The 72,089-nt window shown below is 35.1% G+C and overlaps 4 protein-coding genes across 5 annotated transcripts; 1 reads left to right on the top strand and 3 right to left on the bottom strand.

Moving 5' to 3' along the window:
- Positions 1–2,567: 2,567 nt before the first annotated feature.
- On the top strand, positions 2,568–5,634 carry LOC140958118 (aspartyl protease AED3-like). The gene is made up of 3 exons (XM_073415513.1): positions 2,568–3,142; positions 4,512–4,986; positions 5,111–5,634. The coding sequence occupies exons 1-3, from the start codon at positions 2,678–2,680 to the stop codon at positions 5,464–5,466; spliced, it is 1,296 nt and encodes a 431-aa protein (XP_073271614.1). The 5' UTR covers positions 2,568–2,677; the 3' UTR covers positions 5,467–5,634.
- A 15,272-nt stretch (positions 5,635–20,906) lies between these two features.
- LOC140956553 (serine/threonine-protein kinase-like protein At3g51990) lies at positions 20,907–22,634 on the bottom strand. The gene has a single exon (XM_073413336.1). It carries the CDS (start codon positions 22,482–22,484, stop codon positions 21,102–21,104), a length of 1,383 nt encoding a protein of 460 aa, XP_073269437.1. The 5' UTR covers positions 22,485–22,634; the 3' UTR covers positions 20,907–21,101.
- A 9,769-nt stretch (positions 22,635–32,403) lies between these two features.
- Positions 32,404–45,099, bottom strand: LOC140957790 (protein transport protein SEC31 homolog B). Its single transcript, XM_073415182.1, has 22 exons — positions 44,596–45,099; positions 44,051–44,126; positions 43,825–43,947; positions 43,015–43,111; positions 42,891–42,927; positions 40,821–40,926; positions 40,672–40,729; positions 40,310–40,407; positions 40,051–40,170; positions 39,524–39,566; positions 38,576–38,685; positions 38,344–38,471; positions 37,695–38,244; positions 37,508–37,600; positions 36,495–36,680; positions 36,198–36,411; positions 35,281–35,390; positions 35,014–35,199; positions 34,756–34,881; positions 34,403–34,676; positions 32,760–32,998; positions 32,404–32,665 (listed from the first exon to the last, which is right to left on the bottom strand). Exons 1-22 carry the CDS (start codon positions 44,913–44,915, stop codon positions 32,576–32,578), a joined length of 3,384 nt encoding a protein of 1,127 aa, XP_073271283.1. The 5' UTR covers positions 44,916–45,099; the 3' UTR covers positions 32,404–32,575.
- A 17,779-nt stretch (positions 45,100–62,878) lies between these two features.
- On the bottom strand, positions 62,879–65,603 carry LOC140957573 (protein PNS1). Of its 2 annotated transcripts, none has more exons than XM_073414886.1 (5): positions 65,384–65,603; positions 64,893–65,255; positions 63,890–64,804; positions 63,481–63,714; positions 62,879–63,295 (listed from the first exon to the last, which is right to left on the bottom strand). In XM_073414886.1, the coding sequence occupies exons 1-5, from the start codon at positions 65,399–65,401 to the stop codon at positions 63,119–63,121; spliced, it is 1,707 nt and encodes a 568-aa protein (XP_073270987.1). In that variant the 5' UTR covers positions 65,402–65,603; the 3' UTR covers positions 62,879–63,118. The 2 variants fall into 2 exon arrangements, with proteins under 2 accessions (XP_073270987.1, XP_073270988.1); XM_073414887.1 differs by having other exon boundaries at positions 63,890–64,801; positions 65,384–65,601.
- Positions 65,604–72,089: the final 6,486 nt, after the last annotated feature.

Genomic DNA, 72,089 nt, shown 5'->3' with positions numbered 1-72,089 from the left:
CGGTATTCTCGTGGATAAGGGTTGTCACGATCAACAATGTTAGGATACAGTTTGTGAAACTCTGGTCGGTTGATTGACCTCACTCATGGGCCATACAACTCTTGAATAACATCACATACCGTCTCAAAATCCAACACTGGAGTTTGTCGTAATTGGTGTGGGGGATAGATAGCCCCCTGGTGTTAATCCCCGAATTTAGTATTGAATACCCACGCATTCCCCCATCACATACATCCCTGGATGCAAGTTAGGAGACGTCACAGAAAATATATTATCAACAACTTCTTTATTGTTACTGCAATTTTGGTATTTTAACCCAAATCCTCGTCCTTTTTGTGTGGAGGAGTATATCTTCCTTCCCTGGCAGATTCGGGAATCAGTGCTTCTCCCAAGCGGCGATTTTCACCTGCTTGAGAAATCCCCGATCCCTGGCCTTGATCTTTAAACAGTTTAGTATCAGCTTCTTGAAGTTTATCATTTTCTGGTGTAACAATCTCGTCTTTTGCAGACTTTCTCCATTCTTTTACTTCTGCCACAAATTTCATCATGATAGTAGTGAAAGCTTTGGTCATTTTTTTGAGATCACTACGGATATTTCTCTCCATGGTCAACATGAAGTTTGTTGAAGCCCCATCGCCACCAGAAACTGCAATTCCTTCCTTCATAGCCTCTTCTTCGAACTGGTGTACGAATCTTTCAACTACTCTTCCATCTGCATCAGTTTCTTCTTCCTTTGAGTGATGACCTTTCCCCTGTGATGGAAGAATTCCTTCATTCTTCTCAGTACGCTTTGGAGGCATCGTGTCCCACCGGACGTGCCGATTTGTTTATCACAAAAATTGCGGGGCGTTCCAGGCACGTGATAGTGCCAAAGTTGTGAAATAATCTGACTTCTTTAATCAAACGTTGTGGATCTCGATTTGGTCATTCGTTCTAACTCCTTCGAAATGACTCCAAAAAACAAAAACATAAAATGAAGAATATAATGAAATTACAAGAGAAATCCATTAATAACATCAAATCTAATTATGTTGCTATGAACTTGATCAACGTTTTTACAAAGAATATTAGTGAACATATGGAATATTTAGAAGACTTTGCTACTGGAACTAGAATTTGAATAAACAGACATAAAATTGATATATAATTCAACAGAGTTTTGTTGTAGCTTGTTGTGTTAATTTGTCGATGCCTCTTCTGATTCTTTTTCTTGCTTTTTGTCACATTCCGCATGTTAGTTTAGGCTGTATTCCACGATCTCTCCACTATCTTCCTTGTTGGGTAGTGGCTTCGACTCGTCACGTCGTGCTTTTTCTAGGCCGACTGCAACTCTCCTGGGCTTTCATCTGTTGGGCTTTTGCTTATAGGCTTCCAAGTTTTTGTGGGCTTCTGGATTATTTTTTAGACACAACACCTAGGATACCAATGACCACGAGAAAAATGACTTATCATACACCTGAGAAAAATAGAATGTTCTCGTTATGAAATTAGGTTTTACAGAAAATTTTTATATTCATCATATATGTTTTTCTATTCGTGATTTTGGTATTATGTTGTGAAAAATGAATCTTAGTCACAAATCTTTAAATTTTTTACAATTTTAATAAATTTTTTCTACGAAAATGTTGATTTGCAACCGGAAACATCACCAATGGTTTATGCCATGTTAGATCCATATAATTAGCAACCGTAGAAACATTACTAAAATTGAATATATTTATATATATAACAGGGGAAAGTTGGTGAAAAATCCCCAATCAAAACATTTCTTTGGGTTCACTCCCTACCCACAAAATTGTGGTACTATATCTTACAAATTATGGTACACTTCATGTGAAAATGTGGTACACTTCATGTGGAAATGTGGTACTAAAAAAGTACCCAGAGACTGAACACAAAAAAAAACGACGGCTGGGGACTGAAGACCAATTTCCCGATATAACAGCTAGAGCAAGAATGATGGGTATATATAGTGTCACATGCCAACCCTTATGTTTTATTTTATTCAAAATTTGTGATTAAATCCAAGATTAAGTAGACGACAAATAAAAAAAATGTAGAAACAAAGAAAATTATACATCCTCCCTCGCTCAAGAAAGGGTCAAAAGGCATGAGAAATTTGACAAAAACCACTGACATATCCATGCCATCCTATCACTATCATCAAATAACCAAAAGGTTAATGGATCACAGTCTGTTTCCAAACAAGCTATACGACACTTGTGGTCATCACTATACATAAACATCATGTTTCCCGTATTCACAAGTTTGTTGGATGACATTTTTGCTTTCATATTAATTTATTTATTTCGAAGCACCATATAAATAATTACAAAAATAAAAATAAACATAGAGTATAATATACACTTTCCGTCCGGCCCGATCATACGACTCAATTGTAACAAACACCTACCTCGACTCAAAAATGACCAATATTTATTGCGACCCAAATAATCCAAATTAAAAGTTGCTGCCTCGAGACCAAAGTTTGAACTAAAATCCAAAATAAGACAAATTAATAGTGATGATCATATAAACATCGATGGTTATATCAAATCAAATCGGATTCCTTCCTATTTCACCATCCATTGATGCCAACCAAGGGAAGGCTTCTTGCGCGCAACTATAAATACGCATCACTAAATCGAAATCTCCTCGAAACATCGCAAAGCAAACCATGAGAAGTCTACTTTTCTCAGTAGCTATCATTCTCTTCTTCCCAATAGCCCAATGCCTCACCCCTGAATGTGACACACGGGACCGAGGCTCAACCCTCCAAATCCTCCATGTCAACAGCCCATGCTCCCCATTCAGGACTGAATCACCCCTCTCCTGGGAGCACAGCGTGCTCCAGATGCAGTCCAAAGACTACGCCAGGCTGCAATATTTGTCTAGCCTCGTCGCAGGCAGATCCATAGCCCCCATCGCCTCCGGCAGGACGATAACGCAGAATCCAACCTACATTGTGCGGGCCAAGATCGGTACCCCCTCTCAGACTCTTCTCATGGCTGTGGACACCAGCAATGACGCGGCCTTTGTTCCCTGTGCTGGCTGCGTCGGCTGCTCTTCCTCCGCCGAGTTCGATCCGTCTTTGTCTTCCAGTTTCAAACCTCTTCCCTGCGGTGGCCCGCAGTGCAGCCAGGTACGTATGTATAACGTAACATACAGCGTGTTAGTTTTAGGTGCCACGCGCCGCCGTAGATAAGAATATATATATACGTACTGCTTCGCGCTGCATGCATGTGATCGCTTTGAATTTGTTTTTGTTGTTTTGCCTGCCTGAAGTGGAATTCTTCGTGACGACCCGTGATGAGCGGTGTCAGTGTAGGTCATCATCAGTAACCATTCCCGTTTCGTCTTCTTAAATCAAATTATTTTTATTATTTATTTTTTAAAACTTACAAACTTAAAATAAACAAAATTAATTAATCCATTTGTTTTCTTTTTTGGACGTGCATATGACATTAATATAATTACTACCAAAAGTTGTTCTGTTTTACAGACGAAACGAATAAGCTTGAAAGTTGAAACTCGAATCGAGTTTGGTTTGATTTGTTTGTAAAGTTTATGCCATTATATTGCGCCTTCTTGAATTTTAGCATTTGTGCATCTTGAATATTAAATCTATATTATTTTTTTANTGTAAGAAAAAACCAATATTAACTTTAATAAAATCTTTGAAAATATGTAATCGTGCGCTAGCTAGTCGTGTAAGAATATTAATGATGCTAACCATTTATATTAATGGAAGTAATGATCGATCCTCAAATCATGATGACTGTTAAAGTGATTTGCTGTAAAGTTTCCAAAAAAATGAGAACAATGTCTATGTTGCATAATGTAACGTCCTTTTTCTTTTTGTTTTTTTACCCTGTTTTTTTTGTTTTTTGCAACATTGGCCTCATCAGTCTCCATTCGTTGGACTGATATTCATTCCAGATTTAATATCATTATTTTTATCTCAAATTATTTCTACATCTTAGTTTTTCGAACAAATTACGTTCTTAGTTTGTGTTGTAATCGACCTATCAAATAAATATTGGTGAGATATTCTTATAAGACTCATATATATCAAATAATAATGATTAAAATAGTTTTATCTTGAACTGGTAAAGCATTATTGATTGTAGTTAATTATATTTACTTTATGAAATAAATAATGTCACGTGAATATATTCCTTAACGTCATTCAATTATGTCCAGATAAATCCAATATTCTTCCTATATTTGTTTTGAATCCTTGTCCTGTCCCTCGACTGACATGTCCTTGTCCTTGTCTTCGTCCTTGGTTCTGGCGGCGAAGCGTGATTGTGTAGGTGCGATCTCAAGCACTCCCCCATTTTTTTAAAAAAAATACATATTCATATGTACTAAATGTCATCAAATGTCCAAAATCCAAGAGTGACAAGAAAGAGAATTGCTCCAAAGTGTAGCATAGACTCTCCAAGTATTTTTGGACAGAAAATTGTAAGATGTCTCAAATGTTTCTTATTGGTTGTTTCTGACATCAGGTACCCAACCCAAGTTGTGGAGTCACCACATGTGGGTACAACACCACCTATGGCAACTCCGCCATCTCCTCAACCCTAGCGCAAGACAACGTCACTCTTGCGACCGATTCCATCGTGGGCTACACCTTCAGCTGCGTTCGAACCTCAACCGGCACATCCCTACCTGCGCAGGGTTTGTTGGGCTTGGGCCGAGGCCCATTGTCTCTAGTGACCCAATCCAACAGCCTATACCAGTCCACATTCTCTTATTGCCTGCCTAGTTATAAGTCTAACAACTTCACTGGATCACTCCGGCTTGGGCCCAATAGCCAGCCAAAGAGGATAAAAACTAGCCCATTGCTTAGAAATCCAAGAAGATCATCCCTCTACTATGTGAATCTCATGGCAATTAGGGTTGGAAGAAGAGTTGTTAACATCCCTCCAAGTGCATTCACATTCGATCCAACCACCGGCGCTGGGACTGTCTTCGATTCCGGTATTTGTTTTGGGCCGAGGCCCATCCCATAAAGGCCACTTTTAGTTTCTAGCAATACTCCCAATGTTACTAAATTATTATTTTTATTTTTTATTTTTTGATTTTTTCCTCTTATTACCAACAGGGACAGTGTTCACCAGTCTTGTGAAGCCGGCCTACACCGCCGTGAGAGATGAGTTTCGGCGGAGGATGGGCAACGCCACCATCTCCACATTGGGAGGTTTCGACACCTGCTACACCGTCCCCGTCACCGTCCCCACCATAACCTTCATGTTCTCAGGCATGAACGTCACACTCCCTCAGGACAACTTCCTCATCCGCAGCACCGCAGGCACCACCTCCTGCCTCGCAATGGCGGGGGCGCCGGACAATGTGAACTCCGTCCTCAATGTTATCGCCAGCTTCCAGCAGCAGAACCACCGCATCCTCATCGACATCCCCAATTCTAAGCTCGGAGTAGCACGTGAGGCATGCAGCTAGTTTGCCAACGAAACTACCTAATCAATTTGCTTCAAATCTCTGTTTAGTTTGGATTGTTTGTTTGTCATGGATTTGTTGGTGTCCGTGGTAAGAAAATAGAAAACTTGATAATTTCTAATTCGAGTTAATGTTATTTTGAAGATGAAATAATGATTGGATTTCGTAGAATCATATTTATTCTTTGCATAAAAGTAAGAAATTATATAGGAAAACGAGTTATATGTTCAAGAATGAGGCCCTTCAATCGATCAAGGCGTAGTTTTTTGAAGGCTCAATTTCCCTGTTCAACACTTGATAGTTCATAAAACCAGATTCGTGCATGTCATCCACACTATTATTACCAGGTTGATGTTGTTGGATCTCGGTTTTCTACACGCCCCAACGCAGCGGAAGTTTTAAAATTTAATTTTATTTTGACAATCAAAATATATATGATAGGGCGTTCGTATGGTTTTCATAAACATACATAGGATGTTAGAAAATTTATACCTTTGTGAATTAATTCACTTGGCTCCAACTAATCCGGTATAAACGGATTAGCTCTTAATGAATCCCTACGAACTTTCTTCAAGAGACTCCTTTCGTTTCGTCTAATCAGGTTCACGACTGAATTGTTTGATCCTCTTCCAAATTGCACTAGAAATATTAGAAGAGATTTAACGTAGGAGAAGATTATTTGAGAGACGGCTCATAAACCTTTCTCAAAAGGTGTCCAATTTTTTTCTTTCTTTCGAGGAGTGGTTTTTTGAAAATAATGGTTGTAGTATGCTAGGGTTATGACTTGCAACCCCTATTTATAATTAAGTCATAGCCTAATTACATAATTAATATTAATGAGCTTGATTTAATTAATTGGGCTAGTCCAACTAGTTTAATTAATTTAATCAAGGTCCATTAAAACTTTAATTAATTATTACGTTAGACTTGTACTCCTACAAGCCCATTAAACATATTACCCACCATATTTAATTTATTAATTAATCAACTCAACTTTTGAGCTTAATAAATTAAATACATTATAAATTCAACATTTGAATTTATTGTTTAAATTATAAATTCAACTACTTGAATTTTCATCACTTCCAAAATTTAATATTTAATAAACCCAACATTTAAGTTTAATAAATTAAATTCTCAAATTTTATAAATTCAACTCCTTGAATTTATTCTCTCAAAATTTAATTATCATAAATTCAACTCCTTGAATTTACTATATAATATAAATTCAACTTCTTGAATTTATTCTCTCAACGAGAACAAACGATCCAGTGCTTGTGTGACCCTCAATGGTTCAGGGATACAGCTAGCCGTGGGTTCACAAATCTTTGTGATTCTGGACATAATCTTTTATTCGGACTTACCATTCTTTTCATCAATACTTTGATCAAGAATGTCAGAACTCATTTCTGATTGCACCTATCGGATCATGGTAAGAGCGTCTAGTAGCATCGCCCCATGGTCCCCTAGGTATCACTGATAGTGCCTGCAAGAGCCAGTCGATTATGATTAACGTACATTACGGTCCCTTCATCTCATATATCCCGATCGAATCTGCAACCATTGGTTCATCGAGGGTTGCATATTAATTCGATAACTATGTGACAACTATAAATAGTGGCATCGCATGTACCGTTCGAGAACTCATTCTCTAACGTACATCTCATACTCTGACCAGAGATTCCATGCACTATAATTTCATCAGACCACATAAAATATCCACACCCGCAGGTGATCGATGAATCCCCGACTACAATGCACTGGCTCCTATATGTTTCGCAATTGTACCCAACCTCGCCACCTGATGACTCTCCTGGAGCCAGTAAACGAGTCAAAGCACAGCCCTAGCATATAGAGCCTCAGTGTTGTTTCGGGTCGTAACGACTAATGGTGTACAATCATAACCACGAACTTATCATCTCGATGAATGATAACCACTTGGAAAGTCTGAGGGAGGGTTGTTCGGTATAATCATCACATGACTACCCATCTGCATGTTTGGACATCTCTATGCCCTTACCAAGAAACACAGTACACAACATCACAGATTCTAGTCTCGAGCTCAAGCGACCTTTATCCCTGTTTTAGGCGGCTGGATCGATTAAGAACGAATTTAGATCATACAGTCTTTACAAACGAGTTTCAACATCGAATTACGATTCCTTTGTATTAAAGTATAATCAAGGTCTTTATCTATGTTTGATAACATGGGTATACAGATAAAAAAATAACAAACCATGAAATAATTAATTATATTAAAATAAAGATTGTTAATTACAACTGAGTCAATAAAATCCCTATCCAACAGTTGGCTTGAAGGGCATCTACTCTAACAATCTCCCANTCAAGCCAACTGTTGGATAGGGATTTTATTGACTCAGTTGTAATTAACAATCTTTATTTTAATATAATTAATTATTTCATGGTTTGTTATTTTTTTATCTGTATACCCATGTTATCAAACATAGATAAAGACCTTGATTATACTTTAATACAAAGGAATCGTAATTCGATGTTGAAACTCGTTTGTAAAGACTGTATGATCTAAATTCGTTCTTAATCGATCCAGCCGCCTAAAACAGGGATAAAGGTCGCTTGAGCTCGAGACTAGAATCTGTGATGTTGTGTACTGTGTTTCTTGGTAAGGGCATAGAGATGTCCAAACATGCAGATGGGTAGTCATGTGATGATTATACCGAACAACCCTCCCTCAGACTTTCCAAGTGGTTATCATTCATCGAGATGATAAGTTCGTTGTTATGATTGTACACCATTAGTCCTTACGACCCGAGACAACACTGAGGCTCTATATGCTAGGGCTGTGCTTTGACTCGTTTACTGGCTCCAGGAGAGTCATCAGGTGGCGAGGTTGGGTACAATTGCGAAACATATAGGAGCCAGTGCATTGTAGTCGGGGATTCATCGATCACCTGCGGGTGTGGATATTTTATGTGGTCTGATGAAATTATAGTGCATGGAATCTCTGGTCAGAGTATGAGATGTACGTTAGAGAATGAGTTCTCGAACGGTACATGCGATGCCACTATTTATAGTTGTCACATAGTTATCGAATTAATATGCAACCCTCGATGAACCAATGGTTGCAGATTCGATCGGGATATATGAGATGAAGGGACCGTAATGTACGTTAATCATAATCGACTGGTTCTTGCAGGCACTATCAGTGATACCTAGGGGATCATGGGGCGATGCTACTAGACGCTCTTACCATGATCCGATGGGTGCAATCAGAAATGAGTTCTGACATTCTTGATCAAAGTGTTGATGAAAAGAATGGGGCTAACTAGGGTAANTACCATGCTGCTATGGCTAGTAGTATTCTAATGGACTTAAACATAGCTACTGGTGAAAAAGTTTACTCATAGTCAATTCCTTGCCTTTGAGTATAACCTTTTGCAACCAGTCTTGCTTTGAAGGTCACTACCTTCCCATCCGCCCCAAGCTTTCTTTTGTAGATCCATTTGCATCCTATGGGAACGATTCCCTCAGGTGGATCCACTAATGTCCAGGCTTGGTTTGAATACATAGAGTCCATTTCTGACTGCATGGCTTCAAGTCATTTGGTTGAATCAGTATCAGATATTGCTTCTTTGAAATTCATTGGATCACATCCAACACATGGCTCATCATGGCCTTGTTCATGAAGAAGTGTATATCTTGCAGGTGGTCTAATAACCCTATCAGACCTTCTAGGAACTTGTACTTCAACTACTGGTTGTTAGGGATTAGGTTCAACTATTATAGTTGAGGGAGTATCTTGAATTTCTTCAAGTTCTATCCAAAGTAGCACAAAGTGGATCTACTATCCAATTTGTCTCCCACTGTCTGCTTCGCGTAAGCAGGACATCCCCATATTCTCAAGTAAGAATATTTGGGAGGTTTTCCCATCCATATCTCATATGGTGTTTTATCCACTGCCTTGGTATGGACATTATTCAACAACATTGCCGCAGTTTCAAGCGCAAAGCCCCAAAACGATGTAGGCAATTCAGTGAATCCCATCATGGATCAAACCATGTCCATCAGGGTTCGATTTCGACGTTTAGAAACACCATTCAATTATGGTGTTGCTGGTGGAGTCCATTGTGAGAGAATCCCATTCTCTTTTAGATGACCCAAAAATTCAGCACTCAAGTATTCTCCACCTCGATCAAATCGAAGTGCTTTAATACTTCTTTGTAGCTGATTTTCTACTTCAGACTGAATTTTTTGAACTTTTCAAATGCTTCATATTTGTGTTTCATCAAATAAACATACCCATACCTCGAATGGTCATCAGTAAAGGTAATGAAGTAGTAATGCCCAAATTTTGTGCTAACACTTAGCGGGCCACAAACGTCCGTGTGGATCAAATCCAGTAGACCATGTGCACGTTCCACGTTTCCACTGAATGGAGTTTTAGTCATTTTTCCTTTTAGACAGGACTCACAAGTTGGTAGAGAATTTATGTCTGATAGGTCAAACATGTCTTCTCCCACTAGCTTATGCATCCTTCTTTGGGTAATATGACCTAGTCTAGCGTGCCATATTTGTGCGGGATTTGGATATTCTATTTTTCTTTTGTTTGTTGTTGTTTTCGTACTCGCTTGGATATTGTTCAACGGAATATCTTTTAATTTTAAGTTATAGAGATCATTTGTTAATTCTCCAGTTTCAATCAAACATTCATTCTTGTATAAATTGCAAACACCTTTAGCAAAAACACAAGAATAATCATCCCTATCAAGCATAGAAATAGAAATAATGTTTTTAACCAATTCAGGAACAAATAAAACATCTCTCAAAAACAACTTAAAATTATTGTCCAAAATTAAAGTAACGTCTCCAATGGCAGTGGCAGCAACTCTTGCACCATTTCTCAGTCTTAGAAAGGTCTCACCATCTCTAAGCCTCTTGCTTCTTCCCATCACCTGCAAATCATTGCATAGATGAGAACCACATCCGGTATCCAATACCCAAGAAGAGGAATTAATAGAAACATTAACTTCAATATAAAACATATCATGGCCAGAACGCTTCTGGGCAAGATACTCCGTGCAATTACGGCTCCAATGTCCAGGCTTGTTGCCGTGGAAACAGATTTGTTCTGACTTGTCAGGCTTTGTGGGCCTCGGATTTTGTTTCTTGTATGGCTTCTTGTTGGGCTTGTTCTTCTTTGGAGGGGCAGAACGTTTCTTGCCTTTATTTGGGGCTCCTTTTTTCGTACCATACGAAGAACCCACCAGAAGAAGTGGCTTTTTCTTTTTAATTTTGGTCTCATAATTAGTGAGCATATTGACCAACTCTTCAAGGCTGGCCTCAAGCTTATTCATATTAAAATTAACCACAAATCCATCGAACGAGACAGGTAAAGACAGCAATAGAATATTAGTCGAGAGCTCACTAGGCATAACCAAGTCGAGTCCCACCAACTTCTCGATGAGCCCAATCATCCTAACACCATGCTCATGGACCGAAGCCCCCTCTCGCAAGCGTTTAGTCATGAGTTCTTTAACAGTAGCATGTCTCTCTGAACGAGTTTGTACAGCATACAATTCTTTCAGATGAAGGTGAATGTCAGCAGCATTCACCGCCTCCTCGAACCTCCTCTGAAGTTCATTCGACATAGAAGCCAACATGTAGCTCTTAGCCTGAAGATCATGGTCCCACCATTTCTCAAGCTTAGCTAACTCGGTCCTACTGATATCAGGAGATGCCTCCTTTGGTGGCTTCTTATCAAGCACATACGCAATCCTCTCGGAGTTCAGAACAATCTTGAAATTTCGGAACCAGTCGTGATAGTTAGGGCCAGTCAATTTGTTTTGATAGAGAATGATTGAAAGCGGGTTACGAGTAGACATAGTAAATATACTGAAAATGAAACCAGATAATAGTTACTGATAATTTTAAAATAATTCTAAGATATAAAATATGGATTTTCATTTTATAAATTTTCTTCCCACTATTTTGACATTTCCACCACCCTCTGATGAAAAAAGGAAATCATATTTCCTTAGTGGGCACGTAGAGTCCAATTAGCCAATTATAATATCGAATAATATCAGCCAATTATAATTTCTAAAATGTAGAATCCAATTGCATCCCTATGCAATCTCTGCGTGTTTTGCCTCACGTTTAATAAGGACCCAATAATATGACGCCGTTTATTTTCACGTGTCAAAACAACCCATCAATATTGAAGTATAGTGGACGGTCGCCATGAGTTCCCCCAATAATATGAGCCGAAGTCATGGGAGTTCCACTCAATTCACATCATATATCCAGTGGAAGTCACAGCTTTCCGGCGTCCAGGCCTCCCCAATAATATGAGCCAGACACTATGCGCGGGTAGCGATCAACATGCAACCACGGTTGATGGAAGGCAAGGAAAAATTAAACTCTTTTAATTTTTACTTTTTCGGTTTGATATAAATTTTGAATCTTATTCAAAATGAGGGATTTTAATTTTAAAATTGTCTCATCATTTTAATTTAAAAAACGCGTGCCATGAGTTTGTATGTTTGCCGGATTCATGCAACTATATTATTTAATAATATACATACATGCATACTACTATATATCGCATATATCATAATATGACATTCATCAATAAATAAGGATGATCGATCGCCAAAACTATTAGATCCATGTGAGCCATACATGGATCTAGGTCCAAAACCTAGGTGAATGCAGGGATGCAAATGCAACTATTACAAGAGCTTCCAATATTTTACATGTCTTCATCTTGTGCATCGGGTCCACCATCCTCCAGTCTTGATCTCCCACTATTTCTAATAATTACATTTAAATAGCCATGGCACATAAGGGATACATCTCATGGGGGTGGGAACGGGCCATAAACCAGGCCCACTTTAATAATATCAAATATTAACAAAACGAATAAAACAGTAAAATATCCTAACATACACCTAACACATTGGTCAAGGCTCTCGATCATCCTTCATGCATTTAATATCAAATATTAACATCAATTAATTAAACAAATTTAATTAACTGATAAATCATATCTAATAATTTTATCACTAACCACCACAATTATTAAAGAATTTAATAGATTAAATAAACACCTTTATTTAATTTCCAATTAAATCAATAATAATTGATTTCTTGTAAAAACTCATTTTTACCATAAATAATTAAAATCATATTCTAATTATTTATTTTACAAGAAAATTATTAATTTTAAAAATTAATTTTCAAAATAAAAATTGAATCAATTTTCAAAAATATCAATTTTGCCCAAAAATTTGAAAAATCAGAAAATTGCACCCTAGGCCCAAACATTTCAAGCCCATCATCCAGCACGCTTCCCGAGACGATCCCGGGCAGTCGCCCTCGCTGCCCGCCCGGTGCTCGAACGTTTCGGGCTGCGCGCGGCACCGCGCGCAGCTTGCGGACGCTCCGTACGGCAGCAGGGCAGCGCACGTCCGCACGTCGCGCCGCACGCGCGCTGAGCGCGCTGCCCTGCGCGCGTAGGTGTGCCCGGAACAGTTCCGGGCAGATACGAATTTTTTTTTTTGTTTTCTAAAAAAAAATAATTTTAATGGTACTACAATTTTCTGAAAAATTTTCTTGTGTGGTTAGAAATAAATTATTCAATATCAAAATCATACGATTTAGAAAAAACCTTGGCTCTGATACCACTGTTGGATCTCGGTTTTCTACACGCCCAAACGCAGCGGAAGTTTTAAAATTTTATTTTATTTTGACAATCAAAATATATATGATAGGGCGTTCGTATGGTTTTCATAAACATATATAGGATGTTAGAAAATTTATACCTTTGTGAATTAATTCACTTGGCTCCAACTAATCCGGTATAAACGGATTAGCTCTTGATGAATCCCTACGAACTTTCTTCAAGAGACTCCTTTCGTTTCGTCTAATCATGTCCACGACTGAATTGTTTGATCCTCTTCCAAATTGCACTAGAAATATTAGAAGAGATTTAACGTAGGAGAAGATTATTTGAGAGACGGCTTAAAAACCTTTCTCAAAAGAAGGTGGCCGATTTTTTTCTTTCTTTGGAGGAGTGGTTTTTCGAAAATAATGGTTGTAGTAGGCTAGGGTTATGACTTGCAACCCCTATTTATAATTAAGTCATAGCCTAATTACATAATTAACATTAATGGGCTTGATTTAATTAATTGGGCTAGTTCAACTAATTTAATTAATTTAATCAAGGTCCATTAAAACTTTAATTAATTATTATGTTTGACTTGTACTCCTACAAACTCATTAAACATATTACCCACCATATTTAATTTATTAATTAATCAACTCAATTTTTGAGCTTAATAAATTAAATACATTATAAATTCAACATTTGAATTTATTGTTTAAATTATAAATTCAACTACTTGAATTTTCATCACCTCCAAAATTTAATATTTAATAAACCCAACATTTGAGTTTAATAAATTAAATTCTCAAATTTTATAAATTCAACTCCTTGAATTTATTCTCTCAAAATTTAATTATCATAAATTCAACTCCTTGAATTTACTATATAATATAAATTCAACTTCTTGAATTTATTCTCTCAACGGGAACAAACGATCCAGTGCTTGTGTGACCCTCAATGGTTCAGGGATACAGCTAGCCGTGGGTTCACAACTCTTTGTGATTCAGGACATAATCCTTTATTCGGGCTTACCCTAGTTAGCCCCATTCTTTTCATCAACACCTTGATCAAGAATGTCAGAACTCATTTCTGATTGCACCCATCGGATCATGGTAAGAGCGTCTAGTAGCATCGCCCCATGATCCCCTAGGTATCACTGATAGTGCCTGCAAGAACCAGTCGATTATGATTAACGTACAGTACGGTCCCTTCATCTCATATATCCCGATCGAATCTGCAACCATTGGTTCATCGAGGGTTGCATATTAATTCGATAACTATGTGATAACTATAATAGTGGCATCGCGTGTACTATTGGAGAACTCCTTCTTCAATGTACATCTCATACTCTGGCCAGAGATTCCATGCACTATTATTACATTAGATCACATAGGATATCCACACCCGTAGGTGAGCGGTGAATCCCCGACTACAATGCACTGGCTCCTATATGTGTCGCAACTATACCCAACCTCGCCACCTGATGACTCTCCTGGAGCCAGTAAACGAGTCAAAGCACAGCACTAGCATATAGAGACTCAGTGTTGTCTCGGGTCGTAAGGACTAATGGTGTACAATCATAACCACGGACCTAGCCTCGCGATGAATGATAACCACTTGGAAAGTCCGAGGGAGGGGTGTTCGGTATAATCATCATATGACTACCCATCTGCATGTTTGGACATCTCTATGCCCTTACCAAGAAACGCAGTACACAACATCACATATGCTAGTCTCGAGCTCAAGCGACCTTTATCTCTGTTTTAGGCGGCTGAATCGACTAGGAACGAATTTAGATCATACAGTCTTTACAAACGAGTTTCAACATCGAATTACGATTCATTTGTATTAAAGTATAATCAAGGTCTTTATCTATGTTTGATAACATGGGTATACAGATAAAGAAATAACAAACCATGAAATAATGAATTATATTAAAATAAAGATTGTTAATTACAACTAAATCAATAAAATCCCTAGCCAACAGTTAGCTTGCAGGGCATCTATTCTAACAGATGTCTTATTGATGAGAAAACAATTTGTTGGTTCAATAACTTGATCAATTTTGGATTTTGGTCAATTAAGTTTTCAAAGTTTGCTTTTAATACACTAAAATTTATTTGTCGGCTATTTTGGTACATTTGATAACGTGAGATCAAAAAATTCGATATATTTCGATTTTATTTCATCATTTTTCGATGTTGTGTCAGCATTTTTCAGTACGTGCACTCGAGCAAACACAAGACTGAAAAAAATAGAGCATCAAAACCAAACTTCAAAATTTTAGATGACTAAATTCCGAAATAAGAAAAGTTAGTGGACCAAAACGTTTATGTATCATATTTAGATTTGCAAATTCTTTGTTTATTTGATAAACTGCTCCCGTATAGTTATGTGTACTCTTACGAATCAAGAACTGGCGATGTATAAGAGCTGGCTTCTTATGTATCTATTTCTATGTAAACTTTAAGATTTGACAATGAAATTCATTAAAATTTTACTACGGCCATAAAATCAAGTCAACTGCTCATAGTCGTACAAGAAACGGGGATGAACCAACCAATTGATTTCAAATTTCTTGGATTGATGGCTTTCAGAGCATTGATTTCAAATTTACTGTTTAGTTTGGATTAACAAAATTCAAATGAATTTTTCATATAAAATTGTACAAGTTCGATAATAATTTTTATTATTTCAAATCACAGGTTTCAATTGAAATTCATCTTTCAAATTTTTGGTCAAGTATTTTGTCTCATTTTGGATTTTAGTCAATTAACTTGTCAAACTTTAGTTTTGTTATATATATTATCGGAACATATTAAATAGGTTTCAGATTGTCGAGTGATGAAACCAGACCAATCTTGTATGATATCGGACCAAATTAATCTTTAATTATATTTTAATTTTTAAATATTTAATTTATGTATTTTTTTATCGTATCATGACAATACCACAATATTAGGGATGTAAACGATCCAAACCAAACCAAACAGTATCTGACTTGAGCTTGGTTTGTTTAAGATTGTTTGAGACTCGAGCTCGAGCTTGATTCGAGCTTCTATTATCAAGCTCGAGCTCGGTTTGTTTTGAAATTACTGAGCTCGAGAAAAGCTCGAGCTCGGCTCATTAAAAGCTCGTTTAGCGTGTTAATCAAGTCAGGCTCAAGTTTGATTCATTAATAGCTTGTTTAGCATGTTTAACAAGCCTGGCTTGAGCTCGTTTAGCATGTTTAGCTTGTTTAGCATGTTTAACAAGCCTGGCTCGAGTTTGAGTTTGAGTTTGAATCGAACTTGTTAAAAATTAAATATATCTATAAACTAATTTTAAATCAGACATAAAAATGTGAATTCATTCATAAATAACCAAAACGACACAAATAAGAGCTAAAAAAACATAAAGCAATATATTATTGAACATTCCAAAATCATACATCTAGAATATTCATTATATACTGATATCACCAAAATCATACATCTAGAATATTCATTATATACATCTAGAATATTCATTAAATATAGTAGATCGAAAACAGCACATCATTATTAATTGAATTCGACATAATTAACTTAAATTATTGATTAATGTCAAATGGCATATCAATTTAGCATGTAAAATTTTAATTAACCTTCATAGACTAATAGTAAAGTTACTCAACTTGTATATGACTTGGTTATTTAAATTTTTAGGGAAAAAGAATAAGTTGATGTATTTCTGCTAATTTATTTTAATTATTATATTTTAAAGAACATTTTAGTATAATGATATGCAAATAAGATTAAAAATGTAATTGTGACTAAATAGTGTGAATTCATAATTTTTTCAAACATGTCTTGTATTCAATTTCTTCCATTGACATTAATACTAATATTTTTATTTGTCAACTCAACAAATGAGCCAAACTCAAGCTTACGAGCCACCTAAACGACTCGAGCTCGAGCTTACGAGCCGAGTTCGAGCTCGAGCTCGCGAGCCTATCATCGAACATGGTTGCGAGCTCACGAGCCGAATATCCTTATGCTTGAGCTTGGTTTGATTAAATTTTCGAGCTCAAAATCGAGCTCGTCTTGGTTTGATATAATTAACAAACAAACTCAAACGAGCTTTTTATCGAGCCGAGCTTCGAATAGCTCGCAAAAGGTTTGGTTCATTTACATCCCTACACAATATCAACAATTTTCCCAACAAATTTCACAAACAGAAACATTAAATCTATCGATCATCAGTTCAAATATCCTAAACTCAATATAACTAAATCGCAATTACAAACAGTAACCCACTAGTCCAATTTCAAAATTCAAGAAGCACGCAACAAGAAGATTAACAACACATATATCTTGGATGATATCTAATGTCAATAAAAAATAAAATTCTAAAAAATTGAATTGATAATAGTTCAAGAACAGCGATGACGAGAACAATATAACCGAAGAGACGACGGAATAGAGACGGGCAGTGGCGGAGTCGTGAAATAGTTTGTAGTTAACCTGATGTTGCAAACACCAATTATATCCCGTCCGTAGTCGTTGAGGACCAAAACAGTCGTACACAGTGCCAGGGGAGCATATTCCAAATAGTTGAGACATCGATCTATGGTAAGTAGCTAGGCACACATTTTTAATCGCTCATTATAGCCATTGGTGGGAATTGAGGGAAGATTGTAATTTTAATAATGTAAATTGACATATTTTGACATGTTTTAAGTTTTATTGGTACTATAAGTATCTAGTAACTTGATTTTTTTGTTTTTATCTTTTTTTAGCGTTAGAAGTCAATAAAAAATCGAATATTTTTTATTTAACAATGATATTTTCCTATGTAGATTTTGAAATGAAAATAAACTTATATTACATACATTGAAATAAATATAAAAAGGGAAAAATAAGGACAAAAGCGATACCTAATATTTCAAGATGACATAAAAAAAGCTTGTTGTTTTATTTTATTTTTGCTAAGATAGATTTTGATGTGTATAATATAAACTTATTCTGGCCAAATGAGTAATGTAGGAGCACATATGTCATGCGGTAGACCCAAGCCAGCGCTTGCGTGATTACACAACTAGGCTAACTTCTTCTAGTAAGCTAATATGTAATTAGCGTGCCCTCAGTTTTCATCACACACTGGTATTTAGTTGTGATTCTGCTGCTTCTTATCTTCAATGATCTTTGATATGGTATTTATAGGCGCTCGGCTGACCTTACATGAAGACTCAATAATAATGTTTGTTGCATTTGCATGTGCTTCCTTAGGACATGTCTTCTCATTCTGACAACTGTTCTGGAAGCTTTTCTCTTTTCAGCATTGCTGCAACGTCCATTATTGTACTTTCATCTGTGAGGTAGCTTGTAGCTTGTACCTTGAATATTAGCTGAATTCCATTAAATAGTCTTGTCGTGACATTTGAACAGATCAGTTACAACTGATGCTTCTGAACTGGTTTGGTGAACTGGTTCTCTGAATTGGTCTGGTGAAATCAGTTTGGACTCATTTCACTGTATCAGTTCCTTTGTTCAGCTGGGTTCTTCATCAGTTGTGCTTTTCATCAGTCGCCCAGGCTTCTGAATGTCTACTACAGAACCACCTATCAGCTGGACAATCAGTTGAACTGTTCTTTGATATATTAGTTAGAATGGTTCAGTTTTGGCAATCGGTTAGTGCTTTCAGTTGGCATCTCGACAATTTCAGTTTTGGCTTCGGGAACTGATCAATTTGTGACCCGATCAGTTTCAGCTTTCTGCCGCTAGATAAATTTGTTAGAATCAAAATAATAAATTTTTTAACATAAAAATCAAGATTACGAACATGAAATGTTCTAACAGGAAGAAATAACTTATTAAGAAAACAAAGAATGAAAGGAGTGAAAGCCGAGCACGAGATTCTGGTCGAAATTGCACAAAAAACATGCAGAATAACGGCGTGGGAAAAGGAAATTAACAATGATGGGGAACCGTCTATAGGAAAAATCGAGTAATGGCGACCGTTAGATCAAAATCGATTATACGGATCTTATTAACATAGGATTCCAAACAGACGCGTCAAGAAACGAATCGACGTTAGATATTGGCCTTCCACACCCTCATCAATGGTGTGGAGTGTAGAGCATGCGGACAAGTTTATCACCTTCCACACGTAGATCAAGTTTATCGTCTTGCATTATGGAATGATACTTGGTATAAAATCCATACTTCTTTTAGACCAAAAGGAGATATACTATTGATATACACTTTAGGGCTAGACCTACCTGAGTTGATCATAGGTCCGAGTTTATTGGATATTTGGTACCATGCTCGTCTTCTCCCTAAGTGACAAGAATGGCAAGGACTGTGCTTAAAGCTACGCCTGAACTACTTTGGCTCGGAAATCACTTCACAATCGAGTAAGGTGCAAATAATTGGCTATCCGAGCCCTCCTAGACCGACTCGAGCTGAGCCGAAGCAAACCAAAGCAAATCTTATTATGATTAGGAAACCTAAGAAGATCCTCCAAATATGGAATATGCATATACATCTATAACGTAAGAAAAGAATAATTCAAGATATATAAAAATCTATTTCAGCTCTGATACCAATCAACAAAATCACAACAAATCACCTATTTGAAGGAACGTTTCTAACTAGAGTCCTTCAATAAGGTAAACGGTCATTCTCATCGATATAAATATCAGGTATGCGTTACGAATTTAACTTGCTCACACATTGCTACCACTCATCACTACTGATACCCCTGTAAGAGCCCGGGTCATGGATGACCCGGGATATCAGATGGATTCCCAAATCAGGGTCAATCTGCAGGATGGATTCTTCTGAAGCCGGGCAGGTGCAAACCCGGGTTCTACTCCCCGGGCAACCAGACGCCCGGACTCTTATATAAGCCCCCCGGTAGGCATTCTAACCGGGCCACCTCGATATGAGTACCGCACTCGAGTACACTAGCAGAATAGGATGTGGGCGACCGTCCTATCTCTGACACTAATCCAAGTGGTTGACAAAGTCAGACAGGCGGAATGTGACTAGTGTATGATTTGACATGTCAGAATGTAGCCGCCCTACTATAATTAGTAGGTAGCACGCAGATCGAGGTCATCAATACATTCCCAACTATAAATATCAGGTTTCATCTTCACATTTACGATTCATTTTATTGCCTACACTCTTACACCATTATCACAACCATCACTTGGTTACATTGGTCTTTTGTTGAGTCATTCACTGACTTAAGCATCGAAGTGACCACGCCGGACTCCCCTCCGGCGCCCATTCACGAGTTCAACTCCTTGTGTGCAGGTTACAGCTGGAGTCATATTACAGAGATATATCTTCATCACAGATATACTCTCCCTTGCTCTTATTTCCTTCATTATCTTGATAGCAGATCCGTTGGAGCTCCTTACCCAACTCGTCCATTTCACCCGGATCGCATCAACTACTTTTCTAGCACTCTCAAGACATTTGAGCGCTGATTTAATCATTAGATGGGTCACGCAAAAAATATCTCCAACGTCCCATAACTCCCGTTCGTCTGTGCATATCCTCACTGAAACCTTGGCCGACCCACATCGCCGAGAGATGAAATTTAGTTCACCAGACTGAACTCGAGGTAATTTTTGGTTGCATCAAAGTTTGTTTTCAATATTTGATCGATGAATCACAAAAATGATGATTGAAGTTTTATTTTCTTGAAATGAACCAGAACTGGTTGCGATTTTTCTTTTTCTTCATAATTCAAAATAAGTACCAAAGAAGTCAACCATGGTTGTGTTTTATTCTTCGATTGAAAAGCGAAAACGAAAGAACAAACATAATAAATCGAAACCAATAACAAATGAACAGGAAGCACCACCATTACACGAGGCTGCTCAAACTTTTTGTACTCGTCAATGATTCACAGAAGATAAGCTATTTAATTTGAATACCAAGCTAAAACTGAAAATTTTGTGTAAACACGAAATGTAATCAATGGCGAGGATCCGTAGCCCGAGTAACTGAACCTGATCCTACAATCCTATCATCTTTCTTGGAACGGTTTCCGAATTCTCCTCAATCAACAAGTTTCTCTTCAACAATATTGTGCTATCTTTATCCATCCCAAGAACCATGGCACGAATATTGGTTGTGCCAACGAGCCTAGAACTTTCAACTCTAAAACTTGAATCCTTTCTAGCTGATCCCATTTCAGGTTCTACATCACCAATATGGTCAGCCATCAATTCCATCAAATTGCTCCGAACCCCCAAATCTGAGTACACTCTCCTCGAATTTCTGAGAAGCTTTCCAGCTCCAACATTCCAACTATCAGCATCCATCCCTTTTGAATTCACCCGAGAAGTTGTTGATGGAACCGGTCTTCCAACCGACTCAACCATCAAACAAGGATTAGCCAGACCGTTCCAAGAATGGACCGGAACCAGTTTGCTCAACTCACTTAAACATTCGACCACATCCCTCATAGACGGCCGTCTCTCCCTACAAGACCTCACACATTTAGCAGCCACCACAGCCAACTGTTTTCTCACAGAAACATCCTTGGGAGGAGCAATCCTAGGATCAAATATGTCCAACAAATTCCCTTTTCTGATCAAAGGAATGGCCCAATCAACGATGGAAGGCGGAGAATGCCCCACATCAATAGCCTTCCTCCCACTAATGATCTCTAAAAGCAATATCCCGAAGCTAAAAACATCAGTCTTAGAACTTAAATTATCAGGTGTTACATAACCAGGATCCAAGTACCCCATTGTCCCTGCAGGGGGAGTTGACCTCAACCTGTAATCATCCACACACCTCAAAGCCAACCCGAAATCCCCTAATCTCGCATTGAAATTCCTGTCAATCAAAATATTAGCAGACTTAATATCTCTGTGGATTACAGGTGGATTCAAAGAATGCAGCGTATCAATGGCTTTAGCAGTTTGCAGAGCCAATTTTATCCTTCTACCCCAATTCAGAAGCTTAGAATTCAAATGCAAAACATCATAAAGAGTGCCGTTGCTCATGAATTCGACCACCAAGAGACGATCTTGGGAGCGGGAGCCAGTCTTGGTGAACCCAACAAGATTGACTAATCTTGGGCTCTGGAGTCTAGACAAAATGTCAAACTCGTTGTCGCATTCATTCGGGTTCTCCATTCTCTGCGAGGGTTTCTTGATAGCCACGAGACGGCCACCGCGAAGGACTCCTTTGTACACAAGTCCATGGCTGCCTCGGCCCAGAAGCTTCGCATCCGAGAAATTATTTGTGGCCAATTCAAGATCTTTGTAATTGAATTCTTGGATGGTAATGGGGTTTTCTTTTTCTTTTGCATTTTTGCTGGAGGAAGTCGAGGAATGGGAATCGGCAGTTGAGATGGATGATTCTGCCTTACAGGAGAGGTAACCCATCAAGATTTCTGAGCTTTTGTCCCTAAAAAATGGAAGAATGTGGGAATGGAATGAATGTGGAACAAAAGAGTTGTTGAGCAAGAAGTAAATAAGGAGAGTCGTGGGTTATATGAAATGTCCATGAGTTGACCGCACTCCCATGTACATGTCTTCAAATCGCGGGCAATATATACATATATATGGATACGTGTGTGTGACTCTGTGTATGTATACATGTATGTGTGTTTGAATTGTCTGCTGTCATCACATACGTGGACCAATGTATATTGGGAGAAAAACTTAATTAGTTCATTTAATCTTTTTTAAAAAAAAGTATGCTCAATTTATCTTTTGCATAAATATTTTGAAAATGTCCAAAATACTCTTTGTTTCATTATTATTAGAAAATAATTACATTGTACCATGAAAATGCTATTTATTTCGGAGATACTAAATTATTATTGATATGAATCTGGCCGGACATGACGTGCAAATGATTGGAATGAGGTTCAAAGAGAAATTGCATGGACTCATGAGCAATCGAGAAGAAATTGCAAGCAAGGTTCCAAACCTCGAAAAATTCGTGATGCATGAAAATGAGCTTCGGGGACATAAGATCGTTGTGCAAGTGTTAAACGAAGAGAAAGACAGAAGCCTCTGCGTCCGAGCGGTCAAATCCTACCGCCCGAGCACTAAAGTCACTGTTCAGAACGTGAATTCTAGAATCCTCCGCGCCCGAGCGGTAACATCTTACGGCCCGATCTTGGCGCCCGAGCAGCAGAATCTCACGCCCAAGCGCACCCATCTGCGAGAAGAGTCCTAGTTGCCTAGTTTAGAGTTCAAATTATTTTGGTAACTAGATTTTGATATATTTTAGATTTGTAAACAATATATACATGAATTTTATTCATTGTAAACAATTAACATTGAGTTTTACTCATATTTTGTGAGTTTTTATCTCAAATTCAAAGCATGGCTTTGTATACACTTTTGTGTGTTTCTCAAATCAAACTTATCAAAGTTTAACACTTCGTGGCGTTTGTCAATTGTTATTCACTTGTATTGTCAAAGACGAGTTCTTTGAAGGTTCGTTTATCAATTGTTTATCTCATTAATATTTGTTGTTAAGTTTTTCGTAATTTAGATGTGAATATTACAACGTTACTTGTTTCAAAAAGATCAGGACAACACAACATTTTTTAGTTTCAATGAATCGAGGGCGCGACTCTGTTTTCCAGTGCGTTTGATTTTCGTGGTCGAAGAATCACATCAATTATTATTTAGTGTTATAAACCATAAAAGAAAGATAGATGATTAGAGATAATTCTAAGGCTGCGTTTGGTTGGGCGGATTAGGTGTGATAGATTATTTTATCACACCTAATCATGCGTTTGGTACGATTTTTATTTAACCAGCCCAATCCTTCCTATGAGTGATTAGGTGGTATTACGTGTGATAAAATAATATCTCCTTCCTCCGTAAGATTATTAATACCTCCTCTATCCCTACTCTCTTTCCAATTTTACCCTTCCTCCTTCACCGCTATTGAACCACCTCGGCTGCCGGACCGCCGTCGCCGGACCTCCGCCATCGTCGCCGCTGCCGGAACGCCATTGCCGCCGCCCTCACTGGACCTCCGCCACCGCCGGACATACGACAGACCGCACCGCCGGACCTTCGCCGGAACGCCATCGCCGTCGCCGGACCGCCGACTTACCGCCGTCGTCGGACCAACGCCGTCGCCGCCACGTCGGCTGCCGGATCCATCGCCGGACCACCGCCGGACTGCCGGAACGCCGCCGCCGGAGTGGAAGAAGAAAAAAAAAGACGAAGGGCAATTTTGTCCTTTCATCAAAAATTTCAAAATGCTCCTACACTTAAAAATCTTACCAAACATACTACCATATATTACATATCTACGACAATTATTTTCTTTATCATTTACATACTAATCATTAGTTTATTTTATCCTGCAACCAAACGCAGCCTAAAAGAAAAAAGAGAATTAATCAATACTCAAGTGCAATTTTCATTGAACACAATCACCTTATTCATAAGGACAGATTACAACATACAAATATTTACATATATTATCTTATCATATTTATATTGATTACAAATCTTTCAAATCTAATTAAATAAGGTAATAATCTAAAATAAAAATATATTTATAACATTCTCGATTATTTGCACAAACAATTGATTCTTCAAATATCCATTTGGCAAGATGGATGCTTAGAAACTTCATTGGGACTCCATGATGTTCCGTTAAAACTTTGTCAGTTGACAGGATCGGTTAAGGGGGGATCATCATTGAGCTACAATAGTTCGGTTCTTGAAATAATGAACACTGATGAATTAAATCGAGTTTGGTGTTCAAACCAAGCGGGACACTCGAAATGATCCTACATAGAAACCGATTAAATATTTTGTAAAGCATTCAAAATATATGCAAATTGAATGAGTAAAAATATTATAGTTGAAGCATTTTATCAAACACTTTGTATGCAATATTTTGTTATTTCAAGAATACATAAAATGCTTCAACAATGCATCTTTAAAACTATGAAAACGATAAGTAAATGCAATAAACAAATAGATACAAATTTGTTTATGAATGTTCGGGAACTTCAAATGCTCCTACGTCACTCCTTCTTCCCTTTGGGAAGAATCTACTAGAAGACTTTGATTTATACAACTCCTTGTACAAACTCATTCAATTAGGACTTACGCTACTGCCTAACTGAACTCCTAGCACTCAAGATTGTAGGCAGCACCTCACAATCAGCATATTGTTTAATGTCTCATATGCAAAGAATACATACACAAGTTTATTGTCTTTATACAAGACTCACTCAACTAATCTTTGAAGTTTAAATCTCTTGTACATGTGTGAGTAATTTTTCCTTTACAGTGTACATCTCAAATGTATCCTCACACAAGAGCTTGTGCTCTCAACTAGCTGATTTCTTCATGATAACTGTCCATGCTTTGAATCATCTTCAAAAAGCTCTTGTTTGATCTTCAAGATGATGTATTTATAAGCCCCAACAATGATATATACGTTAGACACAAGAATATGACTGTTTGGAAAATTTTTGTATTGTTTCTGAAATTGCGACGATCAAATTCGTCTTGCTGAACATTTTATCAAGTGGTCAACTCTAGTCAACTGATCAACTGGTTCAGTCGAACTGATCTGGTTTAGTTCAACTGGTTCGGTTCAGTTCAGCTGGTCTGGTTCAGTTGGTCAGCAGCTGGTCTGGTTCAGTTCAACTGGTTCAGTTAGTCAGCAGCTGGTTTAGTTCAGTTCAGTTGGTCAGCTGCTGGTTCAATTCAGTTGGTCAGCTGATGGTTCAGTTCAGTTGGTGTGTTGAAATCAGCCTAGCTGATTTTAGTTTGTGCAAAATCAGTAGTTTAATCGTCATTTATTAGCATCTTAAGATTCGATTCAGACTTTGATTTTTGAAGATGATTTGTAGATTATCGTCTTATCTTTCCAACGCATGCTGAATCGCTTCTTTCCAATTATGGAGCTGAGAGATATGACCAAAATACCGCAACTGCTCATTCCCAACTGATTGTTGTTTTCGTGCAATCAGTTTGGTAATTCAGCGATCAGTTAGAAGTTGATAACGTCCGAATTTTCCCAACTGACGTGAAATACGACTTGTTCCAAATTACGTTTTCTGATCAATCAAGTTGGCGTATTGTCATTTGAATCATCCAGTTGAGAGATATCATCAAAATACCGAAGCTTGCCAGAAATTCAGTTTGTGTAGAATTCAGTTTCAGCTTGCTTCTTGTTTTAATAACTTTACATTTGAGTAAATATGTTAGAAATACAATAACAAGTTTTGTTAACATCAGAATCAAGATTGCTAACATTAAATGTTCCAACATCAGTGAAACACATTAGGAAAACTCCAAACGAAAGAAAAAGAGTACATCAATAGATATTTTCTTTGGATATCTTCTCGACGATAGATGCGCTACGTTAAAACCTTTCCAGAAAAAATCTAGTGGGACAAAATCCTAGTGAAGGAAAAAGAGTACGAGATCTCTCGCTAATTATTAATTGCCTCATTAAAAACCTTATCAAGAAATGCCACGTAGGAAAAATAATAGACGAAGAAAAAAATACAACTTTGACTGCTTCCCCTATTGCAAGCATCACTTTAAATCAACAATTCTTCGTATTCCGAACATGTACACTGATTTTTCAAAATTTGATGCAGGTGATAATTTTGTAAAAAAAACGGTCATATTATCTTCAGTTGTCGATAATCTCTTTAAGTAAATCAATTGTCTGAATGATATTGCAAACAAAATCAGACATGTGTCTTTTTGGTTGTCTCTATCTTCTTTGGAGAAAAGATATACATCACTAGTGTAATTTGTGAGATGTGATGATGTATAAATTCTGATATATGGTACTTCAAGACCAAATATATTTTCTTTGTCTTTCAAGTTGGAGAAAATGATACTTTGAGTATCAAATGGTCAAACAACCACAAACTGATGTAACTTATAAAACTATTTTCGTACATTTTCTTTATACTATAACTTATGTACATATATTCTTCTAGAAAATGTACAATCTATAATCGTAGGCAGAATTTCGTCTTTTTCAAGTATTTTATCGCAAATTTATATTTCAATTACTTGTTGATTTTAGTAAACTCTTCAAGAGTACTAAGCTGAAAGTATGACCTTTACCATGATCATTTTTAAATTTGTATAATGACATGTTATATTGAAATGATAATTTTGGACGTTGAATTTAAATCCATTTGACATAAATCCATTTGGCATCTCAAATTCTAAGAGGATTTTCTATACATATCACTGTCAAATTAACCAATCCATGACCACTGAAATATTTTCTCATAACCGACTTTAGGTTAGAAACTCTGAGCTAAAGTGTGATCATATTTAAGATGTAATTTGTCAATCATGTGAATTGAAAATCACTACAAATTATATTTCAACATAATCCTCATTTTGCATTATAGCAAAAAAACATTAATAATTAGATACCAAATAATATGTGAAATCCCATATTTTAATATACTTGTTATTATTCATTAATAACACCATCCAAATTGGATTTATTAAAATATTTGGTCGATCACGATGTTAGCATCTTTTATGTTTACTTGCAAGTAATATAATCTATGTCTTGCAGGACATCAATTTCTTTCATAACGACTAACCTACATTGTTCTTTTGACATTGAGATATTCACTCATTTATTTTAAATGGGTTCTTCTTCGCTTCAGACGAGTTGTATACATTGTTCAACTAGAACATTAATGAAGTTAAATAGTATAATCGATCTTATATACAAGATCAAATAACATATTTTGATATTTAAACTTGGAACTTCATGTTCACTTTATAATATTTTGGGGTCGATCTCAAAAATATTTTTTTAGCTTCTATTTCTTCCCCCTCAATATTGGAAATATCATTTTACAAGAATAAAAAATGAAAAATTGCATCATAAAAATCTCATTGCTTAAAATATTTGATTATAAGATTCAAATTATTTCCAACATATCTACAATCTTTTCAAGAGATTTATTCTAGTCATTTGTCGCACATAACATATTATCAATTGGCATAATATATACAACATATATTTTAGATATCCCCAAAATCTGATGTATTTATTATAAAAATCAATGGTTTCAATAGTTGATTGGAGAAAAATTAATCAACTAAAGCAACGTATTTATGATCATAAAATTGATATTCATATTCTTTCTTTTAATCAAGCTTGTCTTGATTATATACTCTTGAAATTTTTCTCAAAACATATTTTCGCAAACATCAAGTTGTGATTCGTTGGCCCACATTATTTTTTTTCCAGATAATACGGGAATTTCTTCCAACTTGAGCATATGACAGTGGTATTAAATTTGCATAAATAAGAATTCAAAAAATTTTCTGCATATTTGATTCAAAAATCTTCATATTTATCGATCTAGAAACTTTTGGCTTCATCATTAACATCTTTGTGCACTATCAATAGTTTGTTAACTATTTATATAATTTGAATGCTCAACCCAATCAATTATGCTAAACTCTGAAAATATTTATATTGATGATATCTTTTTAGAATGTTAGTTCTTCTAGAACTATTGATTTGTAATGTATTTGTAACGTCCCGAAAATTCGAAGGTCCACCCGAACCACATGCATACGAGTGATTAAATTCCTTGTGTATTTCAATTAATTGTTTTAATTGCATAAAATTAATTATGATGTACATATTTACATGTTTAAAATTAAAATATGCTTTTCTACATGGTTGTGTTAAAATATATTTTTAAAGGTTATTCGAGTTGCGATTGAGGAACGGAGACCGAGGGCTAAAAAATCGAAAATGTTTTTATTGGTTAATTGTTTTTAATTATTTAAAATATGATTGATGCTTTTTATTAATTTTGAAAATAAGAGGTTTTGAGGTGATTTTACACGTCGGGACGTAAATTTTATCGGTGTTGGTTTCTCAACAAAAATACGAACGTTTTGACAACTCGGCTAATAAATTCACAAACTTATTTAAACAAAATTATTTTAAATATTTTAATTAAACACTAATGAGCTTAATTAAACTTTTAGTGGGCCTAAGCCTTATTAGTGGTTTATTTAACTATATAATATACTAATCTACCCAATAATTCACACACAACTACACGCCCACTTCTCCAACAAATCCTAAACTACTTCTTCACACAAAGCCACAGCACACACCTAGTTTCTCAAGGAAAAGTTTCAAAATATCTAGGAAAAGCATCAAAGTTTTTCAAGGTTTTCAAGCCAACGTCTCCTCGTCGTCGTCCTTCAAATCGTCAACGATAATTCGTGTGTTTTACACACAAAGACACGTCATATTCTCCTTTTTACTCATCATTCACACTATAGTAATTATTTAAAATATGTTTGCATGTAAAACAAGTTGCAATATGAAATATTTTCGGTTTTATGTCATATGCCAATTTTTAAGGCTTGAATTTGAGGAAAAATCATGTTTGTTATGTTGTTAAAGGGGCTGCCATTATTAGGAATTGTTTGGGGATGTTGTTACATGTTTTAAGGAGTCCTAAATCACACAACAACATGCTAAACTCACGGTAGAAACAAGTTGGTACCACCTTCCTGTCAAGTGTTCAAGGGGCTCGGTTGTGGGGATTCAGCTGGTGTGCTGAAATCAGCCTAGCTGATTTCAGTTTGTGCAGAAATAGTAGGTTCATCGTCATTTATCAGCATCTTAATCTTCGATTCAGACTTTTACTTCTAAAGATGATTTGTAGATCATTGTCTTATATTTTCAACGCATACTGAATCGCTTCATTTCGATAACCGAGTTGAGAGATATGACCAAAATACCGCAACTGCTCATACCAAACTGATTGTTGTTTTCGTGCAATCATTTCGGTACTTCAGCGATCAGTTAGACCTTGATAACATCTGATTTTGCCCAAATGGCTTGAAATACGACTTGTTTCAAATTGAATTTTCTAATCAGTCTTGTTGGCTTATTGTCATTTGAATTATCCAGCTGTGAAATATCATCAAAACACCGAAACTCGCCAGAAATTCAATTTGTGCAGAATTCAGTTTCAGCTTGCTTCTTGTTTTAATAACTTCACACTTGAGTAAATATGTTAGAAATACAATAACAAGTTTTGTTAACATCAAAATCAAGATTGCGAACATGAAATGTTCCAACAAATTCGAACCTTATTTTGGGAGGGCCAACAGGAGAACGTCTTTCTTTGCATTCTGATTATTTATTAGATTTGACTTGAGCGTCAGAGAAGATACGCTAGAGACCACATTCATTCTCTTTTAACGTTCATATTTGTGATTTCAGGTATGCCCCGGTAATTGGTCGGTGCCAAAGATTGGTTCTTTTCTTATAAACATATACACTTCGCTTTCTTAGTGGCATCACACCAGTATGTACAGGTTTTTCAATAATATTTAGTATGGAACCCAAAGTATTGTTTTCATACTACCATGCCATATATTAAGAAATGAAAGTCAAACTTTGGTACACGGATTCCATATTTCTTCGATGGATGCTGCTTTTTAGGCACTTTTTGCCATCTTTCCCGCAGTTTAGATCGCAATATTTGCAGAAATTAGACAATTTGTCAACAGCTACAGCAAGACTAGGGATGCATTCTTCTAGAAAAAGGTTTTTTTATATAAAAAAAATTAATTGAAAAGTTGTTCTAAATATTAAGGGTAAGTCAAGTATAAAAAAAAATAAGAAAATATTATGTTACAACCGTATCAAATTATTATTCTATAGGAAAAATAATGATAGAATTGAATCTAATGGATTCTTTAGTACAGAATTTGGAGATATGATTTTTCAATATTTATAGTATATCAACAAATATATCCTTTTACTTTTTTTAACAAATAAATTATAAGAAAATCTATTAGTAAATTGTTTAAATAAATTCAGTCGTCTTGCTAACAAACCCTAAATAATCTATTTCTTTCAATTTTATCAAAGCTCATTCAAATTTAACTTCGACTATTATCGGTTGAATTCGACCTATGTTATCACCATAGATTCAACGAAAAATCACGTGAGATCAAGTATAGATTTCCCTTTCACATCTTTGAATCAATGATAATCGTTAGATCATGTGTGTAATGCGGGTAATACCCCATTGTATAGCGCACCACATTAACTAGTATCATGAAATTTATTTATTTTAAGCTATTAATATTAGTAATAAATTTAAATTCAATTTATAGAAAAAAAAATATTTTAACATATGATAATTACATAAATACAATTCATGCGGCGGTTATATAATAAAAATTATATTTCAATGGATTTTTGTATGGACGAGAAGGAAGATTTTTTTTATTTTTTATTTTTTTTGAAGATTTTTCTGGTGAATTTGTTTAGCTGACCAATAAAATATGTCTTTTCCATACTTATAGTCTATTATACCTCTAATGTTAAAGAAATCTTTTATAATAAATTTTATTTTCAGTTTTGAATTATATTATAAAGAAATAAATAATATAATACAAGCTTTTGTTGGAGCATCTTAATTTGTTTTTTTTTTTCTGAGAAAGTATCTTAAATAATATTTCACATAATACATAAAGAAACTTGTACTATTCTGCTCGTGATACAAATTCCAATGACAAAAACTTGTGTGAGACGGTTTCACAGATCGTATTTTGTGAAACAGATATCTTATTTGGGTTGTCCATGAGAAAGTATTACTTTTTATGTTAAGAGTATTACTTTTTATTGTGAATATCGATAGGGTTGACTCATTTCACATATAAAGATTTGTGAGACCGTATCACAAGAGACCTACTCAATTCCAAGAACTCCATTGCTCAACTACTCTTTTGACCAGTGACCATTATGTATTAGATTTCGCTTCTATCTTGATATATCCTTCGCAACAGAGAGTTTGACTTGATGTTTGCTTTTGTTTTCATATCTCATTGTATTCTAAAAATTTCATGAAGTGAATTGAGAAATATAATGATTATTTACTTTAATTCCTTGTTAGGTAAATTTTCTATCGTACACATCATTCATACGATACAAAAAACTACTGATCATTTACAAAATATCTTAAAGCTTAAAATTATTTCATTATTATTTTATAAAAGTGGTGAAAGTTAAGAGTCGAAAAATATTTAAAATAAATATGTGGATTGAGATGGAGGAAAAAGATACATATAATACCGCAGAAAAATATGCAGAAAACACGGAAGCATTTTGGGAAGTCGGTATAAAATTTTATATTGGTCGACAAGATTTTATTTTTATGATGCGAATGCGTTCTTGAAGTACTTCCAAGTAAAAAAAAATAAAAATTACGAATATTGTTAACAAATCCAACCATTGGCTAAGTATGATCTAGTGCCAAAATAAATNTTTTGTCTAAATAATCCCCCAGTGAAATCAAAGCAAAAAACTCCTCCGTCTATTCAGAGTCTTAAATTTCTGAGAGTGCAGATGATGACAGAAAACATGATTAAACAACTAAAATTTGATGACAACCACAAGTTGAGGAATCGCGGGAGTGGAGAAGATGCTACGATATAATTTATCTCAAGCTCTGTCTTGTTTTGATCATTCTTTTGAGCGTTGCCAACCAGAAATTGCACTCGTCCCAATCACTTGTTGTGAGTTGAACCTATTGTTTCATTGTTGACAATTGGCATGTAGCTCGTAACAATCAGACGTGTAAGAAGAGCACGGATATGAAAATAATTGAGATTTGTTGATACCTGGATTTGAAGAGCGGTGCTGAAATCGCCTTTGTCCAATGCCTGACAGAGATGCACAAGCTTCTCGGCAGCGTTTTTTGATATATCTCCACTATTGAGCTTTGCAAACAAGGCTCCTAACTTCTTTGAGTTGTCCTCTATTTCCCGTTTCTTGGCCGGATTTGCTCTTGATCCTCCCAATGCTTCAGAAGTCTCGTTAAACAGCCTAGTTAAACTTGAGATAGCAGGTTTCTGTTGTGCTGTAGCAGGTACAAAAAATAAAATAAATTGCTCTGAATTAAAAAAATTTCAGAACCACTGGCCCGGTGAGACCAAGACTAATCAAGATCTCCTGTCAAAACGGTATCTTAAAAGGGATTTATACAGTTGTCATCCAACCACATGCATGGAATATGAAATAAAATGCATTTATGCAACAGAAGATCTGAAATTCGGCAAAACTACGTACATCCTAATTCTGGCCAAGTAACAGAAGCTATTTTTAGACGAAATCTTCAAAAGAAGGATCAGTCTCTTCCAAAATGGTACAACGAAAATCCCCAGAAACGAACTTACCAAGCTAAGGCACATGGTTAAAAAACATATTATTGTGAAACAATGATTAAGCAAAACAATACAAAAACGAAAACGCTCGTAGCTTAAAGAGAAATGTACTCACTTCTCTCTATAAATGAGAAGCTCTTTCACACACTGCTGTAGTTCTTATTCTCTAATGGTTCGATTTTGTTCCCTTAATCTAGTTTTCACTGGATTATTGTCTGAAACATGTTGAGTAAATTTTCCCATTGTGTATTTATTGCATATTACTGGTTTTCCCAGTTCGCAATTAGAAGCAGCTCTTATGACGTTATTTGCTTGGACTGGTTCTGGCATCTGTTCTTCTGGTTTATACCTGATTTTCCTACTGTTTTAGCTGGTATTTCCCCTCTTACAATGGACTAATATTTTGCCGGATGCAGTTTTGAGAGTGATTTTCTGATGTGTTTTTGCTGTTTCGTGTTTACTGATGATTCCTTAAATTGTGGGCTTCTCTTGCACACGGTTAAGAAGTCTAAATCTCAGACTAAATCATTTCCTTCACCTTTGTCATTGAGAAAACTAAGGTCATGTTTAAATTTGATTAATTTGATGGATTTCATTAATTTCAAATTACTCAACTTTTTTGAATTGACGAAATTCGAGTGAATTTCAATTCATCCCATATCAAGTTTTGATATTTCAATAATAATTGTGCTAAATTTCAAATACACCAAAGATGATTGTTAGTTACCTCAAATCTTTCCCCAAATCAAATCCCTCAGTCCAAGCGTAACCTAAGTCAAATCTTCAATTTTCTTTACTACAGGGGGTTCCCATATAGCATCTTAGAAGTAGCTTACTAACCAAAATAGTAGTCCAGCCACGTGGATTTGTAATTACAATTGAGAAATGAAACTTATATTTACCCCCACTCCCAACAGTGCGAAATGAACAAAGGATTTCAGAGAATGGTAACATTTATCTTCTACTCCATCTTTTCATCTTTATATTCAGCTTTTTGTCAGAACATGGTTAATAATTATTAATAAAAACCACTGCTTGCCATAGCTCATTGATTAACTGTTCATGCAATCCCTACCAGATAAAACTGGAGAAAAATTTACCAGGCACATTTGAAGTATCAACTGTCTGCACAGTTGGTGGAGGAGCAGCAGGAGTGACCGGTGGCTGCACTGAAGCAGGCTGAGTAGGACTCAGAGGTTGCATCCCAGGTCTTTGAACCACTGAATTATTCAGAGGGATGAAACCTCTAGATGGTGGAGTTGGGGCCATGACTTGAGGCATATTTTGCCCCGGCACTGGTCCTACTTGAGATATGTTACCAACATATGGAGCAACACCCGGAGGACCGGCTTGATAACTAGGGTTAGCAGCCCCCTGGGTAAAACATGTAAGGCAGCTTATGAGAGATGGTGAAATTGGAAAAGGGAGAAAAAGTGACAGTGTAACAGCATACCGGATATAACTGGGAACCCAAAGATGATGGCTGCTGATATTGCGTTGCATTCTTTAATAGAGGTGGGTTTGTAGGAACAAATGTCGCGGCTGGCTGAGTATTAACAGGAGGTGGAGGAAAGTTTCCCTGCAAGGTGGTTAACAAAACACACGCACATATGGAATTAAGAATCTCCTTATGCCACAATAGCCCAAACCAGTATTTCAATGCAATTTCAAAAAGTAAAAAATAATTAAAAAAAACAGATGACACTGTTACCATCTGAGGTGGAGTTGCTTCAGAAGGAACAAATATGTTTGGACGTGGTATATTAGGCTGAGGCATTGGCTGATATGTGAGAGGAGCGCTGTACCCACTCGCAAATGAAATATTAGGTTGCTGCTGATAATTTTCAACATACGGACTGGTCGGGATAGTTGGTTGGATCTGCGATTGTGCTGCATCCTGAGGGAGATAAAAATTAAAAATACATTAAAAAATTAAATAAAACCAGAAACATTTCAGAAAGGTGAACAGGAAGCACACCTGATAATAAAGTTGAGAGGCATCACCATAACTTGATTGATCAGCACTAAATGCTGTCCCCGTTTGTAATTGTGTGTTCTCATAAGTCACTGTCTTCTCGCTTTCTTTTTCTGTAAAATCAATTCAAATGATCCAAATTCAAAGATGAGCTTAGCCAAAGAGGCTTAAACTTCATTGAGTAAATCATTGCAACAAGTATATTCACAAGACCATGTCCTCCTTATTGATAGCACCAAATGCAAAGAAACACCTACAAAATAAGTTTTATCTAAATGACAGATATAGTTTAGACAGGAGTCTACAAGTAACTGCAAGGTGATAGCAGAAATCAGAGAAGCAAAAATATAGTTTCCTGTTCTTTCCGTTTATCAGTAGGAAATTCCATGGTATAACACATCTGCTTCCCGAGATAAATTGTGACTCTCAAAAGTCAAAACAACCCCTGGTATGTGGAAAGAAAAATGTGTCCTTCAGGACGCAGGCATCTAGTTGGACTAATAAGTCAAACAGATATACTTAGTAAATTAATTTCTTCCCACTGGACATAGGGATGTCAGATACAGTATATACACTCTTGTTATTTAGCTTTTACAAGAAAAGCTAGATATATATGGCTTTCAAAATTGTGTAATCATAGTTTGCATATACTCATAATTTCTAATTAGGGTGACTTAGAAAATTCAATTATGATATACCAGCTCGCACATGATGCTGAATTCCATCCATCTACGTCGCTAACAATGCAGGTTTTCAACAAGTTTTAACTGCTCTCTCCTCTCAAACCATCAAAACACCTATGGGCTTTTGGGAAGCATATTCTAAATATTTTCAGAATTTTGTTCACAACCAACCACCAAAATAACCAAGTCGGGATCAAAAAAGACGTGTGTGGCAAAAGACATGGAGTAGAGGCTTACCTGGCTCGGTTGAAAGGGTAATACGATCACGTAGGATCATAAGTTCAGTAGATAGTTCTTCAGTCCCCAAAAGATTCAAGTACTCCATTGCTGTACTTAAAAGCCCCTGACTTGCTAATATTTCAGCATACTTCTCGACTAGCTTACACAATGAAGCACTGAATTGTTTATGTGCAGAGGCCAAAGCAAAGACAATAGTCTTCTCCATTAAATCCTTTAGAATAGAAACATTAGATGTATGTCAATATAACATCTACAAAAACAGCCATATAACAAACATCTAATGAATGCACTTACCTGAAGACGGTCTACATAAGGTTTTCCATCGTGCTCTGTTGTCAAATTCTTTGACCACATTTCTACTGCTTTGTCGATATTTCCAGCACATATATAACAAAGTGTTGCGGCAGATGTATCACCAGCAGCCACGAGTCTTGCAGCAAGAGTATCACATAATATAGTCCACTCGTCTGTTTGTGCAAACTGGATGGACACAAATCCCAAGCACGCTATTAGATAATCATAAATAGCTAACAAATTATTATCAAACATAAAGATATCAAATCATGTTATCCACTCTATTCATGATGTAATAATGATATAAAAGAAAGGGCATCACATTCATCCATCCCTATGAGTCCAGACATAATCAAAATTTGGTCTCTCAAATATCAGAAGTCCGCAAGTAATGACTAAAATTGGAAATTATTGGCAGCAAAAGATAGTTATTTCGACAACTAAGAATAATTAAAAGACATGACATTAAAAAACACGGAATATTTGATAGACTCCACAACCCCTCTTCACATGAATCATTTATACATTGCAAAATCTGGCAGATTGGCACAAGTTTCAAAGGCCAGCGTGAAGACAAAACCCAAAATCTCTTATCTTTTTTTCGGTCATGACCACTACATCAAAATTTTCCAAAATTATTCTTGAAATAGAAATTTGGCCATAGCATGAACAGACGTCCATGTTCATAAATACACACCCAAGATCATCTAACAATATATGCCTGTGTATACAGATATATTTAGCAACGTCTCAACGTACAGGCTACAAACATTTACTTTACAACGAGAAATTGACAGCGTGTCGTGTGATTTAAAAGGTAAGATATCAAGAAACATCATATATCAAGTCAATGATGCGTGCACATAGTATACACAATGTGGCAGTAAGTAAAGCTTATCAAATTCGAAGCCTTTGGCTAACTAAAAAATCAAGTATGATCAATCTATATCGGATGTGATTATATTTCAAAGTATTGCATACACCTCTTGTTTTTTCCAGGAGAACACACTTACAGTACAAAAGAGCGCAAGAGTTTCCTTCCATGATTTTAGGGGCCTTGTATTAGCTATGCTCATCAGGTCATTGTTTACCATGGCTGAAACAACCTAAGATACAAAGAGAATAGAAAACCCAATACGAGGATCAGAAACAAGAAATTAACTCATCACCTGAACAATCCAAAAAATGATGTTTTACCACCTTCAGGTATGGAGAATGACTATTCTTGAGGAACTGATCCCGTGTGCGCTCCCACAAAGAACCACCACCAACATGAGCAATGACCAAAGCATCCGCTAACCTATTTGCAGAGATGCATTGTGCAACTGCTCCCTTGTAGTCCCCAACAATCAAAGCACGTTGAACGGTATCGTCAAATGATGGGTCAAAACTCTCACTTTGTTTGTCCATTTCTTGTTTGGATTCCTTTACTGGTTCTTCAATGATAAATTCTTTCTTATTAGTCGAGGAAGGCGTATCTGTTTTAGGACTAGCAAGATTGTTAAAGAAATCTTCCTCATTTTCAGTTGATGTTAACAAAGAGTCTTTGTTCCCCAAAACTCCTCCTTGATCTGGCATACCATCATCAATGCGAAGAGAATCCACTTGCTCGGAGACATCATTTGGTACAGCGTCACTTGCTTCAGAGGGACGACTAAAACCAAGATGAGAAAGTAGCTTCGACCTTGCCGTTCCATCCTCAGTGAACATAACCTTCATAAAGCCCCATATTTCCCGATCCTCCACAGATCTGAGCAGGAATAATAGAATAAAGGCAAGTTCGAGGCAGTAAAATGAATTATAATTTCGAAGAATTTAAAGCAACAAATCTGGAACATTAAAAACATACTCAGATTCTTGAGATTTTCTATCACATAAAAGTTTTAGAGCTGATCTGTCTCCATTTCTTATTGCAGCTTCAAATTCAGAAGATCGACTCACCAAAGCATGTTCTGTAACTAAGTTGGACAAATAAACCTGAAAAGCAGAATGTTGTTCTATTGTCAGTGAAAATTCCATCATAGCACAATTCCAAACAAGGCCGCTAAAAAACAAAGATTTAAGATTCTCCCTCAGCATACCTCTGAAGATCGATTTGAAGTTTCCATAGAGTGGAATGAAACAAGCTTGCCTCCAAAACCAAAAGATACTCCAGCCTTACTCTTATACCACTTTGGAGCCCTCATAGGTGCTGAGCAAAACATGAATGTATAAGAATTCCCAAAACCTTAAACTATGACAACCAAAACAGTCGGAAGAATGGCACGGAAACAACAATAAATATCAGAACTAACATCGGAATGCACATGATTGATCAATAAAAGCAGAAATATAAGGAAACTAGTATTTTCCGCCAGGACTTTTAAATAGTAAGGACTCGATAATGCAAGCAAACATAGAACCCTCAGCTTGGTCAAGTCACTGGTGTTGGTTGTTACATTTATTTTTACTTTTCTCTCAGATCATGTAGTTGACGTCTTAGACGATTTCATTGCCCCTTGAACTAAATGCAGGATACTCTCAAACAATACCAAAAATAAAAAATAGTCGTAATTATCAGACAAGTGTCACAAGCCTTAAGCGATGAAATCCACGGCACCAGAAAAAAATCACAAAATATTGTTCCTTTCATGGACATTCAATTCCATTGCGCAAATTTAAAGAAAAATGTGACAAATGGCAATGTTTATTCTCACTTAATAAAATTTAAACACTTTAGACATCTTCCGTCAAATGTATATCTTCCGTCAAATGAAGGCAAGCAAGGAAACAAGCTCAGGAGGATATTGAATAATTTTGCACTGTTCAGTCTGCACATGGAAGTGAAGCCACAGATCATCCTATCACTGGGACCAACAATTATCTCCTGCCATGAGTCTTGGAACATAAAATGAAAAGGGAAGTATGATAATGTGATTAATCCAGTTCATAGATGCTACGAGCTTATTCCAGAACAAATATTTAATCCAAGATTTCCACGTAGATGGGTCAGAAAACAAAATCTAGTAACTATTCATGAAGTACGGTACCTGCCACAAAGTCACTCTCTCCAGAACTATATCGACCACAACCCTGCGGGTGAGAAGAAATCAGAATCACTAGCAAAACGAGAGATCCAGAAATGATCAAAGATAATTAAGGCCCGACAGAGGAAAAAAGTGAAAAATGCATGGTTCAAATAACATGGCACAAATTCAATCGTTTGTACATTCAGAGTAAGCTCCCGTGAAAGATCCATTCTATTAACCATTAAGATGCAGTAGTTAAAACTTAAATAACTACAGATATTCCTCTGTCCCCATCTTGATATTGTAATACATTATAGAAACAATCACCAGTTATACGCAATGCTGTTCATAAAGCTATATACCTGATATCCACATCTATACTGCTAAATGACTGAATAATAATATATGAATTTGAAAGGTACAACAAAAATTAGGAAGACCAACTAAAGACGCACATTCACTTTCCAGTCGGTCACTTCTCAAAAAAAACATCCTCCATGAAAGGTCAAAAAAGGCACCAAAATAAAATCCATAGAGCATGAAATAACCTCTATATTATAAATGCCGATTTTCCCATCAAATGAAGATGCTGATACGACCCCCGGAATCTTAGGATACCAGTGCACATCAAAATTCCAGTTGGTTCCAGCAGGTAATTCAGCCACAATCTATCAAAACAATCCATCAAACCAACGTGGATATGTGATAAAATGCCTCTCAAAGAATGAAGCAAAAAATAACAGAGGGAAATTTTCCATATATTGAGAAAATTACTCAAAAACTTGAAGCAATAAAAAACAAATTCACCTCTCCAGAAACAGTGTCCCAGCAAATAGTACGATTATCTTTGGCACAGGTAAGCAAATATGAGCTGTCAATGGGGCACCATGACATTGCAATCACACCTGATGGAAATAATAAGTCACAGGTTAAAGTACGCCTTAAACAGTCATAATCAATTGCAGATCACATGCATGATGAATGCAAAATCGAAGATATGACCAAAAGTATAACATGCAAAGTAACAAAGACAAAATCCAAAGGGAAGACAACAATCCATGTAAATCAAATAATGACCCACTCCACCTGAGAAAATCAGAAAATTAGGATAATTACAACACTGAAAAATCTCTTGAACATGAGAAGTGAACCCTGAAGAAAATACATACCTTTTGTATGCCCGACAAACTCTTTAACAGGAGTCATTATATTCCGCATATCCCAAAGCTGATACAAACAGTGGCTATTTACAATGTTAAAATTTTAAACAGTTTGAGATGGAAACATTCATACCAAGAATATAAACTAAAAGCATTACCCTAAGAGTCGGCGAACTATCTTCATCTGAAGCAACAATGAGCTGAGTAGCAACATCGGGATTCCACTGCATCACGGAGCACCTTCGTCTAACAGAATCTGAGAAACTGAGAGACAGGCATATATAATCAGAAAGAGGGTGAGTAGCGTTACAGCCACAAATTTTCGCTCTTAATTAACTCAAACAGAGGGGAAAAATTCCCTCCGAATATTTGTACCACTAGTAATATAAAAGGAATACAAAACTGTAAACAAACCTTCAATTAATGATTATTATGGCCACAAGAGAGAGAATACATTTATAAAAGAGAACAATTGCTCACTTGCCCCTAGCTCAAGCTACAACTAACAACAACAAAATGCCCAATCTCCATTAACTCCCCCATTATTCGTTCTTTTTGTTTCCTCCCCCACCCCCAATGTGCCCCTAACACATGCACTCTTATATTTCCCCAATAGATGGACATAAAATAAATTGGGATTAATTTGTTTAGGACTCCAATATCACAGCCATTCTCAAGGCTATTCAAACTATTCCCACTCAGCCAATGACTATCTCTGAATTTGATTCCCAGGTGGTGGTGCTCCTTTGTTGTCACATTCTTATCCTCAGCTGAAACCACAATTCTTAGCGATTTTCTCGGGCATTGATGTAAAGGGTTACAGGGTTGGCGACACTGAAAACAAAATTCCTTCTACCAATCAGCGCCAAATTATTGACAAATGACGACCCAAACATCTTGTATATTGTTCATTGGCCCCTCATAAACTTCAAACTTGACCGACAGAAAAACTACAACCCCTGACAACCTCAAAGCAAGAGCAGAGCAATTTTCCCTCATGCATGATTGTGATCATGATTCATCCATTATCCTTCAAATCAGATTGGGTTACACGTTAGTAGCATACTGTGTTTAATCCGACTCCTTATCTTCTCGTCTTCTACATCCGTCGTCAATTCCATAGCCTGCATTACTGTCAAAGAACCATGGATGCAAACCCTCTTGCAGCTGCTCAAAAATACCCCAAACACTGCTCCTCTGGCATAACTTTCACCTAGGCGACCGAACTCCCCTGGGCCCATCTCTTGCCATAGTGAAGAGAGTTGCTCACGGCCAACGGGGTTTGAAGCTTCCCAACCACTTAGACAACGATATTGGTGAGTCCTCCAGAAATTTTTGGAATCATCTTTCTGATCCCATGCAACTAAACCACTGGGTTGTGGGCCCATCCATGCATATAAATGCTATTAACTTTATTTTCAATGCATAGCATTGATTTGAATACTGTTCAGCCTTCGAAATCCATCCAGTCGGGGTTTTTTTATCACGAAATTGGTTAAATCCATCCTTAGCAAGGCATCTTTTATCCCATGAAATAAAAAATTTATATCCCCTTCAAACCCTTCGAACTCATATAGGTTTTCCACCTCGATTACTCGTAGGTTTCCTCGATGCTGCCCACATTCTTCTCACCTGGAGAGCTTTTGGATGGAATCACAACCTCTCCACGGATAAGTTTCTTTAGCTTGGTATAGACACAGAATGAATCCCAGCTACCACATCCAGTTTTAAATTCATTTTTCTAGTATTACTCAATGATGTGCAACTACTTTTGGGTCATGAATTCCCTTTCTCCTGAACAAAGTACCCTTTTCACAATTTTCGTATCTCACATCTGAATGTGTGGTTTTCAACTCATAACTGGCTGGTCAGATTAATTGTTTAGACCAAAACTTGCACACTAAATCAACTTAAACAGAGAGAAAAAAAGATCAGCTAAACCTTCTAAAATGAAGATTATGGCCCCAAGAGACAACCCTCAACAAGAGAGTGATTCTTCACTTGGCCTTAGCTCAAGCTAGAACACTCTTAACCAAAAAATGCTCAATTCATCCGGACAACTTGCCCATGTTTATTTTTTGTGTCCTCCTAAACCCATGGGTAAACTCACCCACACCCTTAACACATATATTTCCGCAATAGATGGGCCTAAAATATATTAGTTAAGCCATAAGAATGGTTGACTATGCAACAACAAAAAACTTCAAATTTGATGGCAAAAGATATACCTTATAACTGGTTTTTGCTTCTTCAGATCCCACACCACTGCAATACAGAAAATGCCATTATTCTCACACAAAGGGTAAGAAATATTTAATTGCATAAAATCATATCAAACAACAATATTTTTACCAGTTGTCCCGTTAAATGAAGTGGAGGCCAGTATATGCTGGACCTTGCTATTCCAGGACAAAAAAGAGATTTCCCCTTGTGTCGCAGATCCACTACCCTGTGAAAAAGTTCAAGAGTCTGAGTTCTGATAATTGGACGTTGAGCACGGAAAAAAATAACAAATTGTTGGGAAAATGTAGGGCCATCATAAGCAAATTCCATAAAACAGATCATCTACTAATTGGTGGGTAAAATAGACCATTCATAAAATGTCAAGAGTCGAACATAAACTCCCTCCCAATTAAGTAAAAAGAGGGAGAACGAGAATATAACTAGAGGGATCTAATAAGAAGAAAGAAAAGAAAGCTGCCACCTAGAGATATTAATAACGAATTGATGGTAACAGATTAGCAGAGTTAAAATGCTGAAAAATACAGAATGAAATTCGAAACAGATTCAGATATCATATTACTGGCATTTATGCATTAGAAATTATTGAACCAGACAAAATGAATTTCTACCTCAATGGTTCTTAAAAAAACTAAATTTGAATTTGTGAATTTTGTGAATTTGGCTGAATAATATTTTTATTCATTACACTTGGTATTTATACAAGAACTATCAAATCTCCTATTAAAATAAAATATTCTGTTTCTATTAGGCTTAGAATCCGGAATCAGTTGTCAATAACTAATTCTGGATTTAGCTCATTTTCTTATTATAGAATAAATAAAATAAAATCCTAAATACAAATCTTACTAGGAAATAATAGGAATTCTAACAGAATTTCATGAAAATTATTCCTAAATTTATTCATTCATCACTCCATACCTTGAGTGGCGGAAAATGAGTTGGCTCAGATGGTTTCGACACATCCCATATACAAATTTCACCTTCATCGGCCCCAGAAGCGAGAAGGTTGGGAGAAATAAAATTAAACTCCAAGCCACGAACCTGAGTGGTATATTATATCAAACAACAATCTTTCAACGAAAGCAACGAAATGGAATGGCTAAATTAGTAGAAAAGTTGGAATACAGCAACAGAAGATGCTTACAGGTCCTTTGTGTCTCGAAAGATTCTCAATGAGCGCATTTTCACTTGAAAGAGAACCCTTTCTACTTTTGTCGGGGCTGAAAAATAAAGGAAATCAAAAAATGTAAACTTGAAGGCTGCAGCAGAATAGAATAATAAACAAAATCACCATATGAAACCGAAATGCTCAAGGTCCAAAATGTCGATGAGAATCAATAGTGATTAGCATCTATATTACTGTATATTACTTGATTCAGAAGACAAGATTAAACATAACTTGAGAGATGAATAAGCAATACATAATTTCCAGCTATAAGAATAAATAGGTTGACGATGGAAAACAGACACGAGTCAAGCACTGAATCACACTGCAAAGCAAAACGAATTCAAAGAACTATTGGACAAAGTCCCGCTACAATGTCATCCGACTTTTGATTGCAGAATTTCAATTACTTCAAAGTTCAGAACAAATGCCGATCACAAAATAATCAAAAGCAGCAGCTGTCATTGGGGGCCTCAAAATGACAATAAAAACAAGTCAAAAGAATCCCACAAAATAAAATTTACCAGATCAAGGCCCTAGGATTCCAGAGCCCAATGTTCCCATCAACGAGGCCACCAGCAATGATTCCAAAGGAATACTCCTCGGCATTCGCCGGGCCCTTCGCCCATGAAATCCGATTAAACCGTTCCGAGCTCGGGGCGGAACCCGCCAAGATCAGCTGCCTATCGTCAGACACAAAATCAAGCTCGAATATATCGAGATTAGCGGAGGAGCTAAACTGCAGATCCACGGCCCCTGCCATCGTCCCCGCTGCCATGTACCTACCATCAGGGGCGAACGCCGCCGATGCGGATCTGTTCACACCCTTTATACACCACGCCATCACAAAAACCTACAAATCTATCAATTAACAAATGTCTATCGACAAAATTGAAGAATTTATCGCGTAGATCTCGAAATTGGGGGGCGAGAATTGCGATTGGATCGACGTTTCGTTGAATTTAGTACTGATTTTTGGGGTGTGTGTGTGAGAGAGAGAGAATGATTTAGAGGGTAACTGAGAATAATGTGGTGAAGTGAGGGTTTTGATTTTGGGATTTGGGCGAAACAGCCAGTATGACGTTCGATGAAAGGACTAAAGTGCCCCTCTAGCGATGTTAGAAGGGTGGGATCCCACATGCTCTTTAAAGTTTAAAATTGACCTTCAGTCCCCAGCCGTCGTTTTTTTTGTGTTCAGTCTCTGAGTACTTTTTATTACCACATTTCCACATGAAATGTACCACAATTTGTATGACATAGTACCACAATTTTGTGGGTAGGGAGTGAACCCAAAGAAATATTTTGATTGGGGATTTTTTACCAACTTCCCCAAGTTTTAACGATTTAAAAATATATTTTAAATATTATATACCATTGGTTAATTTATTGAATTTAAATAATTTTAGTTTGAATTACATAAATATTATCTATATATAGAAAAATTTTAAAACTACGTCTCTATGTAGTTCCGATTTATTACTTGAATAATGCTAAAGATATAACAGAAATATCATAAAGAGATATTAAAACAATTATATAGCGATATTTTATTATATCGTGGGATTTTGTATTGAATTTGAAACGTCCACTGCTCATTTTTCTTAAAAAAATATTAGAATTTTTTTTCAGCTATGGCCGAATTACAACTTATACATATATATTTTTTTAAAATAACTTTGCATCATTTAAAAATAAACAACCAACTATATTTGAAAATTCAAAGGAAAGAACTCAAACATAAAATCGTCAATCGTTTACCAAACTTAAATTTAGCAATATTTCAAAATAAAACTAACTTTAACATCCTCTCAACAACCTCTCAAAAGCATCATAAAAGTCATAAAATTGAAGGATCGAGTGTACTAGTGCCTTCGAAGGCATTTCGAACACTATATCTCCAATGAACTGCAATAGCTCGTGTTCTAAGAATGTTAAAACCGATGAATTAAATTGAGTTTGGTTTAAAACCAAGCGGAAGAAACTCGAAGTAATCCTTCGTGAAGAAGACTGTAATTAGAAAACATTTTAACTTATGTAAACTGAATAACTGAAAAAGGGTAGATTAGTTTTTGCTTTCATCAGTTCAGTTATGGTGACAACTGAACTGACGGATACTCTAACTGATCAAAACAATTTGAAAATAGCAGTTAATCAGTTAAATACACAAGATATGTTTATGGATGTTCGGAGACTTCAACTGCTCCTACGTCACTCATTCTACCTCCACTGGTAGGATCCACTAGAAGACTTTGATTTATACAAAACTTTGTACAAACCCACTCAGCTAGGACTTACACTACTGCCTAAACTGAACTCCTAGCTATGACTGAAGGCAGCACCTTCCAGCCAACACTTTTTTCACGTCTATGTGTTAAAGACTACATACACAAGTTTAACGTTTTTGTGCAAGACGGTATTTGAGTGGTTGAGAGTGTTTGTGTGTGAGAACTGAACAAGGATGTTCTCAAATACTGAGGGATAAAAGCTTTTATACTAAGCTGATAATATGTTGAAGTGTCCCTATGGGCTGATTGCTTCTGAAAGCTGATTTCCAATGTGTGTACCCTTTCTTTTCTCTTTTATTTGCATTTAAGCTTTTCTCTCTGTGTCTTGTTGTTGTTGAGTCTTCACTGATCTTTTCTTTATGTAGGCGGGAAAAACTGATCGTATAGTGAGACTCATTTATTGTATCTGTTGCATCTTGAAGTCGTTTCTTGGACTTTGTGTCTCGACTTTTTTACTGCCCTTCTGAAACGTTTTGTCTTTAATGCTCTGATGCAACGTCCATTATTGTCTTCTGACTGGACAATGGTTTTGTACCTCACGCACAGCTGGAATCCACTAAAAGAGTTTGTCTTCATCTACAACTAAAAGATTCTGACTGATACTTCGGACTGGTCAGCTGAACTGATTTTCAGTTGGGCTGGTGAAATCAGTTGACTCGTCAGTTGAACTGATTTCACTCTCTATTAGTTGAATTGATCAGTTGGGTTTCCTCATCAGTTGAACACTCCTTCGGCTGGCCAGACTTCTGAGGTTCTCCTGCTGAACCACCTATCAACTGGACAATCAGCTGGACTTCTCAATGGGCGTAACAGTTAGATTGATTCAGTTTGTGCGATCAGTTAGGTCTTAAGTTTGCGATGTAAACAGCCGTGACTGATCCTAGCTTCTACACACTAAGATAGATTATTAGTAACATAAATTAACAAGTTTTGTTAACATTAAAATCAAGATTGCGAACTTGAAAAGTTCTAACAGATGCAGATGGCAAACCCGCCCCGCCCTGCCTCGTCCCATTGACATCCCTAGTACGGAAGAAATGACGACTAATAAAAAAAGAAATAAGGTGAAAATGTTTTGTTATAATATTTTTATTACCCTAAAATTTAGTGATTAACAAATAACAAAATCGAGCTTTATGATTCAACCGCTTATTATTTATAATTACAAATTTTCCGATCGCTGGATCAAGTCTAACCTAACTAAAGCTGCATATCATATGTTTTCTGACCATGCACAAGTATAATCGTTATAGAAAACATAACTGGTCAGAAATGATCAAATCAAAATGGATACTGCAACTCAATTCATTCAATGACTAATGGTTCAAGCATGATCGCATTGTATCATATCAACTCCCAAATGACAGAAAATGTCCTAAATCATCTATGGTCTATCAGCTTTTTTCATAAGCTATGAGCAAAAAGTCGCAAAAGCAAAGAAACATTAAATAAGCATTTATTGTTATATACGGTGATTGAAAACGACAATGTCATTCTGTCAAGTAATACTATATATGATCGTTGAAAAACATTTCCAATCGTTGGAGTTTTTTCAACTTTAAATATGCAGATTCTAGATTGAAGTTATAGAGACTTAAATCACGATTATAAGCTTACATTTTTCAAGTTTGCTTTCATTCAAGATTTCTGAGCACACTTAAGAGACTACGCTTCAACCTTTTCACTCAGCATACACATATCAGAACATTTCAGATCTTTCAAAGAAAAGGTTACGTAGAAATGTTTATCTCTGAACATCCACAAAAATTTGTTTCACTTTTTTCGTTCACTTTACATTCTTACCTGTCTTTTATATAGTTATTACTTCTTAAATATTGTTTTATTTGAATATATAGTTTATTACTAGTCAAATCGGACCGTTAGTAACAATCCAAAAATTGTTAGAACAACTTGGTTTAAAGAAAATATTTTAAAAGAGTTTATTCACCTCTTTCTAAACTTTAATCTGATCCCAACAGGTTTTGTTAGTAACTTAGATTATTTTTAACATTAGTAACTTAGATTTATGTTAAATATCAAATGAGTATATATGGTGTGTACCATTATTATTAGCTATAAATTTATAAAATTATGTGGGGCGGTCGGTAGAAATTACTCCTACAAATTGCCACCAAACCATCGTATGTGATGTAGTTGATAATTTATATATATATATATATTGTGGTTTGTTTTAAAAATTGGATGTAACGGTGCGGTTCAGTTTGATGTGAGTCGAGTTTTATTAGATTTGAGTATTTTTTATTTGGTACCCGACATATGATATGGAAGAAAAAATATTTGATTATAACTCGCTAAGATCTGAACCCATTTTAAAAAAATAATATTCTAATACCACAATATATAAGAAAAAAATTATAAATAGAGATGTCTTCAAAATTGGATAATTATCAGTTTCGTACCTCATTTTATCGCATTTCTCGGTTTAGTCTCTCATTTTTCAAGAGTCTTGTGTTAATCTTTCATTTTACGCAATTTTTATCAATCTAGTTAGTTAGTATTCTCGTTAACTTCATAGTTAAATATAACAAAAAATAAACATGTAATCAAATGATAATTACATATCAAATCCTTCATTTTATAACATATTTTTGGTTTACTCCCTCGTTTTTTCAAGTGTCCCAAGTTAGTCCTTCATTTCATGTAATTTTTCTCAGTTTTGTCTCATGTTAATTAATTAAATGGTTAAAAAAAACATAAAATAAACCATTTCAATCTGTCACTCCTCCTCGTGCCCAAGCCCGTTAGAGTCAAACATTTCTCACTATTCGAGTGAGATAAGGTACAACACAATGGGTCAAAATACACCATCTTTCTCCTAAATCGAAGTATATATTTCCTCATAAATCCTAGATCAAACAAATATGGTCTTAAAACCTTTGTTAATAGTTCTAGTCCCTCAATCTTCATTACATACCCACTCAATTTTTTTATTTTTCAACTCTTAACAATTACATTTATATGTGTACGTCTTTTATTGACANCCTTGTTGGGTTTTTGTTTGAATTGGGAATCGAGTACAATGTCGGATTAACAATTGGAAAACGTGCATTTTAAGAAAGCATGTTAGTATTACAATGATCTTAGTTAGATGTCACTATACCAAAAACATGTTAGATTAGATGTCCTGCAAGTCAATTATTGGTTGTAGTTTTTATTGACTATTTATAATAAACAATCTTTANATATCCTAGATCAAACAAATATGGTCTTAAAACCTTTGTTAATAGTTCTAGTCCCTCAATCTTCATTACATACCCACTCAATTTTTTTATTTCTCAACTCTTAACAATTACATTTATATGTGTACGTCTTTTATTGACANGAAATTTATTTTATCTGTATACTCATGCAAGCTGCATATATAAAAACTTTGAATATACAATAGTACAAAAGATATGAAGTCGTAAATATGATGGAGATAATGAAACACGTATTTAGTAGTTGTATATTGTAAACGTTGTTCCTAGTTTATTCGGCAACCCAAAATAAGGATAAGGGTAGCTGAAGCTCGAGCTCAAGATTATCATATGTGATATCGTGTACCGTGTTTCATTGGTAAGGGAGTGGAAATGCATACAAATGGATGCTTATATGATGAGTTCACTGAACTATCATTCATTGGACTTTTCAAGTAGTTATCATTCATTTAGTAGATAAGTATGTGGTTATGGTTGTACACAATTAATCCTTATGATCCAGGAGAACACTAAGGCTGGATAAATTTGAATACAAATTTAAATGTTGATTTCGAATCATCCACATTTGATTAAAATTTTGACAAATCAAATTTTTTACATTCTAATATTTTATATATTCTTGTGAATAAATTAACCATCATTTTGTAAATCCATACTAAAACTTGGATAAAATATAAATAATATTATATTTTAATTTCAAAATAATTTTTTTTATTATTTTATATTTTTCATCACATTGTTACAAATATTTTTATGAGATTAAAATATAATTTTTTAATGAAAATTTTAGTTGTTAACATGTAAAGGAAAAAAGTATTGTCTTTAAGCTTTTTAAGGTAATTAAAATTTTATTATTTAAGACAAAAATATTGCAAGGGTAATTTTGTGTCTAATAATAAATAATTTGACGAAGTGGAGTGTCATTAACATTTTTTGAAATATAAATAACACTTCTATCATTTATTTATACTTAAATATAAACAAAAATGGTGCACGCGGTTTCAAAAGAAAATTATATTAGGATTGAACATATTCCCTAGTAAACCTAGAAGAGATTAAGGTTACACGGACATACCCCTAAAATGCAAGACTTAAGAGGACATAATAGTATTTCACATTTCAATCATGCTAATTATCACAAATCGAATTGTTGGGATTGAGAATAAGTTTAGAGATGATTAATAAACTTATTTAAAAATATTGTGATTTAAATAATGTGAGAAATTGTAGCTAAGTTAACAGATCAAGTTGATATCTCAATCATCTGGATACAGTAGACAACTTATGCAAATGTTTTCTTCGTGCGGAAAGAGTTTGCTGAACTCAGTGAATCAGTATACACATTTAGCTGATTAATGAGCTAAATAACTTGAAAGTAAAGTCCAGTAAGCAAAAAGAGTCTCGATTTGTTTCTGGAAGTTCGAAAAAAACTAAGCTTTACGTCCACTACAAGAAAGTCAAAAAGCATACGACAACGATTTTAGTAAAAACCGTTGTCGTAAACGGTTTTAGTGAAAACCGTTGTCGTAGGTGTGTTTTTTAAACAAAACACAAAAACCGTTGTCTTTTAGGTGTCAAAGACAACGGTTTTTAGGGTAAACCGTTGTCATTTGAGCGTTTTTTAGGGTCAAAGACAACGGTTTATAGAAACGTTGTCTATTAGCGTGTTTTTTTGGACAATTGACAACGATTTTCTTAAACTGTTGTGGAAAAGGGTGATGTAAAACGTATTTAGCGACGGTTTTGCTGAAACCGTCGCTATAGTTAGCGACGGTTATATGTCAACCGTCGCTATTTTAAAAATAGCGACGGTTTGTCCTAAAACCGTCCCTATGTATAGCGACGGTATCATATCTGTCGCTATATTTAGCGACAATTTTAAATAAATCCGTCGCATGTTTTTAATTAGCGACGGTTATTATTACATTGTCGCTAATTTTAGCGACGGTGTTAGCACAACCGTCGCTAAATTTAGCGACGGTTTGGAAAACAATGTCGCAAATTATAAATATCCGACGGTTCATTAATAAACCGTCGCTGTTAGCGACAGTTTAACCCAAACCCGTCGCAACTCTTCTATAAATACCCGCTCATTCGGTCCATTTTAAAACATACAACTTCACAACACATAAAATTTTTCTTACATAATTTTAGTTTCGGTAATTTTAAAAAATTATTCCAAGTTTTTGAAACCCCCGCTTATTTATGTAAATTTTTTCGTTTTATTTTTTGTTAAATTTTTAAGTTTTAGTTAAGATCTTAGTCTATTCAAATTACAAGTTTTTTTAGAATTATTAAATTGTTAAAAGTAATTTTTTTTTTATTTTACTGAAAATTTTAGCGACGGATATCATAAACTAACTGTCGCTAAAATTAGCGACGGAATGCATTACCTAACCGTCACCAATATTAGCGACTGTATTAAAAACCGTCGCTAGTATAACAAAACTCCGTCGCGATATTTATTTGCGACGATTTGTTAAAAACCGTCGCAAATCGTAACTTCAACAACAGATAAAAACCGTTGTCTTTGAGCGCATCCTTTAACCACAGGGGCTTTAACAACAGTTTTAAAAGACCTACAACAACGGGAAAAAACCGTTGTCGTAGGCCTTTTTTCTTGTAGTGGTCTCTCTTTTTTCCTGTATAGGAATGATTTCACTAAAAAAAACTTTGATCGATACAAACATTTGTACGTACCCATGTCATTTGGTATTAACTCTAACTGGATGAAACTCTTAGCACCTCAACACAAATATCATTATTCTGTTTAGAAACAAACTTATGATAGTTTAAAAAGATTCACTCTTCTATCAGCTTGATATAGAAAATGATAAATGAATAAACATTATCAGATTGTCGTTAATGATCAAATATGAAATTTTCAGAGTGCTTAGAGCAACTTGTTATATTCTTTGATAAAGTGCTCAAAAAAGACGATAAATGCATGCTTTCGACAAATGATGCAGATAATTGATATTTCTAGTAATCTCCAATGCTGAGTGAATTGATCCTTAAATACATGACATTTCCAACATTAACATTGTTGAAAACAGACCTTTCTTGTACTATCAGCAGAAAAATTTGCAGATTATACCATACGTCCTTGTCTTCTTTCTAAATATAAAATATGACAATAAAAGCTTTTGGACGCTAGCTAAATACAGCAGACAACAGCTCATTAATTCGGATTGAGAAGAGAGAAAATTGCAATAGACTTTGTCTTTGTGTGGGAACATTCTCGATTAAACTTTGAGAAGTCTGACTGATTTTTAATTAGTATTTGTATGCAGCTGGATAGTAAATAATTTAAGCAGCATTGTCATAATAAATCTTGATGAGCCAGTTGAAGCTAATAAGGCATGCAGCTTGATGATATATTCTGATAAGCTTGGGGTACACCATCTGCACGACCATCTTGCTCTGATAGCCTCCAGCAAGTGAAACTCAAAATCCAACATGTTCCTCCAGACGAGTCAGCTAGCATGCAGCTCTTGTCCAACATGATATCCTATATATTAATAACCAAATAACCAGAAAGACATCTTAACCGCCATGGTTTTTTATGGAAAAAAAAGCTTGAGATAATTTTATTCTAACATGACTCACTTGTACAAATTATATCATTAGAAAATTATTACCGTTTCACATCCTATCACATGACTGTAATAATCACGTTGTAGTCATTTCTAAATTTCATCACTCAGTTCTTACAAAAAATTAAAAAAAAATCAATCACTCAGACAAATGCAATTGTTATTTCGAGACTTAAATGGGAAGTCCAAGATTTTATACTCCAATTCCTTAATTTAGTACTTTTGCAACGTCTCGAAAATCTGAAGGTCCACGTGAACCACGTGCATGCAAGTTATTAAATTTCTTTGATATTTTATTAAATTGTTTTAAAACATTAAATGTTTGTTTATTTCATTAAATTATGTTTAATTATTTTTATGAATTTTATGCATAATTATTGCATGGTAGAATTTATTTATTTCATTAAATTGTGTTTAATCATTTTTATGTATTTTATGCATAATTATTGTATGGTAGAATTTATTTATTTCATTAAATTGTGTTTAATTATTTTTATGCATTTTATACATAATTATTGCATGGTAGAATTTATTTCATGAAATTTTAAGAGTTCATGCATTAAAGTTTTTTAAGTTGCATTTCGCGTTCGAACGAAGAACGGAGACCGGTGAATTATCAGAAAAATTATTTTATTATATGATTAATTTTCATTAATTAATTTAAGGCGTTTTTAAGTGTATTTTAAAAAAATGGGTTTTATTGAATATTTTTACCCACAGATTTTATTTTTACCCGGTACGTAAATTTTATCGAATCGGGGGACTTTTTGAGGGTTTGATTAATATTTTCAAAAATTTTCCAACACGAAATATTTTTCGCGAGTGTGTTTGAATTTAATGAGCTCATTTTTAAACTTATTGGGCTTAAATTTCTTTTTAAACTCTTAAATAACAATTTAAGGTCCATTATCTATTAATCAACTATTTTAATAATATCCTAAACTAAACCTAAAGCTACCCTACACATTAAACCAACCGATACCCTCTCCAACCACTTCATCCTCTCCATTTTCAACATCCCAGCTGCATATTCTCTCGGCGTTCAGAGCATTCATCGAGGAAAGCTTCGGTGGTCAATTGTTTTGCAAAGGGAAATTCATCCGGGTTCCCTTGTCTCGTTCTTGTTCGTCAAATCATCCAGGCACGTTCTACACCATTATTCTTGCATCACACATGTTATATATTGCTGTTAAGTGTGCATTTCGTGTAGGAAATTCTCGATCCATCAGGGAGCAGGAAGGATTTTCGGTTTTGTTTCTTACCATGCATTTATTTTATTTTATACTCACGTTTTCTGAATTGTGGTGCAAGGGGCTGCTGTGTTAGGAGGGCAAGAGGCTGTACAGATCGTGATTTATGAGGCTTAGGTGCTGGTGTGTGCAGCTGGAAACGAGGGAACGAGTGATCGAGCTAGGGAGAGACGAGTTGGTCTCGATAGGGCCTTGTGGGTGTTTCTCGGTTCCTAGCTGTTAGTAAAGTGCATGGGGCTGGTGGCTTGGTTCTGATGGGTGCCTTAGGGTCTGGTCTAGGTCTGTGGTAGGCTAGTTCAAGGCTGGTGACATCGGGGTAGGCTAGGACGTGAGTTTTTGGGAAAGTGAGGGTATTGGAGTGCAAAGAAGGAAGGGCCGAAATAATATGTTAGTTTCTGGAATTCAGCCGTGAGTTTAGGGGTTGGTATTGTTGGGGTTTTAGGACTTTTCAGTGTTTGTAAGATATGGTAACAAGTTGCGAAAAATTTGGTTGAGTTTCGGGTTAAAATGGGACCCCGATTCAAATTTTAAAATGAATCGGTTAAGTTTTAAATTTGGCTCGAGTTTACGTGTAGGGATGCTTTTAAATATGTTTTGGGATATTTTTAATAGTTTGGTAAGTTTCGGATCAAAATAATGAGTTTTGGATTTATCCGGGATTTAATCGCCGCACGAAACGTTAATTAAATAATTAATGGAAACGCGTAGATTTAAGCTTAATAAAATTATGAAAAATTATATTTAAGCTCAGGTAATTATGAGAAGGCTAAGTTTTTAATTTGGAAATTTTATGCTAAGGTTTGGTTTAATTCGGGATTAAAACACATTAATTTAAAAGTCATATATTTAAGCTAAATAAAAATATGAGAAAATTCATGTAGGTTTAAATAATTATTTGAGACATGTTAGAGTTAATGAAATTAAGAAAATGTCAAAAATGTGAAATTTTACGTCCAGAGGCAAAATGGTAATTTTTGGGTTTCCAGAGACAAAATAGTCATTTTGCACTCGGGGTGAGATTTTGGCACTGACAGTGTCCTGAGCACAAATTTATGATATTTTAATTTCGATAAATACGTTGTATGCTTGATTTAAAGGAAAAGCTACATGTATGCATGTTTTTATTAAGTGGTGAATATGATGATGTTTTTGAAGGATGAGAATTGGTTGTGACTGACGATGTATATGTATATGATGACATGAGATATGATGAGCTGATGTCAATGCTCAGTGGACGAGTAATGCTGTCGCTGATGTCCCCGCCGTCGGGTAACAAGGTTTTATAGATAGATCCATCGATAGAGCTGATACGATAGAGCTGGTATGAAAGTCACAACTAATGAACTGATTCAATTAAATGAAAATGTATACGTATATGATGACATGCTTTGACATTTTACGATTTTATACGACACGTTTATGTTCATGCTTTTAAATTCATGAAAGATATGTTGAGTATGATGTTTTTCACTGCTGTGTGCCATGTGTATGTACTTGTTATTCCTGGTACAGGTGTGTTGAGTCTTTAGACTCACTAGGCGTGTGTGATGCAGGTGAACTTGATGCTGAGGAGACTGGAGATGCTGAACCCCGAGTAGGCAGCTCTGGTGCGGTGACATGACCCGAGGACCGAATGTTTTCCGCATAATGTTTTATGAGATTTGAGAGGAGATGAATATTTTAATACGTTGATGATTTTAAGATTTTTATACGTTTATGTTTACATATGATTTTGCATGAGTTTGGTTATTTTAAAATGCAATATTTTTACTGTCAAATATTTAAGATCATTTTTAAATGTTATATTTTTCTGTACAGCGTAAGCATGCGAAATGTTTAAATGTTATTTTCGAAAATGTGAGTTTTATAAAAAAATAAAAATAAAAAATTCCGTATTTTTAAATAAGTAGACGTTTCAACTTCATCTATTGAAATATATAGTATATATCTGTCAATTATTCACTTTCAAATAATCAATTTCGCATTCCATAAAAAACTTTAACATATGTTGAATAAAAAATGTAGTAAGATCGATTGGAGAGCCATGCAACCATTGAGCTACAATAGTTTGTTATTTAAATATTGAACACCGATAAATTAAATCGAGTGTTGTTTTCAAACAAAACTATTTACACTCAAATAATTTGTCATAGAAATCGATTAAACATTTTGAAAAGTATTTAAAAGATATGCAATTTGAATGAGTAAAAACGTTTTGACTGAAATATTTTATCAAACACTTCATATGCAATATTTTGGATATTTGAAAGACATATAAAATGCTTCAACAATGCATCTTAAAAACATTAACAATTTAATGTTTTTGTGTGAAGACTCACTCATCTAAACATTGAAACTCAATTATCATGTATATGTGTGAGTGATTGTCTGTGAGAATTTTTACAGTGTATATATATATTAAATGTATCATCACACTTGATTTTGCTCTCATTCTATCTAATTTCTTCATTTAAGTTTGTATGCTTTGAATCCCTTTGAAAGCTTTTATTTGATTTTCAATATGTTTTATTTATGACCTCTAATAATGAAATAGATGTTAAATACAGGAATATGACTATTTGGAAAGGTTGGGTATGGATTCTGACATTACAACAGTCAAATTCTTATTTCTGGTTGTTTTCTAAAACTGAGCTGATCTGACCAACTTTGTTGATATGATCTGAGCTGAGATGATATGTATGACTGAGCTGATCTGATTAGCTTGAACGATTAGTTTGATCTGAGTTGTTCCAAGTGAGTTGTTTCCTTCTTTTAATTTTAACTCTTCATTCATCGATTTATGGACAATGTGATAAACATTAATGTTGTAATACTTTCTCTTAGCTTTCCATGGAATAAAAAATCAATGAATTCCAAGTTCGTATGAGAGATATATACTTGACAGATTAGTCTGTCTACAATATTGAACTTGTTTTTCATTCGGTGTATAACTAGCATATTTATCATGGTTTATCAGCTTATTTTGATCCAATTCAGACTTTGACATACAAGATTATTTGTATATCATTATTTTATATTTGTAATTCATACTAAATTGCTCTAATTGAATATTTGAGCTGAGAGATTTGACCAAAATACCATAGTCATTTACATCAACGAGCTATGAGATATTATCAAAACACTTCAAGTTGCTAGAAACTAAGTTGTGCTGAAATTATATTTCAACAACTTTTCACTTCTAGTTTGACAACTGCACACTTCATGAAATATGTTAGGAACATAATAATAAGTTGTGTTATCATCAAAATCACGATTGTTAGCATTTTTAAACCCAACAATCTCTCCCTTTTTTTTATTATCACAAAATTTGGATAAAAATAATTTCATTTAACTTATTTCTCCTCTTTTTTGTCTAAATCAAAAAGATGAGATAAAAAAGTAAAACTGGATTTCATCTCCCTTTTAAAATTATAATTAGCTTCCCCCCTCCCCCCCGGATTTTTGAAAGTTTGAAATTGATCAAAGTAGAGAGATAACTAACCAGTATAAATATTTTCAAAATATGCAATGCACAAATAATAGCTAAAAATATCCAACACATGAATGCATGAATCAAGCATATAGCTTCGACAAGAATAAGCAATTCAAACTCATAAATTTCAACCAATCACAAAATCAAGACATGCTTGCCAATTTCAATATCATAAACGTTGAAAATGTCACTTATTAGTCATTAAGCATAATCAAAAAATGCAAGAGAATTGCTAACCAAACTAGCATAAGATGGAATATCTAATTAGAATTTTACTCAAGTACCATAGAATAAATAAAATTTAGAGCGAGTGTACCGAGTTTTCTTAATGATATATGACTAAAATTTAAATTTTTTTCTCCTTTTCCATTGATAATGGCAACAACATTGAATTTCTTGACAAAAACTTCATCTTTGTCCTTAGCCTCTTTTCTTGTGGCAGCACATTGGTCTAAACTTGAACCAATAAACTTTTTTTTTCTCGTGCACAACCAAGCAAAAATCTTTATACTACTACAATTTTTTACGAGTCTAGTTTGCAATACAAAAAGCGGTTTGTCATTGATACTCGAGCAAAGAGTTATGTCATTTTTCCAAGGTTGCTGCAAGCTATTCGAAAATTCGACTATGTTTATATGTGTTAGAAAAATATTAAATTCAATTTTTTAAAATAAAAATCAGTTTTGAATGCTCTTTAAAAAAAAACATGCTCTTATACTAATTGATAGACTTAATTGAGGGACAAGCATTGAATTACAATAGCTCTGTTCTTGAAATAATAAACATTGAAAAATTAAATTAAGTTTGGTTTTCAAACCAAGCGAAAGACACTTAAAATAATCTCTCATAAAATTAAATATTTTGAAAAGTATTTAAAAGATATGCAAGTTGAATTAATAAAAATATTTTGGTTGAAGTATTTTATCAAACATTTGATATGCTATATTTTGGGTATTTGAAAGGCACATAAAATGCTTCAACGATGCATCTTAAAAACAGTAAAGATAGTAAGTAGATTCGATGAATAAATAGACACATATTTGTTTCTGAATGTTCGGAAATTAACAATTCCTATGTCATCTCTTTTTCTACTTAGGAAGGATCATTGGGAGACTTTGATTTATGTAACTTCTTGTACAAATCCAATTCAACTTAGGATGTATCCATTGTCTAATTGAAACTCGTGACACATTCACTATTACAGGTCACAACCTCATAATTCACATAATGTTTAGTGCCTCTTATGTCAATACTACAAACACGATCTTTAATGTATTTGTGTAAAGATTCATTCATCTAAACTTTGAAACATAAGTCTTATGTATATGTGTGAGTGATTGTGTAAAGCCTAGGAAATTCGAACTACGTAACCTGAATGTATGCAATCTAGGGTTTTATTTAAAATATGTGTTTAAAGATTTTTATACATTTAATGCATGATTATTGCATGGTTAGATTTTATTTCATGATTATTTTAAAGTTTCATGCATTAGGGTTTTAAGTTGCATTTCGCGCTCGAACGAGTAACGGAGACTGGGGATAATCGGGAAAAATATTTTAATTAAATAATTAATTTAATTGTTTAATATGAGATTTTTTTAATGGATATTTCGAAAATTCGGCTTTGGTGGGTATTTTTACTCGCCGGGTCATATTTTTAACCGGTACGCAAAATTTTGCGACTCGGAGGACTTTTTGAGGGCTCGGGCAATAGTTTCAAAAAGGTACCTAAACGAAATATTTTTCGAGAGTGTTATTGGGTTTGACGGGTTTGCTTTAATGCTTAATGGGCTCAAAACCCTTTTTAATCCTTTAAAATTTAAATAAGGGCCCATTGGTGCTTTACATTTTATTTAAACCCTACCCTAACAAACCCTAAACCTAATCACACCTTGTGGCCGCCCCTCCCATCCATCAGCAGCCTCATCTTCGAAAAAAAAATAGCAACAAAGTCACGGCCTTAGGTTTTCTTCAAGAAAGTTTCATCCCCCGCCTCTCCAGTTCACGTCCCGCGCGTAGTTCTTCAAGCTTTTGATCATTTAAACGCTAAGGCACGCATGTATCTTCTTTTTCTTTTCATTCACGCCAATATTATGCTAAAGTGTATGTAAATGCATGAAAATATTTTTGATCTACCTTGTGATCACGTTTTTATACAAGTTTGACATGAAAATTGAATTTCTTCATGACTCATGCTCACATTTTCATGTATTGGTGCAAGGGGATGCTGAGTTTTTGATGCTAAGTGGCTGTACACGGTGGTAAGGTGGTGTCATAAGGCTGGAGTCAAGGGTTATTTGTGTTAAGCTGAGGGCCGAGGGGGTGTTGTATTGAAGGGTTGGCTCGTCTCGGGCGTAGATCGGGCGATAGGCTAAGCTGGCGGTGCAAGGGCTTAACCAAGCCATGGCCCAGACCCTGGTGAGTCTGAAACACGGCCTAAGAAGGCTCGAACACTGCTGAAACTAGCCCTGAAGCCGGTTGATTGTGATGAGGGGACATTGGTCGCGGGTTGAGCGCCTTGGTTGAACCTCGGGTGTGCGTGCATTTGGGGCGTGCATGAGCCTGAGTCCTTGAGATGGTTCGGCCCAGGAGGGTCCTAGGTTGGTCTAGGAGGGGCTAGTTCGGGGCTGGTCTAAGCTGGTTAGGTGTAGGGTCATTGGTTCGGTCCAGAGTCGCAACTAGGGTTAAGGCTTGTTTGTGCAACTAAATTCCAGCAACTTTCGGTTTTTGTTTGGGGGTCATGAAGGGTCTGAAATAATTGGTTTAAGGGCTGGTCAAGTAGGGTTAAGTCATGGCTTGAGTTGGGAAAAATTTGGTTAAATTTCGGGTTGATTCGGGTTAAAACCGAGACCTCGGTTATATTTGATGGATCCATCGAATAGAGCTGATACGATAGAGCTGATACAAAAGTCACAACTAATAAAATGAAATCAATAAAAAGAAAATGTATAAATATGATGTTATGATGAAACATGTTTTGACACGTTATGATTTTATACGACATGTTTACATTATACTTTTAAGTTCATGAAATGTATGTTGCTTACAGTATTTTTCACTGTTGCATGTTATGTATATGTATTTGATATAATGTTACAGGTGTGTTGAGTCTTTAGACTCACTAGGTGTGAATGATGCAGGTGAGCATGTTGATGAAGAGGCTGGAGGTGCCGAAGTCTGAGTCGGCAGGACTGGATGTGCGTACATGAACCCGAGGACCACATTTTCCACACATCATGTTTTTGAGTTAGGAGTAGACATGATCATTTTTATATGCTTTGTTTTGACATGTTGATGATTACCATGATTTTTAATTGTTTTATTTTTACCTACATCTAGGATGGACGAATTGGCGATAATTTTAAACTGCAGTATTTTATCTGTTATATGATTACGTTTATTTTTAAAAGGCTTATTTTTCAGCAGTATTGCATGCATGCATAATTTTAAGAATTTCGAAACATTGAGCTTGTCAAAAAAAATTGTAGCATTTTTAAGTAGTAGATATTTCAGATTGTGTATGAAGATTTTTACAGTGTATGTATATATCAAATGTATCATCGCATTTGAGTTTGCTCTCATTCTAACTAATTTTTTTCTTGTAGGTTGTCTATGCTTTGAACCACCTTTGAAAGCTTGTATTTGATCTTCAAATCTTGTATTCATTGCCTCCAATAATGATATAGACCTTAGATACAAGAATATGATTGTATGAAAATGTCATGTATGGTTCCGACATTGCAACGGTCAACTTCGAATTTCTGGTCATTTTCCGAAACTGGGTTGATATGACCAATTGAGATGACCCGTCTGACTGAGCTAATCTGATTAGCTTGAGTTGTTGGTTTGATATGAGCTATTCCAAGTGAGTTGTTCTCTTCTTTTGATTATAACTCTTAATTCATCGATTTCTGGGTAATGTGATAAACCTGAAAGTTGTATCCATTTCTATTAGGATTCTATGGAGTCAAGAATTACTCAATTTCAAGTTCGTACGAGAGATATGTGCTTGACAGATCAAATTGTCTGCAATCTGGAACTTGTTCTTCATTTGGTGCAGACCAAGCACTTTCATCGTTGTTTATCAGATTCTTATGATTCAAACTTTGACTTGTGAAGATGATTTGTAGATCATTCTCTTAGCTTCGTAACACACACCAAATTATTCCATTTGAATAACCGAGCTGAAATATATTACCAAAATATCAGAGCTAGTTTCTGTCGGCTCGATCTTGTGACTAATATTTCGTCTAGATAACGTTCTAACCAACTGAGCTGTTATGAAATATGACTTGTGGTAAATTGAATTTTCTAATCAATAGTTTTGGTTGTTGTTTATTTGCATCACCAAGTTACGAGATATCATGAAATCACTTCAATTTGCCAGAAACTAAGTTGTAATTTCAGCAACCTTTCACTTCTAATTTGATACCAATCAACTTGTGCACTTAATAGAATAACAAATTTTGTTATAATTAAAATCAAAATTGTTAGCATTCCGTAGCTCAAGAAATCGAGAATATCATTTTAAAATAGTATCTTGTAACTTTTGTCGCATATACCAAGCAGTACAAACCAATTAAAGGAGAGGGCCAAAATGCAACCTTTTGTGCCCATCTTTGGTCCTCTTGCCTTTTGGCCCATCTTTGGTCCTCCCCCCATCCCTCTTTACAAGAATCTCATGGCCACTTAATTATTGTCCCTTATGAGGAAAATTTCGAAAATCTGTTCGACCTGAAATTTTAATTTCATCATATTACCGTATCACATATTCTTATTTTTAACTAATTGAAATTATGAACATGATAAAGTTATCAATATCGTTTTATATGAATTCAACTGATAGAATTTAATTAAAACTTTCTTTCTTTTAAGTTCAATGTAACATACCTTTCCCACTTGCCTAACATTTGATCATACTCACCCTTCACTATCAAAGCATTTAATTTCCACCACTCTTGTCGGAAAGATCATCTTCAATTATTGATTGGAATATTTTCTTTGGATCCCAATCAAATACAATATACTCCAAACTTGAACATACACACAAAATAATAAATCGCTTTCCAATACCAAGATACACATTTGATTGATTCGACACATACCACATTTATGCATGTGTATCAAATGAAGCTCGATTAGTACAAATTAGTAGTATATACACATGGGTCGAATGCGAAAAAATTTAAGAGTTTCAGTCCATGATTATCTCATGAATCTACGAGGAACTCTAGGAGTTGGCACGGCCACGTCTCGACCAGATTTTATCAAGTCTATTCGATCTTGTATGGTTTTATCAAAGAGCCTGTTGTCTGGATTCTCAGCATAGCAGACGTAGTAACAACTTACACAGGCATGGGGTAACGCCATTGCTATCCTAGTCTGTCACAATGCCAAAGCAACCAAAGTATTAGTCACAGAATCGAGCATGTATACTTCCAAGTTGTGTTTGAAAGTAAATGATGAGCGTTCGCAGAATCATTCACAAACTTGCTTCAAGCGTGCCTGTGATGCATCCAACGTACAAAATATAGGAAAGAAACCAATCATTTTGGAATAGAACAAACCATTAGGTAACCTATGAACGCAGCCAGTATGGCGAGGGTGGCCATGTAGCCTCGGTAGGTGGTGGACGTCCAAGCAACGACGACAATCGTACAAATCGAGCCACTGCAGATGCCGGTGAGAAAGCAAATGGCACTTGTTATATCAGAATCAACAACCACCTCCATTTCTCTCTTTTTAAAGAGTTCCCATGTGTCTTGTGATGCCTTGACAAAACCTTTTCCGTATGCAGCAATCTGAACATATTATATTGATCACATGTATTTCGTTAAAGATAGTAAGAAAGGAACAACTCCGATAGGTCATAAGCCCAAAAGTTGGGGTGGAATCAGAAAACTAGCCTATTATCTATAGAGAAGTTGTTACCAAGTTTATTGACCTTCCAAAATTTCAATAGTAGCAGACTATTACCTGAACATAGGCCCAGCCGTTGCCGCGGCTGAATATAGATTCCATCACTCTCAGACAACAATGTGCACAAGAAAACATGAATTCGTCTTCACCTTCGATCAAATTCAGCCCTCGTGCTACTATCCTAAGCGCCTCGATGGCGGGAACAAAGAGCGACCCAAGGCTAGCGCTTCCCAAATTTTTCGACAATGCTCGTTGGAAACAGAATTGAGTACTTGACTGCATTCCTCTAAGGTAATACAGAGCAATCACTCTACTGACTGTCATGTTAGCCACATTCCTCATTACCTCAGCTACCCACGCAAGACTCAGTACCAATACTATTATAACCAAAGCCGGTGGAACATAGAAATTGAAAGCCCCAATCACTGCAAAGATCCAAACTGACATCCACAAGAATCCAGCACCAAGCATCCAATAAATAGGATGGTTTATATCATGGAATTTCGCGGCGGGCTCGAGGGCTTTGATGAAAAGCCTGGAACAAAAACTAGTTCTTTGGGTAACCCAACATGCGTAGAGTCCATTACCTATGGCAAAAGCAATGAACAAGACTCCAACCCCATCAGTGGCCGGCATTTGGAAGCAGATTAGAAGGATTCCGGCGGATAACGAAAGGGCAAAAGAACTCCAAATAATGAAATGAACCATGAATCTAGGCCATAATCTCACTGCTTTTTGCCATATAAATGCTAATGTTATGCTAAGAAAAGATGCAGCCTCAACTTGAGGCAAAAAATGCATCACTACCCTCTTCTCTTCCCTTTTCGTTCTCCCTTCTCGTAACAAGCCTTGCACCCCCTTGAATATCAAAAACCCCATTAGCCCGATAGCAAGGACTATGTGCAGAAGGAACAAAACCAGAGAAAACTTGTTTGTGTATGACCTTGAATTCAATGATGCCACCGATTGCTGCTGGTAGAAAACAAACAAAACCCAGAAAATACATCCAATCCAAATCCAAGAAAATGAATTTATTTAATTTAAAAGCTTAGTTTTTTACTTGTGGCGTAGGTGTGGAGCGAGGCTGCTGCAGAGGCGAAGGCGAGGGGCGAGGCTGCTGCAGCGGCGAAGACGAGGGGCGAGGCTGCTGCAGAGGCGAAGGCGAGGGGCGAGGCTGCTGTTGATATGGAGAAGATGCAGCAACCCTTGTGGCATTATCTATCACCAGTCTTAAAGGATTTGTATTGCTCAATCTTTGCATTCTCGACATGTGAAATCCACTCGGAGGATGGGTTTCAACCGTTGATTCTTGACGACTGTGAATATTCATTTCACCTTTTTCCAAATCCTTTATTTCTTCCCTTTTATCCTCATTCTCTTCTGATTCTGCCATTGATTCTTCTTCTTCTCTGTGCACAACAACCTACAATATGTAACCGCAACTAATTAAATGAATTGAGGGGGATGAAAAAACAGATATCTCAAGAAATACATAGTCTAACTATTCCTCCAAAGGGTTGTTCAAGATTAGGCGGTGGTGGGTTGCCTTACTGGTTCTGTAGCACCCATTCGACGGAGTAAGAGGCGGCGCGTGATGATGAGGTGTCTGGTATGATCCCACAGATGAACGTTAGATTTGGTTTTTTTGTGTTTGGTGATGCAGCGGCCGTGGCTCCCCTTCTATTATTTTCTTGCTTTTAAGTATTATTAATAATTACTCAGACAAGTACATTTTTCTTAACCACGCGCAGTTTGAAAGTTCGAGCCACTCACGCGCCACCATGGCAGAGGAATCCACCATTTAAAGCGAGGCAAATGTGGAGCTGTAATCTGATGTGGGTAGGTCCACGGCGGCTGATTTTTTTGATAATTGTCCACGTGATAAATTTTGGTCAAATTTGGAGACTGAATTTAGTAAGTTCAATTTACCGAATCTAATGTTTCGACAAAATAATGTTACTGAATAAAAAGAGGAATGGAAATGAAGAAACTCACCGGTCGCCACAGGTTGAGAAGAACTTTGGAGAAGAAGAAAAAGGCTTCAAAATCGAGATTCACAAATCGTCGAATGTGATGAAAAACTCTATTGTTGATCGAAGAAATAAGAAATGAAATGAGAGCTTTAGGAAATATATATAAATGAAGTTTGGATATTATCTATTATGTAAGTCGTATGCAATGAAAAAGACGGTCAGAAATTTTTATTTTTTTATCTTGTACAATGAGCTTTTGAGTTCGTATAATTTATGGTACATTTATAAAAATATTAAGCTCACAAATTGTGTTAATATAAAAATATTAAACTCACAAAAATATTAAGCTTTGATAATTTTAAATACGAACCGAATAATATTCGAGACCATTAGAAAAGCCAGTGAAGAAGTTGCTCAATATGCCCTCCTTGGTCACACAAATAAACAATTAAACAAGTTATACATGGATGTACGAATAGTTTTAAATTTTAATACTCAGTAACATTTATCTAAAATCATGAAAATAATTTTAGAAATAACTTTTAAAACGTAAATTTTAATTTGTAAAAGTGTAATTAGATTATGTAACAATTAATGGTTTTTACCTTTTCCTTGGGGTAAATTGAGAAAAAATATCCAAGCCTAACCTTAATTTTATTTTAATCCCCTCCACATCAAAACTTTGTTTTCACTATCTAAAAGAATTTAAAAGGACAAAAATAACCTTACATGTGATATATTAAATGATTGATTTTCTTGGGCCGAAAATGGTATCAGAGCGAGGTAAAATTATTTCAAACATATAAATTTATTATTACTGACGTAATTAAATGTTTGAGGAAGAGAATTTTCTCAAATTACATGAATCTGAACCCAGGTTCGAGATTAATTATTTATAGAAATTATTCTAGAACTCTAGAATATTTGAAACAGGAAGATCTAACCAATGTGAGATATCAAGAAAGAACTTATCAGAGTCTTAAGGTAAATTTATGATTCAAAATGATAGGTTTCTAGAAATAGTACCGAATTCCTCTAAACTCTCTGGAGATCTTAGAGAAATTCAAAAGACAGTATAGAATTATGGCAATATGCTATATTATACCACAAAATATGAAAAAAAATCCTTGAAAATCAGGAAGAAATTCTTGGAATATTAAAAGATATTTGAACAAGAATTCAAAACCTAGAACAACAACCAAGTTCTAGTAAAAGAACTCAGAAGGAAGGTTATCACCATCATTTGGTACTGAACCCTTATTACATCAAAAAAAAGATGGCCAAAGTGATATAAAAACATTTATATAAAAAGAAAAGATGATCAATCTAATCAAAACAGTCTCAAAAAAAGACATTAATCTGATGACAATTTTAAAAAAGATTGGTCTAGAGGATCTACAAGACCTTGCAGAATCCTTTGCAAATCTCAAGGTTATAGATCTAAAGATGAACACAACTGAGGGTGAACAACCCCCAATAACTTGGTTATCTTCACAAGAACCACCAAGATAAAGCGTGGGATATCAGAATATAAATATGAGAAAATCCCAACCAATTATTTAAACTGGCGGAGAATCACACCCAACGGGAACAAGGTCAAGGAAGAATCAAATTCCTTTGCACCAAACACTTATGAGAAATATGTTTTAAAACATATACATCCTTATGGGGTTATGCTTGACCTAGATGTATTAGACTTCAAAAACAGAGAAGATCTCATAGATGATTGGACATCCGCTATGAGAATCGTAGTAGGAACACTTGATCTCAACAGAGAAGGATTCATTAAACTTCTAGAAATAAGTCTTATGAGATGAATTAAAATTTCTTAGGACATGATTTCGGTAGAAACCAAAGAATCAGTCATAGCCGGAGAATCTCTTAGCGAGATAACGTGAAGAATGACTACACTTTTTAAAATACAATTCACAGGAGTAGACTATTTTAACAGTCAAGATACAGAGAATGAAAAGAAATATACTCAAACTCTGTATAGTTTTGAATTACATGATATATGTTTAGTGGATGAATACATTATGTTGTTAACAAAATATAGATGAAATTAAAGAGTCAAAGAAGATATATATAACGTCCCGAAAATCTGAAGGTCCACGTAAATCACATGCATGCAAGTTATTAAATTTCTTTTGTATTTTATTAAATTGTTTTAAAGCATTAAATGCATGTTTATTTTATTAATTTGTGTTTAATTATTTTTTGTGCATTTTATGCATAATTCATGTATGATAGGATTTAATTCATGAAAATTTAGAAGTCAATGTATTAAAGATTTTTAAGTTGCATTTCGCGCTCGAACGAGTAACAATGAATTATAAGGAAAAGTATTTTATTATATGATTAAATTTTATTAATTTATTTAAGGTGTTTTTAAGTGTGTTTTGCAAAAATGAGCTTTATTGGGTATTTTTACCCGCAAGATTTTATTTTTATCGGGAACACAAATTTTATCGAATCTGGGGAATTTTTGAGGGTTCGACTATTATTTTCAAAAAAGTTTCAACACGAAATATTTTTCGAAATGTGTTTGGATTTAATGGGCCTACTTTTAAACTTGTTGCGCTTAAAATCTTTTTTAACTTTTAATTAAACAATATAGGGCCCACTATCTTTATTTAACTATTTAAATAATACTTAATCATCCCCTAAACCTAATATTTATTTAAATCAGCTGACACCTCCCCACCTCCACTCATTTCTCTCGGCTTTCAGCAGTACAACACAAAACTTCCATTGGCCAAGTGGTTTCTTTCGAGAAAAATTCTCCGGCGCTTCTCCCGACATCCGTTCTTCGACATTCTTGCGTAGAAATCATCAAGGCATGCTTGTATTTCGTTTGCTCATCACTCGCTCCGTTAATATGCTGAAAATCATGTATTTGTTTAGAAATTTATTGATCTACATTGTGTTCACGTTTTTGAGAAAAGTTTGATGTGAATCTTGATTTCTTGTGCATAAAACTCACGCTTTGTACTTCTTCAGTACAACACCAGAACCAGCAGGAAAAGTTTCTCACGAAGCCTTTCATTTCATCAAATTAAGGATGCCAGATGTTAATGCTAAAAAATTTATCGAATATCTTCCGACAGAAGAAACACCCCTTGTTGCTTCAATAACTGAAGATCTATGAGTCTGTCTAACCGACATGGACAAAGTCAAGTTTTCGTTTAAATTTTATCATAATTCAGTAAACGGATCTTTCATGTTAAATACTATTACAGAAAAAATAACAAGTTTTGCAGAAGATATATTAAAAAAAAAAATAAATCTTTTATGGAATAGAAAGTTGGCGGGGAGTAAAGAAACTCGTCGAAAATTCTGCAACATGGCTCATGTGAGAAGATGGTCAGAACATATCTGCCAAGAATGCCCAAATCAATAAGATTCAGAATTTAGTAAGGGCTTCAGACCTCGATCAGACAAGAAGCATCTTGCAGAAACAGAACCAAGTGGTGAAGGACCACAACCACGTTTTCCTTGGGGACATTAAAAATTTAAGAATCCTCGACAAAAATAAGTGGACATGTGACCCTAATCACTTTTCCATGGAGATGACAAAAGATAAAGATTCCCCGACAAATGCAAAGTAGGCATGTGATTTTCCCACTAACAAAAGGACTTGAACCCAAATACCACCTATAAATATATAGTAAATGAGAATAAGAAAATCACACAAGAATTAAAACAAAGTTTGGAACCAAAGAAAATGTATCATACATATCTCAAATTTTCCAAAAGACGGATTAAGGCAACAAGAAAGCAGCTGGTGATTTTCAAAGATCTATACAAAATTTTGCAAGAAGCGGGTAATGAAATTGATAAACATAAAAATTATACATTAATTAAATGTTTTATAATATAAATATATAGTTTTTGTTTTATTAAATGTTTAAATATTATATGTTTTATAATAAATTGTATAAAATATAAGTTGTTGTGTAATTACAAGTTTTTACTATTTTTTACAGGTTCGATAAAACAAGAATAAACTTGGCGTTGCAAATGAGATTAAGATGATTCTTGGACCTGCAGAAAGTTGATTATAATATCTACAATATTGTTGACAAGCATGAGATAAAAATTCTCTCACAATTGGGATCAAATTAAGCAACAAATAAAGTTACCAAAGGAGTGACAGTTTTACCATACTCTAGTATTTTGACCATATCTATCAAATTACTTTGTCAAATGGTTTGAAAAAAATACCACAACTAGACAACTTAATTATCCACATGTTTCTTTTTATGTGAAGAAGCAAATTCGGAGAAGAAGATTTTCAAAAGTGATGTGTAATATAATATAATATCTTGGAACACCAATTAAGACTTATGTGTAAAAAAAATAATATTTTATTTGTGGTTGTCTCCCCAAATTTGGCTATAAATAGGGGTGCATTGTAATGTATTGAGATATCCCTCATTCTATGAACAAACCTTTGAGTTCATAATATTTCTCTCTATATTTTTCCTTTATTTCTTCATTTAAATACAATTAGCATGTTAATTTCATATTCAAAGTTTTACACTTTGAATAATGAATAGCTAACTTCCTAAAGTTGAGATGATAAGGTGAAACTCTTGGCATGATAATAAGGTTATTAAAAGGTAAGAATCTATGTTTTATATTATTTAATCATTATTTATTGTTTATGTTATATTTATTTCTTTAAGCATTTTTATACCCTACTTATAAGTGGGAGTTTTGATTTATTGTTGCTATATGTTACACTAAATTCTTGGAACCATTTAAATGTTTGTTTGGTATTACCAACCATTTAAAGTGGATGCCTTGATTTATTATATACGAATATATTATAATATTAAATTCTTGGAACCATTTAAATATTTGTTTGGTTTTACCAACCATTTAAAGTGGGAACCTTGATTTACTCTATATTGTTCGTTAATTTTAACTTTATTAAAATAACAAGAGTGGATCCTTTAATCTCAACAGTTAAAATTTGAACAATTAAAATTTACCCATCAAAGATTCAAACAATTAAAATTAAAAAGAAACAAAAACAAAAACAAACAAAAAGACATTGTAGTGGACTTGTAATTACCTTAGCTTCCATGTGGATACGATATCGGACTCACCGAATTATACTACTTGTGGACAACCTGCTCTTGGGTGTGCAACAATCAAAGTGACAACAAATTTTTGGCGCCGTTGCCGGAGAAGTATAATTTAATTTCAAGTCTATTTAATTTTGTTTATAGTTTATTTTTCTTTATTTGAATTTTTATTGCTTTTGTGTGTTTCGATTCTTTTGCATTTGCATTTGTATGAGCATTTGGTCACGAACACTTAGTGGTCGACTCATTCGAAATAACCCTTTATTTTCACAAAACATGGCGGCAGAACCCATCCAAGAAAATGAAGATGAAATTCAATCTCAACATGATCATGATAGACGAAGAACACTTAGAGATCACATGAATCCTACACGTACTAGTGCACCTTCATGTCTAGTTTTTCCCCCCGATGCATCTCATTTCAATTTTAAGCCTGGTATTATCCAACTTTTACCCAATTTTCATGTCTTAGATTCTGAAAATTCATACATGCATTTACGAGAGTTTGAAGAAGTGTGCAACACATATAATGATCTAAATTGTAGCATGAACACCATTCGACTTAAGCTTTTTCTTTTTTCTTTAAAAGATAAAGCTAAAACTTGGCTACAAAATTTTAGATTGGGATCCATTCGAACTTGGGATGAATTGCAACAACAATTTTTGAAAATTTTTTTTTCCATCTCATAGAACAAATTCTTTCAAAGGCAAATCATCACTTTCACTCAAAAACAAAGAGAAAATTTTTTATCAGTGTTGGGATAGATATAAAGAATTGCTTAATCTTTGTCCACATCATGGTTTTGAAATTTGGATCGTTGTTTCTCAATTTTATGAAGGCTTAACACCTAAAGATAGGCAAATGGTTGAATTTATGTGTAATGGAACATTTGAAGATAAAGATCCAAATGAGACAATTGAGTATCTCGATTCATTAGCTGAAAATGTTCAAAATTGGGACACTATAGGTACAATCGAACCATCAAACAAGATTCAATCTCCTACATCTGGTGGAGGTATGTACACTCTCAAAGATGAACATGATCTTCAAGCTAGATTTACCTCTTTGGCAAGAAAAGTTGAGGCACTTGAATTGAAAAAGAATAGTCAATTAAAATCTGTTGAAGAAATTGCATGTCACATCTGTGATACAAGTGATCATTCTACAAAAGATTGTCCCACTTTGCCTTC

This window comes from Primulina huaijiensis, chromosome 14 (genome assembly GCF_012295235.1).
Source record: "Primulina huaijiensis isolate GDHJ02 chromosome 14, ASM1229523v2, whole genome shotgun sequence".
NCBI classification, from domain to species: domain Eukaryota; kingdom Viridiplantae; phylum Streptophyta; class Magnoliopsida; order Lamiales; family Gesneriaceae; genus Primulina; species Primulina huaijiensis.
The sequence above is the reverse complement of the archived record's forward strand: the minus strand, read 5'-3'. Positions and strand labels throughout refer to the sequence as shown.

Excerpts from the sequence above, each read along its gene's own strand:
- LOC140956553 (XM_073413336.1), bottom strand. The coding sequence starts at position 22,484 with ATGGGTTACCTCTCCTGTAAGGCAGAATCATCCATCTCAACTGCCGAT.
- LOC140957573 (XM_073414886.1), bottom strand. Across the intron at positions 64,805-64,892 it reads GCTCCACACCTACGCCACAA|CAGCAATCGGTGGCATCATT; the intron begins GTAAAAAACTAA and ends GTTTTCTACCAG. Across the intron at positions 63,715-63,889 it reads ACGGCTGGGCCTATGTTCAG|ATTGCTGCATACGGAAAAGG; the intron begins GTAATAGTCTGC and ends TAATATGTTCAG.
- LOC140958118 (XM_073415513.1), top strand. The coding sequence starts at position 2,678 with ATGAGAAGTCTACTTTTCTCAGTAGCTATCATTCTCTTCTTCCCAATA. Across the intron at positions 3,143-4,511 it reads GTGGCCCGCAGTGCAGCCAG|GTACCCAACCCAAGTTGTGG; the intron begins GTACGTATGTAT and ends TTCTGACATCAG. Across the intron at positions 4,987-5,110 it reads TGGGACTGTCTTCGATTCCG|GGACAGTGTTCACCAGTCTT; the intron begins GTATTTGTTTTG and ends TATTACCAACAG.
- LOC140957790 (XM_073415182.1), bottom strand. The coding sequence starts at position 44,915 with ATGGCGTGGTGTATAAAGGGTGTGAACAGATCCGCATCGGCGGCGTTC. Across the intron at positions 42,928-43,014 it reads TTCATTTAACGGGACAACTG|TGGTGTGGGATCTGAAGAAG; the intron begins GTAAAAATATTG and ends TCTGTATTGCAG. Across the intron at positions 37,601-37,694 it reads GTCATTCTCCATACCTGAAG|GTTGTTTCAGCCATGGTAAA; the intron begins GTGGTAAAACAT and ends TTTGTATCTTAG.